The sequence below is a fragment of the Cololabis saira genome, chromosome 16, assembly GCF_033807715.1.
Source record: "Cololabis saira isolate AMF1-May2022 chromosome 16, fColSai1.1, whole genome shotgun sequence".
In the NCBI taxonomy this organism is placed as follows: Eukaryota; Metazoa; Chordata; class Actinopteri; order Beloniformes; family Belonidae; genus Cololabis; species Cololabis saira.
The window spans coordinates 40,116,372-40,178,215 of record NC_084602.1 but is presented as its reverse complement, the minus strand read 5'-3'; the positions used below and the strand labels follow the sequence as shown (position 1 = coordinate 40,178,215).

Genomic DNA, 61,844 nt, shown 5'->3' with positions numbered 1-61,844 from the left:
TAAAGCTAGAATGGTAAAGATATTTGACAATATGGATGAGCATTGCAGTATTTATTTTATTTATTTACTCCGGATCCCCATTAGTCGTCACTGCAGTGAAGACTATTCTTCCTGGGTCCAACATTGCACACATAAAACAATAAAATACAATCCTTACAATTAAAACATAACTGAATCTAAACAAAAATGATCTGAGATGTAGGGAAGAGTATTAGGGCCATGCAGGAGAAAAAATATAAGAGAGGGGAAGATTGTTTTTTTATTGTGCATTTCGAGAAAAAAGTTGAAATGTCGAGAATAATGTTGAAATACAATTTCAAGAATGAAGTCGAAATTTCGATAGAGGATTGCAGGAAATGAAGGTGTTACATCAGCAGCAGCATCAGTGCATTTTTTCATGCATGCATTCAAGACAAAGATAAAAAACAGATCCAATAAAAAAAACAGATCACTTAGAATTAAAATTAGATTGATAATAGAGTTGAAATTCTACTTCAACATTATTCTCAACATTTTGACTTTTTTCTGATGGATGGATGGGTGAGCGACAGCTCTCCAGTGACATCACCCTTTATTTATTTATTTATTTTTTTTTTTTAATTTAATTTGCACAACATGAATGTATACATAAACATGACATGATAATTCATTTCCAGAGGAAAGATAACAGGTAGTGGTTGTGCACGTGAGGACAGAAACCCTAGGGGGGCTTATGCAAGGACCTCACCGTTTACAGGACATTACATGACTTGTTTACTATTAGAAAGTAAAACTAGAACAGAAAACAAAAACAAAATAAACAGCAAAAGAAGACAAGAAAAAAACAATCAATAAGCAGTAAATAAAAATAACTGCAGAATGTTAAAATACTAATACAATAAAAGTGAATACTAAAGCAGAGAGAACGAGACAAAAGATTGGCAAAGCAACACAGGTAAGGCATAATCATCATATCAATGGTATATCTCTTTCCTTTAGTTTCTTACTTGGGTAATTAATTTATTAATTACACTTCTTTACGTTTTCTGATCAAATCTTTAATCCATCCTAGAATAGAATAGAATATAATATAATATAATAGAGCCTCTATCGTTGCCCCAGGAAACCCCTCTGTCTCCAAACACCTCCATCAGTGTGTGGATGTCTGATCTATCTGCAAACATCTGTAGAGGGAACAAAAGAGCAAGTCTCTGTTTTATTCCCTCACTTCTCCCGTAAACGTTCCAGCTGGACGTGTTAATTCCCCCTGATTCATCGCTGCAGATGCTGATCAGATGGATCAGATGCTGATCAGATGCTGATCAGATGCTGATCCGAACCCGAGCACAGGTTCATCACAACGGATCCTCCCGTATCCTCCTGCTGTCTGGCAGCAACAGGTAGTTGATGCAGTTGCCTAGCAACAGGCTTGGATTCTCCCTCCAGGAAGTTTCAGCCTGAGTCATTAATTTGCTGTTTTGTGGAGGAGAGTGACAGGAATAATGAACATCGGTGCTTTTTTATCAGACGTTACGTTGCAGTTCCACATCAGATGATCCAGCTGGTATTTTTATCACATTTGAAGCTTTTTATTCCTCCATTTCTCCTGGTGATGCTGATCTATGGTCACGTTAAACTGCTGGCCTGAAAAATATAGTGAAGAAATGATCCATTCATCCATCATTTATCCTCATATCTATATATATATATATATATATATATATATATATATATATATATATATATATATATATATATATATATATAAAATCTAAAACTAGAGACACGTGACATCAGTTAAAAAGAAAAAAACTAATGAGATCCAAGGAATAAAGGTTGCAGTGCATTGTGGGAGATTAGTGAAATGCAGCAGTAAATAGAAAGGTCTGTTCTTTTATAAAAGAGGCTTCATGACGGATGTTTTTAGACAACGAAGACAGATCGATTTGAAGAAGGCGTTCGACACAATAAATCATGATATTCTAATACAAAAACTGGAAAGATATGGGATCAGAGGGTGGGGCTAAACTGGTTAAAAAGCTACATTGAAAACAGAAAACAGTTTGTGCAGGTGAGTGATACAATCTCTTCACTTTTAGACATTACTTGCGGTGTACCACAAGGGTCGATTTTAGGACCAAAATGGTTTATTCTGTATACAGGACTGTCTTAGAAAATTAGAATATTGTGATAAAATTATTTATTTTCTGTAATGCAATTAAAAAAACAAAAATGTCATACATTCTGGATTCATTACAAATCAACTGAAATATTGCAAGCCTTTTATTATTTTAATATTGCTGATTATGGCTTACAGTTTAAGCACCGTTTCCCCCTCCCCGGGGGGTCCAGCACCGTTTCCCCCTCCCCGGGGGGGTCCAGCACCGCCAGAAGGCACCCCAGGCTGCACGGCGAGCCCCGCCAGGCCCGGGCATCGCGACCCATCTATCCCAGGCCGGTGAGGGAACGCGGGTGATGTGGGCCCCCCTCCCGACCCTGGTGTTGAGTGCATGTGATTAATGCCATAAAAACAGGGAGGGGGAGGACCAGTTATCAACTTGACACCGACCTTCCTGTCCTTGTGTATTTATTAAGTGTTGAATGTGCAGTGTCTACTTTGCTGTTAAAACCGTGAGGCGGGGAGTGCCGGGCCACGCGGGACAATGTCCTCCACGATCCGGACCCCCCGCCCTTCGCCTATGTGCGTATGAATCGTGTAAGGGGGGGAAGGAGGGGGAGCAGAGGCCGAAGCCAGGAGGCAGGACCAGCAAAGCCGGCCCTGGAAGGACGCCCACGCTCCCCCACCGGCCATCCAGTAGACGGGGGCCGGCCCTCCGAGCCGGGCCAGGGCCCCACCGTACCTCCACGGGCGCCCCCGGAGCCGCCGGAGCCCCCAGACGGAGGGGGAAACGGTCCAACATCCCCCCATTCATACTGACAACATAAGACATAGACACCATGGAATGGTGCCACCCCGCCGCCGCGCCCGCCCGCGCACCCCCCGCGCACCCCCCGGCCAGGGGAGGCCCGATAAAAGATTCCTAAAGTGGTTGATACATAAACTGGACTTTTGTTTCCAATTCACTAGAATGGTTTTCTTTGCGATACATAAGGCAGTGAGAACCCGGTGTGTCCAATTAGGTTCCATTTGAATATCTCCCAGGTGTCCTAATATACATATTGTGGGGCACACTGGTATTCTGTAGTTGATCCATGTGGATAAATCCTCACAAATCTCCTTCCAGAACCTCTGTACCGGTGTACAGAACCATAAAGCATGCATATAATTATCAGGAGTGTTCTCTGTGCACTGTGAACAGATATTAGAGGTGACAAAGCCCATCTGGAACATCCTTTGTCCAGTATAGTGTATTCTATGAAGAACTTTGTACTGTATAAGTTGTAAGTTTGGGTTCTTAGTCATAGTAAAAATATTTAAACATATTTGTGACCAAGAAAACTGGTCGGTATTTAGAGAGAGATCCGCCTCCCACTTGGAAATCGGGAGAGAGACTGAATTGTCCAGTTTAGACACTAATTTGTAGAGTTTTGATAACAAATTTAAAGTGCTTAGATTCAATAAATCTATTATCTTAGCGGGAAGTTGTAAGTCTAATTGGCTAATTTTATATGTTTTATTTATTATGGCCTTAAGTTGTTGGCACTCTAAAAATGTATTACTGCTAACTCCATATTGAACAATTGTATTGAAAGGTACAAACTGTCCTCCTACAATTACGTGCTGTAAATACCGTATTCCTTGATCTCTCCATTGAACGAAGTTAACCATCTTTTTATCATTTTTCAGGATGTCTGGGTTGTTCCATATGGGTGTACGGTCACATGGAAAAAGTGAGATTTTAGCTACTTTAAGAAATTCCTCAACAACATTTAAATCACAAACACTACATAATCTTTCCTGTGAAAATCTGTGTATATGAGTATGTGTGTTGTATATGGGTGTAGATGCATGAATGTATCAATGTGTATGTGTGCGTACTGTATATACGTATTCTATATATGATTTGATGGTATAAAGGTTAGAGCATCTATAAGCTCTTGAGCTTCAGCTCTAACCCTTTCCGTCACACTTATGTACTCCTTTCTTGTTTTGTTGGATGGACATTTTTCAATGATTGCTGATCGAAATAAACTCAAACTCAAACTCAGAAACCTGAAAGCAGAGACGTATTTACGTCTAGAAGATCTGAGGACAAACGATGTTCAATACTGTTCTAAACCCTGCTGGCAGCAACAGGTGGAGTCCAGGTGGAGTATGATGTCATCCAGGTCCTCACGGCTGATTGGACAAATCTGTATCTCTCAGTGGACACAGAAGAGACACATGTCCTGCGTCTAGCGTTGAACTCTGACTGACTGACTGACTGACTGACTGAATTTTGTGAGTAAAAGAGTCAAACTCAGTTCCGTGTCTCAGAGGGTTGTTAGTCTGTCAACGTTGGTGAACCAGGTGCATCATGGGAGTTTTTATCAGTGATATCAGATAAATATGACTGTCTTTGACTCTTGTTCCAGCTCCCAGCTGTCCATCTCCACCTCCACCTGGGGGGGACTGGTGCTGTCAATCATCCTCATCATCCACACTCTGACATAATGTTTGTTGTATCGTAACAATGAAATAACTTAATGGCCCCGTTTAAGATCAGAGTGAACCTCTTTTATTACATATTGAACAAAAGGTGTTGGTGTGTGTAGAAATAACAAAATATTGGCAAAAGCAGAATATTACAACTAATTATCTATAAAAATGAACAAAGTCCGCCAACGACTGCTGATTCCTGGTCCCTGGTCACTAGTAGCATACTTGGTCCCCTGTCCTTGGTCCCTGATTTCTAGTCTCTGGGTTCTGGTCCCTGATTCCTGATCTCTGGTCTGTAGTTCCTGGTTCTCCAGACACAGTAATCCACCGGTTCCTCCCAGGTCTCATGTCCAGGCTATAAGGGTGTGGTCTTTTACTTGACAGCTGAAACAGCCAATGGGGGGCATCATCCCTTTAGCTGCTTAGCGCCGAATAAGGAGCTCAAAAAACGGTAATACGACTTGTTGCTGCTAATCGTATCGACACCAGCTACACTTGATATGATGCTGCATCACATGACCTTCCTCCTCCAGGGCGCCCCCTTGTGTTCTGGGGTGATATTGCTAGTCAAGGCAAGGACCGAGGTCTGGGCTCCTAGTGGTCGGTGGAGGAACTGCAGCTCCTGTAGATCAGTTTAGAAAGGTAAAGATTTAAAAAACAACATGAAATCAAACAGGAACATGAACATGGAGTCAGAGCTGCTGAAGTGAAGGAACAAGATGTTCTTGTGGGATTTATTTTAGGAAGGAAAAACGTGAATATTTGTATTTGATCAGCCATAAATACACGGTTTTTATGTTTTTATTAATTTAGATAAATAAAAACACTTCAGATTAAAAGAATTCTCTCAGAGAAAGAGGTGATTTGTACCCGGTGGAGGTGAAGCTGCTGCAGCTGCAGGAGGAGCAGCTCAGCATCAGCACCAGTCCCCCCCGTCACCATCACCCCCTCATCCACATCCACGCATCAGCAGCAGCAGCAGCATCTGCTGCGGGACGTGATCCGGCCACGCGCAGCCCACGAGGATCGAACCCCCGCCCCCACCCCCGCAGAGCTCCGGTCCTGGTCCGGTCCTGGTCCACGGTTCCCCCCCGGTTCTACCCCGGTTCTACCCCGGCTCTGGTCCTGATCTGGTCCGGGATGCAGCGGCTGTTTTCCGCAGCGGGGCGGGACGGAGCCATGAAGCCCTGGCTGCTGCTCGCCGTGCTGGGGGTTTGGTGAGTAGATCCCGGGGGGGGGACGGGGGGGTGGATCCGCGGTGCGGGGCGGCAGGTCTGCGGGGGGGAGGACGTATCAGACCCGCATCCTCCTCCTACGGGTCCGGTGTGTCTGTTTCCACCTGAGGGTCAGTCTGGGGGCCGCGGCCCCCGGGGGGTCCGGGGGGGGTCCGTGGCCCCCCGGGGGGGTCAGTCTGGGGGCCGGGGCTCTTCGGGGGTCCGTGGCCCTCGGGGAGGCCGTGCCACCCGCGTGTCTGCTGGATCTGAGCCGCGTGTTTCACCTGTCTGGGTATGTGCGGGACTCTGGTTACAGGGAACCAAAAGTGAAAGCTGCATGTATTGATTTGTTACTGTGGCAATCATTACAGGACATTACAGGCACAATTCAACTCAGGGCTTTACATCAACATTAAAAGCGGCAAGACATAATTAGACAGTAAATAACAAATAAAATGATAAGAAAAGAGGTAAAATAATAAAAAGCACCAGTTGTTGAAAAATTAGAGCAGTAACGTACAGCAGGTAAGTATTTCATTTAGGAGTACGCTTACAGTAAAGTAATGTTTATAGTATAGTAATGTCTATACTGTTGTAGTATACAGGCTCAGAAAAATTATTTTTACATTTTTTTAACACCATGTTAATATATCATATATGTATTTTATTAATACATATATATATATATATATATATATATATATATATATATATATATATATATATATATATATATATATATATATATATATATATATATATATATATACACATATACATATATATATATATATATATATATATATATATATATATATATATATATATAATTATTATTATTATTATTATTATTATTATTAGGCTCAGAAATACTTTAAGAAACGCTAGCTTCGCTACGCTTCCTGGTCCGAGGTTCTCCATCACCAGGACTCTGGTTCCTGGTCTGATGGTTCTCCATCAGCTCTGTCCGGCGGCGGGTCACGTGACACGTCCTGCAGGAGACGTGAACAAGTGATGAGCAGAAGTTGCTTCATTCTTCATGTCTTCTGTACTTTCAGAGGAATCAGCAGAAAAACATCCACATTTTCCACATTTCTGCACATCCACCTTCCAGCCACGACCGTTAAAGGCTGACTGGAACCATAAGAGTTCTGGTTCCTGACCAGAGGAACTCCTGACTGGAACAATCAGAGTTCTGGTTCCTGACCAGAGGAACTCCTGACTGGAACCATAAGAGTTCTGGTTCCTGACCAGAGGAACTCCTGACTGGAACCATAAGAGTTCTGGTTCCTGTCCAGAGGAACTCCTGACTGGAACCATAAGAGTTCTGGTTCCAGAGGAACTCCTGACTGGAACCATAAGAGTTCTGGTTCCAGAGGAACTCCTGACTGGAACCATAAGAGTTCTGGTTCCAGAGGAACTCCTGACTGGAACCATAAGAGTTCTGGTTCCAGAGGAACTCCTGACTGGAACCATAAGAGTTCTGGTTCCAGAGGAACTCCTGACTGGAACCATAAGAGTTCTGGTTCCTGACCAGAGGAACTCCTGACTGGAACCATAAGAGTTCTGGTTCCTGTCCAGAGGAACTCCTGACTGGAACCATAAGAGTTCTGGTTCCTGTCCAGAGGAACTCCTGACTGGAACCATAAGAGTTCTGGTTCCTGTCCAGAGGAACTCCTGACTGGAACCATAAGAGTTCTGGTTCCAGAGGAACTCCTGACTGGAACCATAAGAGTTCTGGTTCCAGAGGAACTCCTGACTGGAACCATAAGAGTTCTGGTTCCTGTCCAGAGGAACTCCTGACTGGAACCATAAGAGTTCTGGTTCCTGTCCAGAGGAACTCCTGACTGGAACCATAAGAGTTCTGGTTCCAGAGGAACTCCTGACTGGAACCATAAGAGTTCTGGTTCCAGAGGAACTCCTGACTGGAACCATCAGAGTTCTGGTTCCTGTCCAGAGGAACTCCTGACTGGAACCATAAGAGTTCTGGTTCCTGTCCAGAGGAACTCCTGACTGGAACCATAAGAGTTCTGGTTCCAGAGGAACTCCTGACTGGAACCATAAGAGTTCTGGTTCCAGAGGAACTCCTGACTGGAACCATCAGAGTTCTGGTTCCAGAGGAACTCCTGACTGGAACCATCAGAGTTCTGGTTCCAGAGGAACTCCTGACTGGAACCATAAGAGTTCTGGTGCCTGACCAGAGGAACTCCTCCGGAGGAGGAAATCAGGATCTGTTTCAAACATGTGGTGACCGAAAAGAGAAAAGAGAAAGTTCTGGTCTGATTTCTGCAGAGGAGGTTAGAGGACTCTGACTCGGGTCCAGGTCTTCGTGGTGATGGTGTTGAGACGTAGAGCCACGTGAGCTTAGAACCTCCTGGAGGAATAAATGTGGAGTTAATTTACCTTATAACAAGAATAACAATGATACGATTTTATTTACAAATTTATTTATGAGCATCTTTCATAAAAACACTTTTACAACAAGCAGATAAAACAACAGTGTATGAAATTGGCATAAAGAGAAAGGAAGGAGAGTGAAGTGGTGGTGTAGCCAGTACTCAAGTTGAGGGGGGATGAGGGGGGATGGCATCCCCCCCTGAAATAAAAACGGTCCAAATCATCCCCCTGTAAAACTGTCATCCCTCCTTTCCATCCCTTATGTCATTTCATCAATGAATGTGGTTTTACTGCTATTTCAACATTTAGAGTCATCACCAGAAAAATAACACCAGAAAAATAACTTATTTGACCATTTTCACCTGTTTCAAGTAAATTTTCACTTGAAATAAGTAGAAAAATCTGCCAGTGGAACAAGATTTATCTTCTCATTACAAGCAAAAAAATCTTGTTCCACTGGCAGATTTTTCTACTTATTTCAAGTGAAAATCTACTTGAAACAGGTGAAAATTGTTGTTTTTCCAGTGATGAGTCTTGTTTTAAGTGTAATGAGATTTTTTTTACTAAAATGAGACATTTTAACTAGAAATAAGACAAATATTCTTGTTAAGATTGTGAGTTTTTGCAGTGATCCATGTTACTTATCCTGTGAAGGACAGAGTCATATTGATAAGTTCAGAAAAGTGTTTTTTATTGTTGTGTTTTGATGTATTTGATGTAAGCCCAGTGGATATTTAAAGCTTACAGAAGGCTGTATTTAACTGCTGCTATGTCATTCCTGCAGTATTTCTGCAGCTGTTTTGGTCACTGCTATTATTTGTAATATATTATATTATTTGTAATCAGCACAAATTATCTGTCCCCATATGATAAAATCCACCATCCCCCCTGATTTATTTTTTACAACTCCAGTACTGGCTGTAGTGGAGGTGGAGGTGTAGTGATGGTGTAGTGATGGTGGAGGTGTAGCGATGGTGGAGGTGTAGTGATGGTGGAGGTGTAGTGATGGTGGAGGTGTAGTGATGGTGGAGGTGGAGGTGTAGTGATGGTGGAGGTGATGGTGGAGGTGTAGTGATGGTGGAGGTGTAGTGATGGTGGAGGTGTAGTGATGGTGGAGGTGTAGTGATGGTGGAGGTGTAGTGATGGTGGAGGTGTAGTGATGGTGGAGGTGTAGTGATGGTGGAGGTGTAGCGATGGTGGAGGTGGAGGTGTAGTGATGGTGGAGGTGTAGTGATGGTGGAGGTGGAGGTGGAGGTGTAGTGATGGTGGAGGTGTAGTGATGGTGTAGTGATGATGGAGGTGTAGCGATGGTGGAGGTGGAGGTGGAGGTGTAGTGATGGTGGAGGTGTAGTGATGGTGGAGGTGTAGTGATGGTGGAGGTGTAGTGATGGTGGAGGTGTAGTGATGGTGGAGGTGTAGTGATGGTGGAGGTGTAGTGATGGTGGAGGTGGAGGTGTAGTGATGGTGGAGGTGTAGTGATGGTGGAGGTGATGGTGGAGGTGTAGTGATGGTGGAGGTGTAGTGATGGTGTAGTGATGGTGGAGGTGTAGTGATGGTGGAGGTGGAGGTGTAGTGATGGTGGAGGTGTAGTGATGGTGGAGGTGGAGGTGTAGCGATGGTGGAGGTGTAGTGATGGTGGAGGTGTAGTGATGGTGTAGTGATGGTGGAGGTGTAGCGATGGTGGAGGTGTAGTGATGGTGGAGGTGTAGTGATGGTGGAGGTGTAGTGATGGTGGAGGTGGAGGTGTAGCGATGGTGGAGGTGTAGTGATGGTGGAGGTGTAGTGATGGTGGAGGTGTAGTGATGGTGGAGGTGTAGTGATGGTGGAGGTGTAGTGATGGTGGAGGTGGAGGTGTAGTGATGGTGGAGGTGATGGTGGAGGTGGAGGTGGAGGTGTAGTGATGGTGGAGGTGTAGTGATGGTGTAGTGATGGTGGAGGTGTAGTGATGGTGGAGGTGGAGGTGTAGTGATGGTGGAGGTGTAGTGATGGTGGAGGTGGAGGTGTAGTGATGGTGGAGGTGGAGGTGTAGTGATGGTGGAGGTGTAGTGATGGTGGAGGTGGAGGTGTAGTGATGGTGGAGGTGGAGGTGTAGTGATGGTGGAGGTGTAGTGATGGTGGAGGTGTAGTGATGGTGGAGGTGTAGTGATGGTGGAGGTGGAGGTGTAGTGATGGTGGAGGTGTAGTGATGGTGGAGGTGTAGTGATGGTGGAGGTGTAGTGATGGTGGAGGTGGAGGTGTAGTGATGGTGGAGGTGTAGTGATGGTGGAGGTGGAGGTGTAGTGATGGTGGAGGTGTAGTGATGGTGGAGGTGTAGTGATGGTGGAGGTGGAGGTGTAGTGATGGTGGAGGTGTAGTGATGGTGGAGGTGTAGTGATGGTGGAGGTGTAGTGATGGTGGAGGTGGAGGTGTAGTGATGGTGGAGGTGTAGTGATGGTGGAGGTGTAGTGATGGTGGAGGTGTAGTGATGGTGGAGGTGGAGGTGTAGTGATGGTGGAGGTGTAGTGATGGTGGAGGTGTAGTGATGGTGGAGGTGTAGTGATGGTGGAGGTGTAGTGATGGTGGAGGTGTAGTGATGGTGGAGGTGTAGTGATGGTGGAGGTGTAGTGATGGTGGAGGTGTAGTGATGGTGGAGGTGTAGTGATGGTGGAGGTGGAGGTGTAGTGATGGTGGAGGTGTAGTGATGGTGGAGGTGGAGGTGTAGTGGTGGTGGAGGTGTAGTGATGGTGGAGGTGGAGGTGTAGTGGAGGTGTAGTGATGGTGGAGGTGTAGTGATGGTGGAGGTGTAGTGGAGGTGGAGGTGTAGTGATGGTGTAGGTGTAGTGATGGTGGAGGTGTAGTGATGGTGGAGGTGGAGGTGTAGTGATGGTGGAGGTGTAGTGATGGTGGAGGTGTAGTGATGGTGGAGGTGTAGTGATGGTGGAGGTGTAGTGATGGTGGAGGTGGAGGTGTAGTGATGGTGGAGGTGTAGTGATGGTGGAGGTGGAGGTGTAGTGGTGGTGGAGGTGTAGTGATGGTGGAGGTGGAGGTGTAGTGGTGGTGGAGGTGTAGTGATGGTGGAGGTGTAGTGATGGTGGAGGTGGAGGTGTAGTGATGGTGGAGGTGTAGTGATGGTGGAGGTGTAGTGATGGTGGAGGTGTAGTGATGATGGAGGTGTAGTGATGGTGGAGGTGTAGTGATGGTGGAGGTGTACTGATGGTGGAGGTGTAGTGATGATGGAGGTGTAGTGATGGTGGAGGTGTAGTGATGGTGGAGGTGTAGTGATGGTGGAGGTGTAGTGATGGTGGAGGTGGAGGTGTAGTGATGGTGGAGGTGTAGTGATGGTGGAGGTGGAGGTGTAGTGATGGTGGAGGTGTAGTGATGGTGGAGGTGTAGTGATGGTGGAGGTGTAGTGATGGTGGAGGTGTAGTGATGGTGGAGGTGTAGTGATGGTGGAGGTGTAGTGATGGTGGAGGTGTAGCGATGGTGGAGGTGTAGTGATGGTGGAGGTGTAGTGATGGTGGAGGTGTAGTGATGGTGGAGGTGTAGTGATGGTGGAGGTGTAGTGATGGTGGAGGTGGAGGTGTAGTGATGGTGGAGGTGGAGGTGTAGTGATGGTGGAGGTGTAGTGATGGTGGAGGTGTAGTGATGGTGGAGGTGTAGCGATGGTGGAGGTGTAGTGATGGTGAGGTGTAGTGATGGTGGAGGTGTAGTGATGGTGAGGTGTAGTGATGGTGGAGGTGTAGCGATGGTGGAGGTGTAGCGATGGTGGAGGTGGAGGTGTAGTGATGGTGGAGGTGTAGTGATGGTGGAGGTGTAGCGATGGTGGAGGTGGAGGTGTAGTGATGGTGTAGTGGAGGTGTAGCGATGGTGAGGTGGAGGTGTAGCGATGGTGTAGTGGAGGTGTAGCGATGGTGAGGTGGAGGTGGAGGTGTAGCGATGGAGAAGTGGAGGTGGAGGTGTAGTGATGGTGAGGTGGAGGTGGAGGTGTAGCGATGGAGAAGTGGAGGTGGAGGTGTAGTGATGGTGAGGTGGAGGTGTAGTGATGGTGAGGTGGAGGTGTAGCGATGGTGAGGTGGAGGTGGAGGTGTAGCGATGGAGAAGTGGAGGTGTAGCGATGGAGAAGTGGAGGTGTAGCGATGGAGAAGTGGAGGTGTAACGATGGTGAAGTGGAGGTGTAGCGATGGAGAAGTGGAGGTGTAACGATGGTGAAGTGGAGGTGTAGTGATGGTGAGGTGGAGGTGTAGCGATGGTGAAGTGGAGGTGTAGCGATGGTGAGGTGGAGGTGTAGCGATGGAGAAGTGGAGGTGTAGCGATGGAGAAGTGGAGGTGTAGCGATGGAGAAGTGGAGGTGTAACGATGGTGAAGTGGAGGTGTAGCGATGGAGAAGTGGAGGTGTAACGATGGTGAAGTGGAGGTGTAGTGATGGTGAGGTGGAGGTGTAGCGATGGTGAAGTGGAGGTGTAGCGATGGTGAGGTGGAGGTGTAGCGATGGAGAAGTGGAGGTGTAACGATGGTGAAGTGGAGGTGTAGCGATGGTGAGGTGGAGGTGTAGCGATGGAGAAGTGGAGGTGTAACGATGGTGAAGTGGAGGTGTAGTGATGGTGAGGTGGAGGTGTAGCGATGGTGAGGTGGAGGTGTAGCGATGGTGAGGTGGAGGTGTAGCGATGGTGAGGTGGAGGTGTAGCGATGGTGAGGTGGAGGTGTAGCGATGGTGAGGTGGAGGTGTAGCGATGGTGAGGTGGAGGTGTAGCGATGGTGAGGTGGAGGTGTGGCGATGGTGAGGTGGAGGTGTGGCAAGGTTTTCTCCTGAATACTTCCTTCAAACCAACGGCCCTGGTTCCGTCTCCGTCTGATCGTTCCGTCCTGGTCTTTATCGTCCCTGTGACCCTGCAGGCTCTGTGCTCGTCTTCTGTTTCCCTGAACATTGTCCGTCTGGGAGTTTCACTCTGGGATGATTGACAGCTGTAATGGTTGTAGTTTGGAAATAGTTTTAATAACCTCTAAAACCATTGCTGATGTCTTTCCCTCATGGCGTTGTAACACACCTGAATGTTCTAGACCAACAAACACCGGCTGAGGATCATCTCACCCAGGACTCGTGACCAGTCACACCTGCTTGTTTCCTGTCTTCCTCCTGCCTACTTCCTTCCTCCTACCTCTCTCCTACTTTCCTAACTCCTACCGGTCTACTACCTCCTACCTCTCTCCTACTTTCCTACGGCCTCCTACCTACCTGCCTCCTACCTGTCTACTGCCTCCTACTTGCCACCTACATGCCTCCTACCTTCCTCATACCTCTCTCCTACTTTCCTCCTTCCTCCTACCTTCCTCCTACCTGTCTCCTACCTGTCTACGGCCTCCTACCTTCCTCCTATTTGTCTCCTACCTACAGTATCTGTAACCTTCCTACCTCCTACCTCCTACCTGCCTCCTACTTTTTTCGTACCTGACTCCTTCCTTCCCCCTACTTGCCCCTACCCTCGTCCTACCTCCTTCCCGTCTCCTACCTTCCTCCTACCTGCCTCCTACCTTCCTACTTCCTTCCTCCTACCTACCCCTGACTCCTTCCTCCTACCTGTCTGTCTCCTACCTGTCTCCTGCCTCCTACTTTCCACATATCTGTCTCCTACTTGTCTACTGCCTCTTACTTTCTTCCTGCCTCCTACCTTCCTACTACCTTCCTCCTAATTGTCTCCTACCTGGCTCCTATTTTTTCCTATCATTACTTTCTTCCTGTCTCCTATCTGTCTCAAATCTTCCTCCTACCTGCCTCTTGCCTCCTACCTGTCTACGGCCTCCTACCTTCCTCCTATGTGTCTCCTACCGATCTGTAACCTGCCTACCTCCTACCTACCTGCTTCATATCTACCTCCTACCTGCCCCCTACTTTCCACCTGCATCCTACCTCCTACCTTCCTCCTAACTGCTTCCTACCTACCTCGTCCCTGCCCCATACTTTCCTCCTTCCTCCTACCTTCATCCTACCTGTTTCCTACCCTCTAAAATCCTGTTGAGGCAGGAAGGGGGTACTTGGGATTGGCAAACATGATATTTTTTGGTTTTATTTTTCCCTCTTTGGCTTCATTTATAGAAACTGTAGTTGTGAATTCCTGCTGAGTCCGGTCTGGAACCGGGGGTTGTATATTCTCCCTCCGAAGCTTCACCCCCACAGGGCTTGACGAGCCTATACGTTGCCGTAGCAACGTGGCAGCAGCAGTGAGGGGGGTGTAACCTTCCCCCGTGACGGTTCCTGATGGACGTCCGACCTTGAACGACAAGGTTTGCATGAAACGGAACGTTGAAGGAGAAACGGCCGAGCAGATTGATGAAGCCGCCAGAGTCACGTATCACCCGCCTGGAGGGGAATCTGTGATCTGAGCACGTTGTTGATTTAAGCTCAGCGGGGGAAACGTTCAGAGGCTTCAGTGATTCAACACAAACCAACACTGGGCAACACAAACCAACACTGGCAACACAAACCAACACTCGGCAACACAAACCAACACTCAGCAACACAAACCAACACTGGCATCACAAACCAACACTGGCAACACAAACCAACACTCAGCAACACAAACCAACACAAACCAACACTCTGCATCACAAACCAACACTTGGGAACACAAACCAACACTCTGCAACACAAACCAACACTGGGCAACACAAACCAACACTTGGGAACACAAACCAACACTCGGCAAACACAAACCAACACTGGCAACACAAACCAACACTCAGCAACACAAACCAACACTCGGCATCACAAACCAACACTCGGCAACACAAACCAACACTCGGCATCACAAACCAACACTCGGCAACACAAACCAACACTCGGCAAAACAAACCAACACTCGGCATCACAAACCAACACTCGGCAACACAAACAAACACTCGGCAACACAAACCAACACTCGGCAACACAAACCAACACTCAGCAACACAAACCAACACAAACCAACACTCGGCAACACAAACCAACACTCGGCAACACAAACCAACACAAACCAACACTCAGCAACACAAACCAACACTCGGCAACACAAACCAACACTCGGCAACACAAACCAACACTCTGCAACACAAACCAACACTCGGCAACACAAACCAACACTCGGCAACACAAACCAACACTCTGCAACACAAACCAACACTCGGCACCACAAACCAACACTCGGCAACACAAACCAACACTCAGCAACACAAACCAACACTGGCATCACAAACCAACACTGGCAACACAAACCAACACTCAGCAACACAAACCAACACAAACCAACACTCTGCATCACAAACCAACACTCGGCAACACAAACCAACACTCGTGTCACAAACCAACACTCGGCAACACAAACCAACACTCTGCAACACAAACCAACACTCGGCAACACAAACCAACACTTGGGAACACAAACCAACACTCTGCAACACAAACCAACACTGGGCAACACAAACCAACACTTGGGAACACAAACCAACACTCGGCAAACACAAACCAACACTGGCAACACAAACCAACACTCAGCAACACAAACCAACACTCGGCATCACAAACCAACACTCGGCAACACAAACCAACACTCGGCATCACAAACCAACACTCGGCAACACAAACCAACACTCGGCAAAACAAACCAACACTCGGCATCACAAACCAACACTCGGCAACACAAACCAACACTCGGCAACACAAACCAACACTCGGCAACACAAACCAACACTCAGCAACACAAACCAACACAAACCAACACTCGGCAACACAAACCAACACAAACCAACACTCGGCAACACAAACCAACACTCGGCAACACAAACCAACACAAACCAACACTCAGCAACACAAACCAACACTCGGCAACACAAACCAACACTCTGCAACACAAACCAACACTCTGCAACACAAACCAACACTCTGCAACACAAACCAACACTCTGCAACACAAACCAACACTCGGCAACACAAACCAACACTCGGCAACACAAACCAACACTCTGCAACACAAACCAACACTCGGCACCACAAACCAACACTGGGCAACACAAACCAACACTCAGCAACACAAACCAACACTCAGCAACACAAACCAACACTCTGCATCACAAACCAACACTCTGCAACACAAACCAACACTCGGCAACACAAACCAACACTCTGCAACACAAACCAACACTCGGCAACACAAACCAACACTCGGCAACACAAACCAACACTCGGCAACACAAACCAACACTCGGCAACACAAACCAACACTCGGCAACACAAACCAACACTGGGCAACACAAACCAACACTCGGCAACACAAACCAACACTCGGCAACACAAACCAACACAAACCAACACTCGGCAACACAAACCAACACTCGGCAACACAAACCAACACTGGGCAACACAAACCAACACTCGGCAACACAAACCCACACTCGGCATCACAAACCAACACTGGCAACACAAACCAACACTCGGCAACACAAACCATCACAAACCAACACTCGGCAACACAAACCATCACAAACCAACACTCGGCAACACAAACCAACACTCGGCAACACAAACCATCACAAACCAACACTCGGCAACACAAACCGACACTCGGCAACACAAACCAACACAAACCAACACTCTGCAACACAAACCAACACAAACCAACACTCGGCAACAGAAAAACCAGATCCAGCTTGAACTCCGGCTGAATCTGCGTCGGCGCTCGTTTATCAGAGAACCTGCGTCTGAAATCAGCTGCTTTTCTGCACTAAACTTGCCATAAAGTGTTATCTGATCTTCATCTAAGTCCATAATAGACAAAACTCTTGCACTTAAGCACTTTAAACGTGACGGTCACTCACTGGTATTAATTGCAACATGTTTTTATTTCCTATTGATTTTATCTAGCTTAGTCGTGTTTATAAATGTTGTCTTTCGTCGCTATATCTTGTCTTCCTTGTTTGCTGGTGTCCGGTTTTATGTTTTATGTTTGGCATTGATTTGCCACAGGGACGAATGGTGGAAATTAGCCTATGGCTACAACCATGCATGTTTACACTCGTGCTCATTAACATGTACAGTCCCTGTCATTAAATAAATACATTTAAATTGAAATTGAAATATTCTTCCTCTCATGACACAAACATATGTGTTTTTTCAAGCTGTTGTCAAACATGTCAGTTAAATATTCAGGCGAATCTTGGATGGACGTCTGCACTAGTGTTGTTTCTGGCAGCTTGTTTCAGTCTTTCAGTTTCAGTTTAGTCTAGTCTTTGGGTCCATCTATCATTTCAGTTTTTATTATTTTTAGTCACGTTTATTCTCCTTTTAGTCGTGTCAAGTTTCAGTCAACTAAAAACCTGAGCATTTTACTCTTATTTTAGTCAGAATTGTCCATTTTAGTCTAGTTTTAGTCAAAGATTGTATTTATCCAAACCCATTTTACAATTCAAACAAGGTTATCTTATTATCATATTATTGTTACCTTATAGACTCAAGAATACATTCATTCCAGATACAGAAGACTCTAATTTGAGTTTACAACATATTTATTTTTCCGTATTTCTCCCCATCTTTTTTTTTTCCACAACACATTGGGTTTTCTTTTCCACGTCTATGTTGGAAAGTGTATCCAAAGATGGTCTTTTCTTCTTCTCCCAGCCCCAGAGAAGATCCCCGTGTGGTAGTTTTTTATTCCTCTACGATATTGCATTATACATTTAATTATCGTTATTGTCACATGACCAGCATTTTTGTTGCGTCCCGTTTTCCTCAGGTGATAAAGGTTCTTTGACAATGATATTTAGTCATAATTTCCGTTGACGAAAGCAACTTTACTCTTTGCACACCTGGAGGAGACTCTGTGGGACCTACCTGACCACCAGATCACTTTTTATGATAAATTCATATAGAACAGAAACATATTCTCTCTTCCCTCTGAGCAGGTTCAGGGTTCCAGGAAACTGTCGTTTCCAGTAATGAAAGTCTTGGACCGGAGAATCTCTCCTTCACTGCACGTAGAATATAAAACACCAGGAAGCGGCTGATTTACTGCTGCTTTGGTGTCCGGAACAAACTCTGCCGAGGTGCTAAATCATCACCGTGAGGCTGCGACGACCGTTTTAGCACCTGGCCGTTCTGAGTCCGGCGTGATGTTTATGTGTTTCTGGGAACTTCCTGTTCAGAGCTCGACATTCAGGGAAGAGATTGTTCGAGTGAATCACTGCACACAGTTTAAAACTGCAATCATAATTACACTCCTGATTACAACGAAGAGCTTGTGGTATTAAAGGGGGCGTGGCGTGAAAAATAAATCACTTTCTTTCAAGAGGATGATTTGGAGTTACAGTGACTCCTTCACTTTGACTTTAGTGGTCGTTGTTTGAAACTCTGTCCTTTAGGGACCTTTAGCAACTCTGGGCTTCTGTGATGTCACGACCACCTCTGTAACGCCTTTATTCTGAAGGTACAGACGAGAAACATGTAACATCCTGTTCTGCAGGTGTTACGTCTCCTGTTCTGCAGGTGTTACGTCTCTTGTTCTGCAGGTGTTACGTCTCTTGTTCTGCAGGTGTTACGTCTCCTGTTCTGCAGGTGTTACGTCTCCTGTTATGCAGTTGTTACGTCTCCTGTTCTGCAGCTGTTACGTCTCTTGTTCTGCTGGTGTTACGTCTCCTGTTCTGCAGCTGTTACGTCCCTGTTCTGCAGGTTTTACGTCCCTCTTGTTCAGGTGTTATGTCTCCTATTTTGCAGGTGTTACGTCTCCTGTTCTGCAGGTGTTACGTCCCCTGTTCTGCAGGTGTTACGTCTCTTTTTCTGCAGGTGTTACGTCCCTGTTCTGCAGGTGTTACGTCTTCTGTTCTGCAGGTGTAACATCCTTGTTCTGCAGGTGTTACGTCCCTGTTCTGCAGGTGTAACATCCTTGTTCTGCAGGTGTTACATCTCTTGTTCTGCAGGTGTTACGTCTCCTGTCCTGCAGGTGTTACATCCCTGTTCTGCAGGTGTTACATCCCTGTTCTGCAGGTGTTACGTCTCCTGTTCTGCAGGTGTTACATCCCTGTTCTGCAGGTGTTACGTCTCCTGTTCTGCAGGTGTTACATCTCCTGTTCTGCAGGTGTTACGTCTCCTGTTCTGCAGGAGTTACATTTTCTGTTCTGCAGGTGTTACGTCCCCTGTTCTGCAGGTGTTACGCCTCTGATATGCAGGTGTTAAGTCCCTGTTCTGCAGGTGTTACGTCTCCTGTTCTGCAGGTGTTACGTCACCTGTTCTGCAGGTGTTACGTCTCCTGTTCAGCAGGTGTTACATCTCTTGTTCTGCAGGTGTTACGTCTCCTGTTCTGCAGGTGTTACGTCTCTTGTTCTGCAGGTGTTACGTCTCCTGTTCTGCAGGTGTTACGTCTCTTGTTCTGCAGGTGTTACGTTTTCTGTTCTGCAGGTGTTACGTCTCTTGTTCTGCAGGTGTTACGTCTCCTGTTCTGCAGGTGTTACGTCTCCTGTTCAGCAGGTGTTACATCTCTTGTTCTGCAGGTGTTACGTCTCCTGTTCTGCAGGTGTTACGTCTCTTGTTCTGCAGGTGTTACGTCTCCTGTTCTGCAGGTGTTACGTCTCTTGTTCTGCAGGTGTTACGTCTCCTGTTCTGCAGGTGTTACGTCTCCTGTTCTGCAGGTGTTACGTCTCCTGTTCAGCAGGTGTTACATCTCTTGTTCTGCAGGTGTTACGTCTCTTGTTCTGCAGGTGTTACGTCTCCTGTTCTGCAGGTGTTACGTCTCTTGTTCTGCAGGTGTTACGTCTCCTGTTCTGCAGGTGTTACGTCTCCTGTTCTGCAGGTGTTACGTCTCCTGTCCTGCAGGTGTTACGTCCCTCTTGTGCAGGTGTTACGTCTCCTGTTCTGCAGGTGTTACGTCTCCTGTTCTGCAGGTGTTACGTCTCCTGTTCTGCAGGTGTAACATCCTTGTTCTGCAGGTGTTACATCCCCTGTTTTGCAGGTGTTACGTCTCCTGTTCTGCAGGTGTTACGTCTCCTGTTCTGCAGGTGTTACGTCTCTTGTTCTGCAGGTGTTACGTCTCCTGTTCTGCAGGTGTTACGTCCCCTGTTTTGCAGGTGTTACGTCTCCTTTTCTGCAGGTGTTACGTCTCCTGTTCTGCAGGTGTTACGTCTACTGTTCTGCAGATGTTACGTCTCCTGTCCTGCAGGTGTTACGTCTCCTGTTCTGCAGGTGTTACGTCCCTGTCCTGCAGGTGTTACGTATTCTGTTCTGCAGGTGTTACGTCTCCTGTTGTTTACAGCTATTATTACTCTTGTTCGGCATAACTGGGACTAATTGTTGCCGTGTTAACTGGGAAAGAGAAAAGACGTAACGGGCTGCAGGAGTTTAGCTGCAAACTCGGCTCAGAGGATGAAATCATTCCGACAGCGGCGTTGGTTTTCGATCCCGGTGTTCTGCGAGGCAAGACCAGCTGGACGAGCCGTGTAAATTAACTTTAGCTACCTGCTGCTTAGCAAACCCGGTTCCTGCGCTCAGGACCCCCTGAGGAGTCGCCACCGGTAACACCTGCTCAGGCGAGTACGACACCCTCCCCTTGGAGCAGCTGGGAAACTGAGGCCGGCAGCGTTGATTCAAGATGAAGCCGTCAGAAAGGTGTTGCAGGTCGAGTGGAGGACGGTGGCAGAGCGGCGTACCTGTGAAAGCACGTCTGGCACCTTTGTGGGGCGTCTGATGCACAGCTGGAGCTGGAGGTGGATGTGGAACGAGGGAGGAATGAGTGTCTCTGAGGGAAAGTATCTTGAGACACGAGAAAAGTAATGACAGAAGAAGAGGAAGAGAAAATGAGTAAATGGCTGAGCAGATCTGAGAGGGCGTGATGACAGTGATCCGCCGGGCTGGAGATTAGGAGAGTCGCTTTAATCTTCTGGCAGACGGCTGAAAAGAGCAGTCATGTCTGTAGACGAGCAGTTTTACCAGGACTGGACTAAATCTGGCCCTGAATTATACGTGAAATTAAATCCAGCTCATCTGGAATCGGATAACGGCTTTGAAGCGCTGAAGATGATGCGGTTCAGATAGTTCAGGGAAGAACGGAGCAGGAGATCTTCAGGTGGATTGAGGCGACATCTGCGATGTTTCCAAGGCGATCTAGATCCAGACCCTTGTGGTTGCAAACTGTGATGAGTAATGTGTATGAATAACCGACGGTTCAAGTATCCAGCCTCCTGATCTGGTGGAAACGGCCACCGGCTGCAGGAGGAGCCGAGTAATCCAGTTATTTATTTAGCTAGTTATTTATCTCGGAGTTTGGAGCCGTTAAAGTGGATTAAGAGGCGGGATTAGCGGCGCCGCCGTCCGTAAGCTTCCTGCTCGAGATTTATGGTCCAAGACTCAGTTGAGATGAGGTTTGTTTGCAGACAAACGTCCACAGGAAGTGGCGAGACTCCTGTTGCTGCACGGGGTTACTGTGTCATGGAGGAGGTAGAATCACCCGGGTACCAGCTCCGGTACTAGTGCTGGTACCAGCTCTTGCCCGGGCTAAACGCCAAGTCCTCAGGTCTCTTTACAGTCTCAGGTAATAATAATAATAATAATTAAAGCTGCAAGCAGCGATGAACGGGCCCTTGCGCGTGCAATTTTCAGCCATAGAGATCAAGGACTCAAAACTAAGTCCGATGACTCCACAATGACTCTTTATGTCAAACCATTCAAAAGTTATGGCAGAAAGTAGGAACTATCAAATATGGACCAATCAGATGAAGGGTGGGCGCACTTTTTGGCATTTATCGTCGCCACGGTAACGCTTTTGATTGAGAAAAGTAATGCGCGTAGTCGCATTTTGATGTATAACACACCTGGGGGCACGTTACGGTTCGGGCCGCATTAACGGCCGAAGAAATGTCATAAATTTCGCCAAAATGACACGATTAATTCAAAATGGCTGACTTCCTGTTGGGTTTCGGCCATGGCGCCAAGAGACTTTTCTTTTCTGCATGTACGTCAAACCGTATTGTGGGGCTTGAGGCACAAAGTTTTCTAGGGGGCGCTGTTGAGCCGTTAGGCCACGCCCATTAATGCAAACCATTAAATATCAAATTTTTCACCAGGCCTGGCTTGGTGCAAAATTTGGTGACTTTTGGGGCACGTTTAGGGGGAAAAAAGACCCTCATTTCGTCAGACAAATAAAAACAACGAGAACGAGATACAATAGGGCCTTCGCACTGTAAGTCATTGGGCCCTAATAATACATTTTATTTATAGCACACTTCATATTTGAATCAAATATCAAAGTGCTACAATAAAAACAAGTAAAAAAAAGCAGCATAAATAAAAAAAAGAGAGTGAGAACATGGTCACCTCTGCACAGCTAAGGGATTAAAGATACCTAGATCCTACTGAGGGTTAATAAACTTTAGTAAACTGCTGTTTCTCTCTGCAGTGAACGGTGCTGGTATCGATGGCTCTCATGGAGCTGGTCTGGTGTTGCTGGTACTTGCTGGATCCAACATGTTTCAATCAGCAGCGCCGCAGCATCACTGCGGCGTTTGCAGCGTTCTAATCGCACGCCTGCTGCGCCGCGGCTGATTTAATTAATTCAAACCATCCACTGCTCGACGGTTCCTCGTAGGAAGTGGTGCAGAGAGACAATAGAATCCTCTTCCTTTGGACATTATATGTTGAAAAAATGTTTCTTCTTTAAAAACACGGTAAAAATATCTGCTTCTTGGAAGATCGAGAAGTCTTGAATGCTCTCTTGTAAATGTTGGTTTCCAGACTGAAGCGCAGCAACAGTTGCTCCTCTAAGACCAGTGTTTATGTCTTATCCTCTTGGCGTTGTGTGACCAGCAAACGGCCAAAACATCATCTTTTGCAGAATCCTGCACTCCTGCTTTTTATTTTGGTTTTACTTTTGCTAGAAAGTGATAAAAGTGATGTTTTTGATTGTTTTTTACACAAAAAAGAGCATTTAAAGAGGGTTTACTATTTTTTTTACACATCTTTTAGTAAAAACGAATATAAATTCATAATCTTGGGACTAAATAAGTTAAAGGGTTATAAGAAGCGGTGATATGTGAGCTGTGTTTGATGCGTCAGACATGTGAGAGGAGGATGACTCGTCTGCCTCCCAGCGCTTCTGTTAACGTCTGAGATGAATCTGGCGTTTCCTCAAACCTAAATCCCTCCAGGGGCTTTTAGAGCACGTTTAATTGTGGCTGCCGGCCAGAAGATCTGACTGCCATCTGGGCCGAGAGCAGATCTGGTCCCCTGGGGGTCGAGGTTGAGAGGAGGAGGACGAGGAGCCGTGTTTAACACGAACACACGTCTCCAGATTCACCACATTCACCTCAGTAAAGATGCTTTTGGGGAGGAGGACGAGGAGCCGTGTTTAACACAAACACACGTCTCCACATTCACCAGATTCACCTCAGTAAAGATGCTTTTGGGGAGGAGGACGAGGAGCCGTGTTTAACACAAACACACGTCTCCACATTCACCTCAGTAAAGATGCTTTTGAGGAGGAAGACGGAGGAGAAGTGTTTAACACGAACACACATGGAGATGCAGATCTGCAGCTCAACGTCTGAATAACGTAGGGTTTCCACCCGTCCCTTGAAATACAGAATCTTTACGTAATTGGGAATTAAAAGTTCCGTATTGAACCAATGCAGACACATTATTATGCTCTTATTTATTGATGTTATAATATACAGGTGAAGGTCAGAAAATTAGAATATATTGCAAAACTTCATTCGGAGTAAATTCAACTAAAGGTGAAACATATATATTATTTCCCACTACATTCAAAGTGAGATATTTCAAGCCTTTATTTGTTATAATTTTGGTGATTATGGCTCACAGTTTATGAAAACCACAAATAAAAAATCTAAAAAAATTAGAATATTTTATGAAATCAATAAACAATTCAATCATCAAAATTATAACAAATAAAAGTTAAACATATCTTGCTTTGCATGTAATGAGATTTTCTAATATATAAGTTGAATTACCGTATGAATGAATTAACCATTTTCTTAAAAACCCGAAGAGAATGACATGTTTTACAAATTTATGTTGGCATCATTCCAGAATTTAACTCCAATAATGGAGTATACAAATACGGAATTGTTATGTAATCGGGAATTAAAAGTTGCGTTCCGTATTGAACCAATACGGACATATATTATTATGCTCTTTATTTATTGATGTTATAATATACAGGTGAAGGTTGGAAAATTAGAATATATTGCAAAACTTCATTCATAGTAAATTCAACTAAAGGTGAAACAAATATCTTATTATTATCCTACATTCAAAGTGAGATATTTCAAGATTTTATTTGTTATAATTTTGATGATTATGGCTCACAGTTGATGAAAACCCCAAATAAAAAAATCTCAAAAAATTAGAATATTTTATGAAATCAATAAACAATTCAATCATCAAAATGATGTATATATTGCTTTGCATGTAATGAGATTTTGTAATATATTAGTTGAAATATTGAAATAAATTAACTTTTACACTGTTGTGCCACACAGTGGAGATGCTATTTCAGTTATCAAGAGTTATTAATGACTGTCGAATGACAGTCATTAATAATTAATAAAGTAGGTTATTTATCAAATTGAATTATCAAAATGATTAATCAAAACGGGACACCACCTGATGTAATAAGGAAAATGATAACTAAACAGGAAAAATCAGTCTCAAAGTACATTATTCTACAGAATAATAGTTGAAGGAAGAAGATCGAACACAAGCCTTTGTCAACCAGCAATTGTGAAAAATGTGTAAAATAAGCACAAATAACTTCTCTCATTCAAATTAATCAGAATTTATTTACATAAGTGTCAAGAAGATGGCAAGACGACACCGGATAAATTCAGACGCCTAAACTACACGAGAACCACACTGACTGTGTGTGTGTGTGTGTGTGTGTGCGTGCGTGCGTGCGTGCGTGCGTGCGTGCGTGCGTGCGTGCGTGCGTGCGTGCGTGCGTGCGTGCGTGCGTGCGTGCGTGCGTGCGTGCGTGCGTGCGTGCGTGCGTGCGTGCGTGCGTGCGTGCGTGCGTGCGTGCGTGCGTGCGTGCGTGCGTGCGTGCGTGCGTGCGTGCGTGCGTGCGTGCGTGCGTGCGTGCGTGCGTGCGTGCGTGCGTGCGTGCGTGCGTGCGTGCGTGCGTGTCAGTAGCTCAAAATGGCTCGGGGGTTTATGACCGAGATAAGATTATGTGCGTGTGTTGGGGTTAGTAGGAGAGGATGAGAGGAGAAAAACTATTAAATAAACAAACACGCTTAAACTAATAAACACAGTTGTGACGGGATCAGTGGTCCGACTCACAACGTAAAACTAATAATGAATACATTTCTATGCAGTTTAGAAGTTTTGGGGATGTCCCTTTTTTTTGGCGCCTGCACTGCTGAAATCGGGGCGTCACTTATTTCTATTTCTGAAAGGTGGCAACCCTAGAATAACGTCTCAGTAAAGATGCTTTCGGGGAGGAAATCCAACCAACGGAGATGCTGGGGAGAGATTTAAAAACCGCGTTTTCTCTCCTTCCCAGTTCGGCCATCGGGCCCAGCAAGACGGAGGACGAGGACTACGAGGACGTCCCCATCAACAAGACCTGGGTCTTGTCCCCGAAGGTTTACGAGAGCGACGTGACGCAGATCCTGAACAAACTGCTGCAGGGCTACGACAACAAGCTGCGGCCCGACATCGGAGGTGAGTCCTGCACGGCATTCTGGGAAGTCGGGGTTCGGGTTAATGTTCAGGTGTGTCCAACTCGGGGCCGGTGGCCCAAATAAACATCTTGATAATGTTACCTGTTGGCTGTCAACGTCTCTCTTGAAGCAACAACATCTTTTGCTGTTTTTCTTGAATCGATGAAGTCCCAAAGAAAGGAAAGTAAAGATATGCAGGATGCTCAGTTTCCCATCAAGATCTTGTGGATCATGTTTAGCAGCAACAACTTGAAGTTTTCATTTCTTGTGTGACTTCAGTGTCTCAGTTTGTTGTAGAAGAACTTTGGTCCATTCTTGTTACAACATCACTTCAGTTGATCCCTCTGATGGTCCCACTCGTGGCACTTTTCCACCAGCACCAACTCAGCTCTACTCATCTCAACTCTGGTTTCTTTTCCACTACAATTCAGCAGCTGGAGCAGAAGTAGGAGGTTGGAGTGAAGCTGCTGTGACGTATTTGATTGTGTATCTAAACGAAGAAGACAACAACACTAAAGATGTAGAACCTGGAGGAGATGATAGATGTGCTGCTGGTCTGTGGCTTGTGTTTGATATCAAGTTAAAAAATGAGAGTGAGAGAAGTTTTTTTCATGTTTTTAGTTTGTCTCTGCTGTGTAAAACACCGGATCCTGCAGTGTGGGAGTGAGGGGGGCAGGGTAACGGCCCCTTTTGGGCGGGGGAGAAGGTTCGTCCCTCAAGACTCCTCTCCCTGGCCCTGCCCCTTCTCAACGTTTCCTCGACCCTGCACCCCAACCTGGGACTTGCTGATTGGGCCGGAGCTTCGGGAGCTGCGTGCTGGCCTGCGGTCCCCACCCCCGGTCATCCCGTTGCTGCTTCCACCTGCCTGCTGTGCTGCTGACGTCCCCGACCCCCCAGTGTGGCCCTCGGCAGGAGGGTCCCCCCTTATGGTCCTGGTCCTGGTCCAGGTTTCTTCCTCCTAAAGGGGAGTTTTTCTTGCCACTGTTTGGCTTAAGGTTTTTCTCCCACTATGGGAGTTTTTACCTGCCATTGTTTATGTAATAATTGCTCGGGGGTTTATGTTCTGGGTCTCTGGAAAGCGTCTAGAGACAACTTTTGTTGTATTAGACGCTATACAAATAAAATTGAATTGAATTGAAAAATTGAATTGAAAAGTCAGCTGGAGCCGTGAGCAGCTATGAAGAGACAGAGCTCCTGGTAGATCTGGTCGTTCCTTATCTCCGTCTACATCCCTTTTTAATTCTCTCCTTAGCACCAGGTTTATGAACATCTGCACCTCAGAGTTGGATCACCAACTTCTGCTGCGAATAAAATGAACAAGAATCTCTGTCAGAGTCTCTTTCTCTGATGTCACATCCTGACTCAGACGCCTGACTCCAACCCCCCGACCAATCAGTGGCCTGGAGTGTGATGACGTCACAGCCCGACTCAGCAGCTTAGAACCTCTGCAGAATAGTTACAGAAAAGTATCTACTCAGCACATTAGACCCCTAGTGGGAAAGAACCAAACCTGGTGGAGGAGACGAGTAGATGCTGGTGGAAAAGAACCATTGTTTTTCTGAAGGTCCCACTTGGTTTTCTGATGATTCCACCATTGCTAAAGAGGTTGAGGGTTTTGGCGGAGGCTTTTGAGAACACATTTAGCATCGAATCACAACTCATTTGCAACTTCCGAGTTCGTGTTCGCTGAAGTAAAATGCTGCCGTGTTTCTGACGACGTGTTTCTGACGACGTGTTTCTGATGACGTGTTTCTGACGACGTGTTTCTGACGACGTGTTTCTGATGACGTGTTTCTGACGACGTGTTTCTGACGACGTGTTTCTGACGACGTGTTTCTGACGACGTGTTTCTGACGACGTGTTTCTGACGACGTGTTTTGGACGACGTGTTTTGGACGACGTGTTTCTGACGACGTGTTTCTGACGACGTGTTTCTGACGACGTGTTTTGGACGACGTGTTTCTGATGACGTGTTTCTGACGACGTGTTTCTGACGACGTGTTTCTGACGACGTGTTTCTGACGACGTGTTTCTGACGACGTGTCCTCCTTGTGTTCCAGTGAGACCGACGGTGATTGAAACGGCCGTCTACGTCAACAGCATCGGACCGGTGGACCCCATCAACATGGTGAGACCCGTTTCATCTCCGGTGTTCCGGTTTATCCAGGATCCGGTTGGAACAGCCTCCGTGTGTTTTTGCAGCTGAAGCTTTTATAGCTGTAGGAAGTCTTAAAGCGGAGAATAAGAGCCGGGGATCAGAGCGGCGGCGGATTAAGAGCCGTATTGTGTAGGAGAGACCTTTGAAATATCATCTCTGACGGAAACACACCTGACAGAGCGGCGTTATCAGACCGGTTTCATCTCAGTCGATGCCAAACACACAAAAAACACGTTGACGGCTGAGTCTCCACGGGCCTGTTGCCATGGTAACCAAGCAGGTCGGGCTGATGTTTCATCAATCAGGGTTTTAGGCAAGTTTATTTGCACAGCACAAGGTAATTCAAAGTGCTTTACATCCACATTAAAAACAGCAAGACACAATTAAACAGTAAATAACAAATAAAATGAAATAAAATGATAAGAAAAGAGGTAAAATAATAAAAAGCACAAGTTGTTATAAAGTAAGGGCAGTAGATCCAGCAGGTTCATCTCATTCTTACGATGGCAAGAATTACGTTTCTATACGGTCAAAACGTACAAAGACCGGGTCAAATACAGGATTACAAAAGTAATCTGTAACAATTTGAACGGTGAATTAAACCAATTTGACAATTCTATGACACAATGCCTGTTTCCAGTTGTTATTTCACACAACTGACAAGAATTACGCTTCTATACGGTCAAAACGTACAAAGACCAGGTCAATGGCAAGAATTAAATTTAAATGTTAAAATTTTATGCGCGTTTGGTTCCCTGTCAAATCGAAGCGGCATCGCTACGTGTCGTCAGGGTGGTCCGAACCTCGGTCTGAGACCACAGGGATCGGTGTTTCCCCTTAAAGACCGTTTTTTTTATTCAATTCAATTCAATTTTATTTATATAGCGTCTAATACAACAGAGTTGTCTCTAGACGCTTTCCAGAGACCCAGAACATGAACATAAACCCCCGAGCAGTTATTACATAAACAATGGCAGGTAAAAACTCCCCTAGTGGGAGAAAAGCCTTAAGCCAATCAGTGGCAAGAAAAACTCCTTTAGGAGGAAGAAACCTTGAGCAGGACCAGGATCATAAGGGGGGACCCTCCTGCCGAGGGCCAGACTGGTGGGTCAGGGACGGCAGCAGCACAGCAGGCAGGTGGAAGCAGCAACGGGATGACCAGGGGTGGGGACCGCAGGCCAGCACGCAGCTCCCGAAGCTCCGGCCCAATCAGCAAGTCCCAGGTTGGGGTGCAGGGTCAGGGAAGGGTTGAAAAGGGGCAGGGCCAAGGAGAGGAGTCTTGACGGACAAACCTTCTCCCCCGCCTGCCCGGGCCGTTACCCTGCCCCCCTCACTTCCACGCTGCAGGTTCCGGTGTCCGGCAGAGGATGCTGCAACATGGACAAAAGAGAGAAAAAAAAGGGAGGAGAAGGGGGGGCCAGCACAAGAAACTACAGGAACGACTCTAACACACTAGAGTTTACACTACCTAAAGATTTACCAACACCAGCTAGAGGTTTACTAAACACTAACTATAGGCTTTACTAAACAGAAATGTTTTAAGTTTAGTTTTAAAGGTGGAGGTGGTGTCAGCCTCCTTAACCCAGATTGGAAGTTGGTTCCATAGTAATGGTGCCTGAGAGCAGAACGCCCGCCCTCCAAATCTACATTTAGATACTCTAGGAACTACGAGTAAACCTGCACTCTGGGAGCGGAGAGCTCTGACAGGAACATAAGGCACTATCAGGTCTTGCAAATAATGCGTTTACATTGCTAGTCTGCATTTATAAAGGTTGGCGCATGAATGCTGGCGAGGACTCCGCCTCCTCTGATTGGTTCATTCTTGTTGCTCGATTTTGCTCGTGGGTTTCTATCAACCGTCCCTTGAAAAACGGAATCGTTCTAAACTAAAGTACTCGTCCTGTATTGAGCTGAAAAAGGACTCACTGTGTCCCGTATTACTGTGAGAGTCAGAAATAGTCATAAAATGCCAATGGAAAATGGCATTGAGTTGTTGAGTTCATAAGTTATTTTATTCCGTTTTACTACAACTGTAGTTACAGTCATGGCCTTTGAGGCACAAATGTGTTTACAAGTTTTCTACAGACTTTCTGTTTGCACTTTTGTTATTGCAAAAATGTTCACTATTACATTAGAATGGATGTTCTGTTTTCTTTCTATTGTTTTGTATTAATTTATACAATTTAAAGTTAAGCAGGACAGGTTTCTGTTTAAGAAAGATACTTATTTTATTCAGTTCATTTTGTTATTTTGTATTAAAGTGAATTGCTGGATAATAATTTGTTTTCCATGTGTTCATGGCATTCAGAAATATGCATCTAATTCAATTCAGGTTCGAGGCAAATAGTTAAAAAATCATTTCACTCACAAAAAAAGGGGCTAAAAAAATTCACCACGCCAGGAAAAGTGAAGGCAATCGGGTTGGCCGGCCCGGCCGATGAGGTGGCCCTGATTTATTCTTCAGGGAGTTGGCAACCCTAAGCGGGACGTACTCGTCATCTTCTCTTTTATTTATTGGTGGCTGTAAAACAGCTAAAACGGTGCACTACTGCCACCAGGTGGTTGGGAGTGGTAGTGAAGTCAAGTTTATTTATAAAGCACTTTAAAAACAACAACAGCTGACCAACGTTAGCTAGCTCAGATTATAATAAACAACAACATAAGTTACCACTCCTACGCAGATGACACACACCTTTACATTACAATGTGAACAGGAGACGATGAGCCCATGCAAGTGTTGAGTAGATGCAGAAAAACAAATCCATGAGTGGATGTGACATCATTTACTTCAGCTGAACAAAAACAAAGTTGTTGTTTTTGGACCAAAAGAAGAGTTTAAGAGTCAGCACAGCTTCAGCTATTACAGCTACAAACCAGTGATGAGCCTGAAATCTGGTTCAGTCATGGACTCAGACCTGGAACTCCAGAGACATATTTAGTCAAGTCAATTTATGAAGCACTTTAAAAACAACAACAGTGACCAAAGTGCTGGACAAGCGAAAGGAAAACAAAAACAAAACAGGACGACGTAAAACACATAGATAAAATAAAACAATCATGGTGAGTTAAAAGCTAGTGAATACAAATTAATTTTAAGATGAGATTTGAAATCAGCCATAGAAGGAGCCGGGCGTATGTGCAGCAGCAAGGTCCGGAACCAGGACCGGTACTGAAGAGGACCTCTTTAGCTTGGAGGGGGGAACTAATAGTTGAGTTGCTTAGCTTTAAAAAAGTTTAAAGCCATCCAGGCTTTAATGTCCTCCGGACAGTCTGGTAAACTTTTAAAAGAGTGGGAGTCGTTTGTTTAATGTTCATGTTTTAATGGCATGTAAATGTGCGTGTCATCAGCATAGCAGTGAATAGAGATGTTATATTTTCTAAGTATGGATCCCAGGGGGGGTTAGGGAATGTACAGGGAAAAGAATGCTAAGAACCCCAGAAAAAAACATTTAAAAGACCAGGGGCCTCATTTAAAATGGACTGCGTAGGATTCAAACTAAAAGTGCACGTACACTCAAAAGCTGAAAATGCCGGGCGCAAAAAAAATCTGCATCAATAAAACCATGTGCACGCAGACTTGCACGCAATGTTCTCTTTATGAATCACAGTCCAGCTGGAAGGTTGCGCAGCTAAATCCGCCTCATATCCCGCCCTCTACACGCCCACTTTTTACCATAAATGCATATGGATGAACCTACTGAGCATGCGCAGTGGCTTCCTGCAGCCTGTTTGGCGTCAGAATGAATGAGAGGGTGACCAGCCACCGTGACACTGACTTTCACGGAGACTTAGATCTAGATGTTGTGGATGAGGGGACAGGAAAACCACATTATTTGGTGGTCACAGTAAAAGTTAGAATAAGTATATAAACAGTATGAAATAAAGCGAGTGAGTGGCAGCACGCCGTTGCTGCGCTAAACGCCGTGCGTTAATTTGTTTCTCCATTTTAAAGTTAGAGTCCAAAATTACACCAAATTACACACAGGTTTTTGGCCGTATCTTTGACATGTGGTTTTAGGGGTCCTGGATCTACGTACGAGTCTCAGGCAGCACTGGGACCAAAAACTAGGACCTCAGTTGTATTTTCATTCAAGTTTAAAAAGTGTCCTCCAGACAGTCTAGTAAACTTTTAAAAGAGCGGTAGTCGGAGTGTTTTAATGGCATGTAAATGTGCGTGTCATCAGCATAGCAGTGAATAGACATGTTATATTTTCCAAGAATGAATCCCAGGGGGAGCATGTAGGGAAAAGGGAAGTATCGGCCCCAGACTTAGGAGCTGACTTAGCCCCAGTTGGCTGAGTCAGTAGATCCTACCGGGTCAGACACCGTACCGGAGGACCGTGGTTCCTTGCAGCCTCCTGGGTTTTGACCATATATACATTTTTCTCCCCCGCAGGAATACACCATCGACATCTTCTTCGCCCAGACGTGGTACGACAGCCGGCTGAAGTTCAACAGCTCCATGAAGCTGCTCATGCTCAACAGCAACATGGTAGGAAAGATCTGGATCCCCGACACTTTCTTCAGGAACTCCAGGAAGTCGGACGCCCACTGGATCACGACGCCCAACCGGCTGCTGAGGCTGTGGAGCAACGGCCGGGTCATGTACACGCTCAGGTACGACGTACACGCTCAGGTACGACGGCAGAGTCATGTACACGCTCAGGTACGACGGTAGAGTCATGTTCAATTCAATTAAATTTTTTCAATTCAATTTTATTTATATAGCGTCTAATACAACAGATGTTGTCTCTAAACGCTTTCCAGAGACCCAGAACATGAACATAAACCCCCGAGCAATGATTACATAAACATAAACCAGGTAAAAACTCCCCTAGTGGGAGAAAAACCTTAAGCCAAACAGTGGCAAGAAAAACTCCCCTTTAGGAGGAAGAAACCTGGACCTGGACCTGGACCTGGACCTGGATCATAAGGGGGGACCCTCCTGCCGAAGGCCAGACTGGGGGGTCGGGGACGGCAACAGCTCAGCAGGCAGGTGGAAGCAGCATCAGGATGACCAGAGGGGGGGGGGGGCCGCAGGCCAGCACGCAGCTCCTGAGGCTCCGGCCTGCAAACATGCACAAAAGAGAAAAGGGGGGCCGGCACAAGAAACTACAGGAACGATGGACAAAAATGATAGATATGAGATACTTATAATAAATAAAAATGGAAATGGAGAAGAGAGGAAGGGAAGAGGAGAGGAGAAGAAGGGTGAGAGGCACCGCCCAGCGGATCATGTCGGTCCCCCCTGCAGCATAAGCCTATAGCAGCATATCTACCACCAAGCTATATTTGAGACTAACTATTATAATCTTGTTCTATAGCTGCAACTATGACTACTGACTCTAACACACTAAAGTTTACACTACCTAGAGATTTACCAACACCAGCTAGAGGTTTACTAAACACTAACTATAGGCTTTACTAAACAGAAAGGTTTTAAGTTTAGTTTTAAAGGTGGAGGTGGTGTCAGCCTCCTTAACCCAGATTGGAAGTTGGTTCCAAAGTAATGGTGCCTGATAGCAGAACGCCCGCCCTCCAAATCTACATTTAGATACTCTAGGAACTACGAGTAAACCTGCACTCTGAGAACGGAGAGCTCTGCCAGGAACATAAGGCACTATCAGGTCTTGTATATAAATCTCTAGGTAGTACCTAGAGATTTACCATGTACACGCTCAGGTACGACGCCTCGGCGCAGCGCTCGCCTGGTTGGCAGTAAAGTTGCTTTCATCAATGAAAATTATGACTAAATATCGCCGTCAACAAACCTTTATCACCTGAGGAAAATGAGACGCATCGAAAAAGCTGGTCATGTGACGATAACGATAATTAAATATATAATGCAATATCGTAGAGGAATAAAAACCAGACTAAAATGTAGATTACAAAATAAAAACTCTGCTAAAATGTGTCTTCATTTTCGTTGACCAAAATGACACGAAATGTTCCAACAAAGATCCATAATATCCATTATTAAGTAGTTTCCTCTGTTCCCAGTACTTTCAGGAGCTCTCATCTTTCTGTCTGTCAGTGTAAAACTTCTAATGTGTGAGCTGGATCTCAGGAATGATTGTTTTTTGACTTTTTAAGCACAAATCCCATTTGAATACCTACATTTTCTTTTTTTCTTTACTTTTTTCCTTTTCTTCCTCCTTTTTTTCTATTTAGTTTTTTTTATTATTTTTTCCCTTTTTTTTCTTTCTTTTCCATTTATTTTTTTTTTTTTTTTCGTTTTTCTTGTTTTGGACCAAAACGAGACGAAATGTTCTAACAAAGATCCTTAATCTCCATGTTTTCTGTAGTTTCCTCTGGTTTAGTTCTGCTGCTGCAATCCCAGGATCACAGGAAAAATAAATATGTTTTAAACTCAAATGAGAGTCTTCTGTATCTGGAATGAATGTATTCTTGAGTCTATAAGGTAACAATAATAGAATAATAAGATAACCTTGTTTGAATTCTAAAAAAAAATACAATCTTTGACTAAAACTAGACTAAAATGGACAATTCTGACTAAAACTAGACTAAAATGCTCAGACTTTTAGTCGACTGAAACTTGACACGACTAAAAGGAGAATGAACGTGACTAAAACTAATAAAAACTACAATGGTAGCTGGACCCAAAGACTATAAAACTAGAATTGAAACAGGCACAACAACAAGCCTTTTAGCGTTAGCAGTTTTATTGTTCTCGTCTGTACTTTTGTTCTTCTCCTTTAAACGACCCCCGCTTGTCAGGTTTGATCTATGGTCCGTGTTTACTGGCGTAGTCGTGGAGAGAACAGCAAGAGCCTTTTACTGTGTTCAGCCACCTTCAGATGAGCAGGAAAACATGCTGAGACTTTGATCTTTGTCTGTTTTTATCAGGTTGACTATTAATGCGGAGTGTTACCTTAAGCTGCATAACTTTCCCATGGACGAGCACTCGTGCCCGCTGGAGTTTTCAAGCTGTAGGTGGTGAAACATCCCCCCGTTTCATTCCTGACCCGCTCATCTCCACTTCACCATAGACATATAAACGTAGATGTTTTTATCATCTCCATCTCTCCTCCTCCCATGGAGCTGCTGAGATACGTCAACGCCGCCGCCATATTGGATGTGGCAAAACTGCGCTGTAAACTAACCCTAATCCTTTTTTTGCCTATTTGTTTCTCTTTTTTCATTTTTTCCCTATTTTTTCTCTTTTTTTCCTATTTTTTTCTCTTTTTTTCATCTTTTTTCTCTCTTTTTCCTCTTTTTTTCTCTTTTTTCATATTTTTTAATTTTTTAAAATCTTTTTGTCCTCTTTCTTCCTCTTTTTCCCTCTTTTTTATCTTTTTTTCCTCTTTTTTCATCCTTTTTCCCTATTTTTTCCTCTTTTTTTCATGTTTTTTTCTCCTTTTTTCATGTTTTTTTTCCTCTTTCTTCCTCCTTTTTTCATCTTTTTTTCCTCTTTTTTTCTCTTCTCTTCATCTTTTTTCTCCTCTTTCTTCCTCTTTTTTTCCTCTTTTTTCCTCTTTTTTTCATCTTTTTTCCTCTGTTTTCCTTATTTTCATAAAGCGCCTTTCTACAAAGAAATGTACGTTTAACGTCTCATTTATTCATTCACACACGCAGTAATATACTTGGGAAACAGTTAGGCTCCAAATATAATATATTTAATTTTCTCAGATGGTAAAAATAAGAACTTTATTGATCCCACATAGGAGTAATTCATGTTATATCAGCTATAGAGAACAAGGTAGTGCCGAAAAACAATATATATCCCCCTCACAAAAATAAGAAAAATAGAGAAACATATTTTCTCATCAACAAAACAAATTAAAAACTTTTCAAATAACAAAATAACATATTTGAACCATTTTTCAGAAAATAAAATAACTGAAAAAATCTGAAAAATGGTTTAAATATGTTATTTTGTTACTTTCGGCACTACCTTGTTCTCTATAGCTGATATAACATGAATTACTCCTATGTTGGATCAATAAAGTTCTTATTTTTACCATCTGAGAAAATTAAATATATGATATTTGGTGCCTAACTGTTTCCCAAGTATATTAGTGCGTGTGTGAATGAATAAATGAGACGTAAAACGTACATTTCTTTGTAGAAAGATGCTTTATGAAAATAAGGAAAAAAGAGGAAAAAAGATGAAAAAAGATGGAAAAAAGAAGAAGAAAGAGGAAAAAATAAGATGAAAAAGATTTAAAAAAAAGAGGAAGAAAAGATGAAAAAAAGATGAAGAAAGATGAAAAAAGAGAAAAAAAGATGAAAAAAGGGAAAAAAAGATGAAAAAAGAGGAAAAAAGAGAAAAAAATAAATAAATATATTATATTTGGTGCCTAACTGTTTCCCAAGTATATTAGTGCGTGTGTGAATGAATAAATGAGACGTAAAACGTACATTTCTTTGTAGAAAGATGCTTTATGAAAATAAGGAAAAAAGAGGAAAAAAGATGAAAAAAGATGGAAAACAGAAGAAGAAAGAGGAAAAAATAAGATGAAAAAGATTTAAAAAAAAGAGGAAGAAAAGATGAAAAAAAGATGAAGAAAGATGAAAAAAGAGAAAAAAAGATGAAAAAAGGGAAAAAAAGATGAAAAAAGAGGAAAAAAGAGAAAAAAATAAATAAATATATTATATTTGGTGCCTAACTGTTTCCCAAGTATATTAGTGCGTGTGTGAATGAATAAATGAGACGTAAAACGTATATTTCTTTGTAGAAAGTCGCTTTATGAAAATAAGTCCATTTACTTGTATTAGTTTCCAGCGCAGTCTTGAACATCCAACATGGCGGCGACGTTGACGTATCGATGCAGCTCCATGCGGCCTCTACGTATACATGTCTATGCTGATGAAGGGCCGTCTGCTTGAGGCTGCAGCGATCGATCATCCTCTCCCGCCGGAGGGGGAGGTCACCCATCGCTCTGACAGGACTGATGGATCATTCCCCCCCCGTCTGATTCATGCCGTCTGCTCCGTCTGCTCCATCCCTCATCCGTGTCCTGCATCCTGCTAACGCCGCTCCTGTCTGTGGTGTTCGTGTTCCAGAGACCATTCCACCGGGCCGGCGGCCGACAGCGCCGCAGTCGCACTGAATGTCCTCAAATGAGCAAGAAAGAGAGAAAGAGAGAAAGACGTGAAACGATTCCCAAGTGGAGGTCGTTCTGAGCGCGTGCAGACGGAGCTGTCGTCGTTGTTAACGAGGCTTTAGGACGGTTTAGTTTCTGAGGTCTGAAGCTTAAAACTTTGTTCGGTAGTGGACGGGTTTGTTGGTAGAGATGCTACGATCGATCCATCTCTCTATCTCTATATCTGTATATCTCTGTATCCCAATCTTTGTATCTCTATCTCTCTCTATCTATCTCTATATCTCTATATATATGTTTATCTCTCTCTCTCTCACACACACACATTTAAACAACTAAAGTTGACCAAAGTGCTTCACAGTTCTAAGTCTAAGAACAAATAGTTAATAAACAAACACATTAATAATTAAACACCCAAAGATTAAACATTAATAGTAAAAGCCCTGATAAAATCCCAAATTGGTAAAAATTACCTTAAAAGTGACTATTAAGTGCCGAATGCCGTCCTGAATAGATACGTCTTCAGTTCTGCTGAGAGTACGATGGTGGTTTGTTCCAGAGTCTTAATAATAATGAATTTAACTTGTAATAATGCACTTTACATTCAATAAATCTCAAAGTGCTACACTTAGATCATTATTCATTCATACACATCCTCTCTGGGGGTGGTAGCTACGTTTGTAGCCACAGCTGCTACGTTTGTAGCCACAGCTGCTACGTTTGTAGCCACAGCTGCTACGTTTGTAGCCACAGCTGCCCTGGGGCAGACTGACAGAAGCGTGGCTGCCATATCGCGCCTAACGGCCCCTCCGACCACCACCAACATTCATACACATTCAAACACATTCACACGGGGCAAGGTGGGTAAGGTGTCTTGCCCAAGGACACTACGACAGCAAACTGGGACAGAGCGGGATTTGAACCGCCAACCTTCCGCTCATTGGACGACCCGCTCTACCACCTGAGCTACTGCTGCCCAATCTTGGACCAGCGACTGCAAAGGTTCCCCCAGTTCCTGGATCTGGTCCCGTATCTCTAACAGGTGTTGGCCAGCGGAGCGTAAAGCTCTGCTAGCTCTGCTAGCTCTGCTAGCTCTGCTAGCTCGATGAAAACCAGTCACAAAGGGGCGGGGCTTTACACCATGACTGATGAAGGGGCGGGGCTTTACACCATGACTCACGAAGGGGCGGGGCTTTACACCATGACTCACGGGAGCGCCCAGGTAACAGTAATACCAGCTCCAACCAGTCTGCTTGTTGCTCCGCCTACGTCACATGACTCGTCTCTGACTTGTTGAACATCCGTCCAACGGTGTCCAGAGTTTCCTCGGTTCCCTTGGGTCAAGTTCCCTGGAGCCAGACTTAGGATAGCTGCAGGTTATTGATTGATCAGTTCTGAATTGGATATCTCTAATCAGCTGATGTTGGTGGACAACATATACAATAAATGACGTTATGTTGATTTGTTTGTTTCAAGTTTTCCATCTTTTCCCTTAATGATTGTAAATCACGTCGACCGGCACAACGATCGTTAAGTAACTTAATCCACCAGTTTAAAACAGCCGTGTCCTACTGAGCATGCTCAGTGCGACTGAAGGCACTTTTATGCCCGACATTCAATATAGATACTTCCATCCAGACCACAGGAAACAACACAGACTCGCCACTGCCCCCTGGTGGATGTGTTGATCAACAGCCATAGAAACGTACGTGAGGTCGGTGGGACGGTGGCGGAAACAACCCACACGATTAAAAAACTAGATGTAGGAGAAGCCTGTTGTGTATTTCAGGTTAGATCTGAGTCGGACCGTGAAGAAAACTGTAACCAGTGCATCTCTTATTGTCGGGGATTGTTTTGGGGCGTATTCCACTGAGACGTTGGACCGTTTCATCCATGCAAACACAAGTACAACATCACATAAGCGGTTTCATGAACTATCAGAACTCCAGTTTTATCTACAACGCGCTAACGTCTACAAACCAATTTGCAAAGGCGAACTTTTTGCTCATTTGAGGAAATTTGATGAGACTGAGTCTTTGAGCTTCAGCTACATCGTGGATGCTAACGTCTACCTCGCCATCGTGCCGTGTTCCCGCTAACCCCCCCGTTATCTGAGTCCCTTCCAGACCAGACCTGTAGAAGAAGTGGATGTAGCCACCGTGAAACCAGAAGTATTTGGAGAGCAGAGGGAAGTGTCAGGTTACCCAATAACGTAGGGTTGCCACCTTTCAGAGATAGAAATAAGGCATTGAAATTTGTTTATTTTATATGAAAAAACAAAATGCTTTGATTTAAAGTTTAAAGAGCTTTAATAACATTGAACTTGCATGACTGTACAGACAGCCAACCGTACTAGCAACTGAAATAGCCTCCTATGCTACGTATGTCCATCAGCCCAGATGTATAATATATTCTACAGGTGAAGAATATGGTGTAAAAGTTAATTTATTTCAATAATTCAACTAGAATATGGTGTAAAAGTTAATTTATTTCAATAATTCAACTAGAATATGGTGTAAAGGTTAATTTATTTCAATAATTCAACTAGAATATGGTGTTAAAGTTAATTTATTTCAATAATTCAACTAGAATATGGTGTAAAAGTTAACTTATTTCAATAATTCAACTAGAATATGGTGTAAAAGTTAATTTATTTCAATAATTCAACTAGAATATGGTGTAAAGGTTAATTTATTTCAATAATTCAACTAGAATATGGTGTAAAAGTTCATTTATTTCAATAATTCAACTTAAAAGGTGAAACTAACATATTACCTCGTCTTATTACATGCAAATCAAGATATGTTAAACCTTTATTTGTTATAATTTTGATGATTGAATTGTTTATTGATTTCATAAAATATTCAAATTTTTTTAGATTTTTTATTTGGGGTTTTCATAAACTGTGAGCCATAATCATCAAAATTATAACAATTAAAGGCTTGAAATATCTCACTTTGAATGTAGTGGGAAATAATATTTAAATTTGTTTAACTTTTAGTTGAATTTACTACCAATGAAGTTTTGCAATATATTCAAATTTTCCGACCTTCACCTGTATATTATAACATGAATAGATAAGAGCATAATAATATACTGTATGTCTGTATTGGTTCAATACTGAACTTTTAATTCCAAATTACGTAACAATTTCGTATTTCAAGGGACGGGTGGCAACCCTACGATAACGCCGCTGGTAGCTAGCCACATTGGTTGGCACCCTAACCCACTTCATTTATTTGACTCAATTGGAAAACAAAATTAAAGTTGGGGGGACCTATGACCTTTTGAGTTTAGTGAACCTCCCACTGTCCTCTGACCCGGTAGCTACATCCGTCTGTGATACAGAGTCTGAATCTGATTGGTGGATTGGGTGATGGGTGTCGGCCTCCTGACTGGTCCGTGGTGTGTTTTTGAGTGATGGGTGTCGGCCTCCTGACTGGTCCGTGGTGTGTTTTTGAGTGATGGGTGTCGGCCTCCTGACTGGTCCGTGTGTGTTTCTGCAGACGGATACCCCACCAACGAGATCATGTACCGGTGGCAGAAGAGGCCGGTGGAGGTGGCCGACCAGCGCTACTGGAGACTCTACCAGTTCGCCTTCGTAGGGATGAGGAACACCTCGGACGTGGCCCACACTCAGTCGGGTAAGACCCCAACCGGGACGGTTTTACGGGATTTAAGGCAGTAACCCACAGTGATCGCATACCTGCCAACATTGGGCTGTGAAAAAGAGGGAGGTTTTCTGGGGTAGCGGTTGGAATGCTCCACTCACAACATCCCCGCCCTGATATAAACAAGACCACTTTTAATGAGCTTTAAATCCATAGCTACAATGAAATGTGCTAAAATGTACCTCCCAAAATGACTCTACAGCCTTCTTGGAGCCAAATATGTTTAATATTAATAACAATAATATTAATATATTATGTATTAATATAATATATTAATGAATGTATATTATTACATGTATAGTATCACATATATTATTAATGTATTAATATAATATAATTACATAATATATATTAATATAAACATCCGTGGAATGCACGGACACGGCTGTGACGTCATCCGTGAAAGAGACTTTTCTTTGACTTTTCTGGCCGTTATAAAACATTTTTGACGGATATAAAGTCCATGACTTAAAAATATAGAATACAAAGATTAGTAATTGCCGGTGATTACAGCTGGAGGTTCCTGTGAACAGTTTTAGAGGCTTCTCTTTTACTATTGCGGTCTATGGGAAAAAAGCTTTCTGGGCCCCATGGGATTTTTTGTTGCAGTACCGCGGCTGGACACTGGGGGAAACCGGCGTGCCTTCTGAGCGCAAGATTGGGGGGCTGTAGATGGGGCGTCTACGTAGCTTGGACGTAGCAGTGACGTATGGCACGCAAGGCACGTAGGGCGGTGCTTTTGGGTTCGGTTGCCAGGTTTGTAAGGTACCACGCGGTACCACGACACATGAAACACCATTGTCTCATTTCACTTTAAAATCAGGAGATAAGTGGGAGAAATTACAAATCGGGAGCAGGGCGGGAGAAATGGTTGAAAATCAGGAGACTCCCGAATAAATCGGGAGTGTTTGCAGGTATGTGATGGACATGTCCTCTTCCTCTCAGGGGACTACGTGATCCTGACCATCTTCTTTGACCTGAGCCGGCGGATGGGCTACTTCACCATCCAGACCTACATCCCCTGCAGCATGATCGTGGTCTTGTCCTGGGTCTCCTTCTGGATCAACAAGGATGCCGTTCCTGCTCGGACGTCTCTAGGTTGGGTCTTTTATTACTTATGGCACTTTTCCACTAGCACCTACTCGACTCTCCTCCACTTGGTTTGGTTCTTTTCCACCAAGGGGTCTAAAGTGCTGAGTAGATACTTTTCTGTATCTATTTTGCCGAGGTTCTAAGCGGCAGAGTTGGGTTGTGATGTCATCACACTACAGGCCACCGATTGGTCGCGTTACAAAGTAACGCGTTACTGTAACGAGATTACATTCGCCAGTAACGCAGTAATGTAACGCGTTACAGTTGTAATTTGGGTAATCCCGTTATAGTTACTCTAAGACAAAAAAAAATACGTTACTTTAGTTACTTTAAGCTTTTCAGCTACATGTAGAACGGGAGAACAGAAAAGAAAATCAAACTTGCCTTTCATGCGTCTTCACGCGTTGCGCAACACTTGTCTGACTTAATGCTGATTTATGGTTCCGCGTTAAATCGACGCAGAACCTACGGCGTAGGGTACGCGGCGACACACACCGTACGGTGTGTGTCGCCGCGTACCCTACGCCGTAGGTTCTGCGTTGGTGTAACGCAGAACCATAAATCAGCCTTTAACGTGATCTTACGGGATTTTACGGGACTTCTGGTGCTGATCTGATCTGGGCACTGCAGTAATAAAGTTCCAACTACAGGACTGTCTCAGAAAATTTGAATATTGTGATAAAGTTCTTTATTTTCTGTAATGCAATTAAAAAAACAAAAATGTCATACATTCTTACAAATCAACTGAAATATTCCAAGCCTTTTATTATTTTAATATTGCTGATTATGGCTTACAGTTTAAGATTAAGATTCCCAGAATATTCAAATTTTTTTGAGATAGGATATTTGAGTTTTCTTAAGCTGTAAGCCATGATTTTTTAATATTAAAACAATAAAGGTTTGCAATATTTCAGTTGATTTGTAATGAATCCAGAGTGTATGACATTTTTGTAATTGCATTACAGAAAATCACAATATTCTAATTTTCTGAGATGATGGTGCAGCTCAGGTGATATTGCAGAGTAATCCAAAAGTAATGTAACTAGTAATGTAACTAGTTACTTTCAGCTACCAGTAACTAAGTAGTGTAAGGGATTACTTTTTTAAAAGTAACTAGTAATATGTAATGGATTACTTTTCTAAGGAGAGAATTAAAAAGGGATCTAGACGGAGATAAGGAACGATCAGATCCACCAGGAGCTCTGTCTCTTCATAGCTGCTCACGGCTCCAGCTGACTTTTCAGCAGCAGAGACAAACTAAAAAAAACTAAAAAGCATCGCCGCTTGAAGCTTCTCTCTCTCTCATTTAACTTGATATGGAACACAAGCCACTGGATCCAACCTCCTACTTCTGCTCCAGGTGCTGAATTGTAGTGGAAAAGAAACCAGGCCAAGTTGAATCGAGCCGAGCTGAGATGAGTAGAGCTGAGTAGGTGCTAGTGGAAAAGTTCCCTTAGTTAACGGTAGATGTTCAAACCCACCACCTTAACCTTCCCTACCAGTGAGAACCGGGGCTAAAAACCCTGCGCAGTTACAAAGAGCACTTTGGACCAACAAGTTTTAAGTTTTAAAGCCTACAACAGCCCGCGTTCCTACGCCACTGCAGTCCTCTTGGACGTCGCTCCATTGCTGGTTCGCATTTCCAACATAGTCCAGTTTCTTCTGCATCTGCCGGCCCGGGAAAGACAAAGACCCAACGTGTGTCTTTGGAAGAGCATACGGTCACTTTGCGGCCACTTTGCGGCACTTCCATGCGAGGTTGGCCTAGGTGCGAGAACGGTGACCCCTGAGGACCCTGGATATAAAAACTCATTTCCAAGTTAATGAAAGAGAAGAATTTACAGAAAGGTCTTGTCTTGGACCGTGATGTAGTTAGTGACGTAGTTTAACTGATGTTTGATTGACATCCCTGAAAGGAACCTGTCTCCCCCCGACCCTCGCAGGTATCACCACGGTGCTCACCATGACGACGCTGAGCACCATCTCCAGGAAGTCCCTGCCGAAGGTTTCCTACATCACGGCCATGGACCTGTTCGTCTCCGTCTGCTTCATCTTCACCTTCGCCGCGCTGATGGAGTACGGAACGCTGCACTACTTCACCAGCAACCGGCAGACCAAGAAGGCCAAGGCCAACAACAACAACCACGCGCAGGTACCGAGCTTTCCGCTAGGCCGTGGCGAGATGCCACACCGTTGCGCGCTAACCGCTAACCTGTCTGTGTTTTCCAGATGCAGCACCGGGCCTCCAGCATGGTGAACATCCGGCCCGGCGTGTCGCTGCTGCAGATGAACAACATCGCTCCGTACCACGAGGAGGACGACTTCGCCTACGAGTGCCTGGACGGGAAGGACTGCGCTAGCTTCTTCTGCTGCTTCGACGACTGCCGCTCCGGCGCCTGGCGCGAGAACCGGATGCACGTCCGCGTCTCCAAGATCGACTCGTACTCGCGGATATTCTTCCCCACGGCGTTCGGCCTGTTCAACCTGGTCTACTGGGTCGGGTATCTGTACCTATAAACCCGGTCTTAAACGAGGGGGGGCTGGAGTTTTACATCCGCAAACATTTTAGGTTTACAGAAAATAAAAACACATTTTCACGCTTCAAAACCGCCATATTTGCAGTTAGCGTTGACAGTCTCGCTCTCCAACGTGACCCCGGAATGGAGGTAATGGGGAGGTCAGAGGTCAGGGGGAGGTCAGAGGTCATGGGGAGGTCAGAGGGAAGTCATGGGGAAATTGGAGGTCAGGGGGAAGCCAGAGGTCGGGGGAAATCGGGGGGAAGTCGGAGGTCGGAGGGAAGTCGGAAGTCGGGGGGGAAGTTGGAAGTCAGGGGGAAATCGAAATTTGGGGGGAAGTCAGAGGTCGGGGGGAAGTCGGAAGTTGGGGGGAAGTCAGAGGTCGGGGGGAAGTCGGAAGTTGGGGGGAAGTAAGTGAGAAGTCGGAGGTCAGGGGGAAGTTGGAGGTTGGAGGTCAGAGGTCAGGGGGAAGTCGGAAGTCAGGGGGAAGTCGGGGGGAAGTTGGAGGTCAGAGGTCAGGGGGAAGTCGGAAGTCAGGGGGAAGTCGGGGGGAAATTGGAGGTCAGAGGTCAGGGGGAAGTCGGAGGTTAGGGGGAAGTTGGAAGTCGGGGGGAAGTCGAAATTTGGGGGGAAGTCAGAGGTCGGGGGGAAGTCGGAAGTTGGGGGGAAGTAAGTGAGAAGTCGGAGGTCAGGGGGAAGTTGGAGGTCGGAGGTCAGGGGGAAGTCGGAAGTCAGGGGGAAGTCGGGGGGAAGTTGGAGGTCAGAGGTCAGGGGGAAGTCGGAAGTCAGGGGGAAGTCAGGGGGAAGTTGGAGGTCAGAGGTCAGGGGGAAGTCGGAAGTCAGGGGGAAGTCGGAAGTCAGGGGGAAGTCGGGGGAAGTTGGAGGTAGGGGGGAAGTAAGGGGGAAGTCGGGGGGAAGTTGGAGGTAGGGGGGAAGTAAGGGGGAAGTCGGGGGGAAGTTGGAGGTTGGGGGGAAGTCGGAAGTCAGGGGGAAGTCGGAGGTCAGGGGGAAGTTGGAGGTCGGAGGGAAGTCGGAAGTCAGGGGGAAGTCGGGGGGAAGTTGGAGGTAGGGGGGAAGTAAGGGGGAAGTCGGGGGGAAGTCGGAGGTCGGGGGGAAGTCGGAAGTCAGGGGGAAGTCAGGGGGAAGTCGGGGGGAAGTCAGGGGGAAGTCAGGGGGAAGTTGGAGGTTAAATGGGAAGTCAGAGGTCAGAGGGAGGTCAGGGGGAAGTCGGAAGGATGTCGGGGGGAAGACGGAGGTCAGGGGGATGTCAGGTGGAAGTCGGGGGGATGTCAGGAGAATGTCAGAGGTCAGGGGTCAGAGGGAGGTCACGGTGCGAGCGTTGGACGACCTGAGTGTCTGCAGATGCTAAACTCCAGTCACCACCGAGGAAATATTGCCATCAAACCTTCGAAGAGTCGTTGATGTTGTTCAGAAGCTGGAGGGGGATGGGGGGGGCATTGCATTTTGTAGCTGTAACCTGGAACTTTAAACGGTGTGTCTTGATTTTCCTTGAAGTCTTTCATCAGTTGAGTTTTCAGCGTCGTCGTTGCTCATCTTCAAACACATGAGCGTCTTCGTCGCTCGCAGGACTGTTTTCCCAGGAGACGCCTGAGGAAACGTTTCATCAAGAGCATCTTCTTTTAACCGACAGCAGTTTCTTTGGTTTCGCCATCGTGGCGTTTTAACTCAAACTCTGCAGCTCGTTCGTGCTTGTAGATCCGCTGTGTTTCTGCACTCAGATCACATCAGAATTATTACAACGGGATGATTGATTGATGGTTGATCCACCATCGAACGTCAGCCTTAACCAAAAATTTGCCTTTTTGTCCATAATTCAACAGTGATTTAACATCGTTAGCTATCTGGGGAGGCTCCGACCGGAGACCAGAACACGAACGTGGTACCTGGAAATTCTGCTCTCTTTAAAAGAAAGATCCTCTTAGGGTTGCAAAATTCCGGGAATTTTCAAAGTTGGAAACTTTCCATGGGAATTAACGGGAATATATGGGAATTAACAGGAATAAATAAGAAATTTACAGAATTGAAGGTTGGCCCTTAACAGGGAACTTAAATATAGTTGGGGGAAATATATTGTAGCATAGTCTTGGCTAAAACAACCAGATTTAATGCAAGTACACTCCTCAATCACATGCACACAGCACATTGCTTACTGCAGGGCTATTGAGGCCACGCCCCCTACAGGCACTGTGCATTCCTCCATCACATGCACAGGTGATTTCTTGAAGCCTGGAGGCCACACATTTGAGCTCAAAGCACAAGACTATTGAAGCCACACATTTGAGCCCACGGACTATATAAAGTCAAGTAAGTTTTGATAATATTATGGGGTAAATATATTTGATCTATAATGGTATTAATGTTTAACTTGCAAATATTAAATAAAAATGTATTAACACAGTAGCTAGCTAGCGGGTAAGTTAGGTTCTAATGTTTGGATATGATACAGTTTGTTTAAATTACCCCCAATTTCCAGTTAATTCCCATAAATTCCCATAAATTCCCATAAATTCCCAATAATTCCCATAAATTCCCATAATTCCCATAGAAAGTTTCCAATTTGGAATATTTCCAAAATTCCCCAGCTTAACTTCCCATGTAAAGTTTCCGGAAAGTTTCCGGAAATTTACCGGAAATTTTCCACCCCTTTGCAACCCTACTCTTGATGGATATTTACCGATAAACAGGTGTCAGACCTCCGACCCGAGAGCTGAACCTGCTCAGAAACTCCTTCGTGGAGTCGGTTTGTAACTTTTCACCACGTTTTATAAAAACGGCCCGTCTCCTCCGCTGGTGAAAACGGCTCAGAAAGTACTTGAACATCTTCGTGTACGTCTGTATACTTGTATATATCCGTCTGCAGAGCTTAGCCCCGCCTCCTGCCAGAGTGGGCGGAGTCAACGCGCGACGGTCGACGTCGGGCGTCGCTGAACTCGCCCCGGCGGGCGACGTCGGTGCAGCCGTGCGTTTCTCAGCAGCGTTTCCATGACGACCTCTCCAGGTTTCCGAGTAGCTGCAGATGCTTTTAATCTCATCCATATTTTATATCCAAACACAGCGAACACAAAGGTTTGATTCAGTGTTCTGAGCTGGAGAAACGAGGCGTTCACGGCTCCTGCATGTGAAACCTCGGCCGTTAACAGACAAATTCATTCTTCATCTGAAAATAATCAGCCATTTATGTAAATAGGAGAAGGAGACGTCAGCTTTCAGCTCTAAACGCCTGCTATCTTTTTGAAAAGCCAGTTAACCAGCAGCAAACAGACGAGCTTGCCTTGATTTAAAAGCGATAAAAAGAATAAATACAAGTTAAGTGCTACTTTGATTTCGTTTGTCGTGCTCTTAAGTGTCTAAACGTAACCCGCCGAGATGAAACACGGATGTTCTGCTTCTGTAACCACAAAGAAAAGGTTTTTACACTCAGAATCACCAAAGAAACAGTTTAGTTTGGTCTCCTCCTGCAGACGCTGGTTCTGTCTCGACCCGTAAACCCGAACATGCCGGGCCCCCAGGACGGGCCCCCAGGACGGGCCCCCAGGACGGGCCCCCAGGACGGCCCCCAGGACGGCTCACACTTTAGTTTAAAGTGAATAAAAGTACTGGAGGATGTCGACCTATGCAAACATGATTATTCCTGTTTGGTATCGCCGGGCTAATTTACTTCATTTGGTGTCGAACTTATTCAATTTCTCCGTTTACTGATGTTTTAAATCAGGAAGAAAATTAGGAAACGTCACAGTTCAGCCGTCGGTGGATGAATCGGTTTTCCTTAAAAACAACGGAAATCCAGAAAAACTGTAACAGAACCCTCGAAGGTACAAACCTCCGTCACATCTTTCACTTGTTTCCATGGAGACGGACGTCGAACATGAGTCCTCGTAGAAATACCGTCTCGTAAACGCCACAGACCCGAGCGGTTTCTGCTGGAGTCCAGCGTTCGGGACCAACGTCGTAGCTGCCGTTCACGTACGCTAGGTGGTGTAACTACACCCCAAACCGCTAGGTGTGTAGTTACACCCCAAACCGCTAGGTGGTGTAGTTACACCCCAAACCGCTAGGTGGTGTAGTTACACCCCAAACCGCTCAGTGTTGCCAACTCCTCAGTAAGGAAAGTCGCTATTGTCCCAAAAGTCGCTAGAAGTCACTAAATGACGTCATCGCCTAATTTGCATAATGGGCAATTTGCATATAAAAAGAATCCCGCTCTGCAAGCCAGCGGCGGCTTTGCGCAAGCGCATTTCATTTGCAGTCTGATATGATATGAAAAGCTTTAATGTCCCCGAAGGGCAATTTGGTTTGCAACCACAGGACAACATACATATATATCCCACTTCAAACACACAATACAATAAATAAATAAATATAATAAAAACAGTCAACACATCACATTGTTCCCCCTATATGCTGTTTAAAAACTTTACCGCAGATGGGATAAATGACCTGAGGTACCTGTTTGTTTTGACCCTACAAGGAAAAGTGTACCTTCTCTTGGAAGGGAGAAGCTGAAACTCAGCATGAAGAGGATGGTGAGGGTTCGCCAGAATGGCCTTTGCCCTCCGAGTGGCTCTGGCTTGATAAATGTGATCCAGATCATTCAGGCTAATGCCAATTGTTTTCCGGCAGAGTTTGACCACATTCCTCAGCTTGTTTTTATTTAAAATGCTGAGGTTACCAAACCAGCAGATCAAAGCAAAAGTTAAAATAGACTCAATAAAAGATGAATAAAACATTTTAAGAAGCTTCTTATCGACGTTAAAACACCTCAGTTTTCTCAGATAAAACAATCTCTGATTTGCCTTCCTACAGATAGCGTCTGAGTTGATTCCAAAAGACAGTTTGTTGTCCACGATGGTGCCTAAATACTTGTACTGGCTGACGACTTCCACTGCTGTGCCTTTAAGAAAGGTTTGAGTTGTGACAGGCGGATTCTTCCGAAAATCAAGAATCATGTCCTTTGTTTTTGACACATTGAGTTGCAGGTAGGAGTTATCACACCATCTAGCAAAATAATCAAGGACAGGTCCATGGCCCACCTCCTGGTCCTGCAAGAGGCTGACAATCACGGAGTCATCAGCAAATTTGATTATAAACCTTGACTCGAACATGCTCTTACAATCATTGGTGTAGAGCATGAACAGTAGAGGTGACAGGACACACCCCTGGGGCGAGCCTGTGGAACACAGCAGAGAATCAGACAGGGTTTCATTGACACGAGTTCTCTGCGGCCTCATAGTCAGAAAGTCGACTAACCAACATATGGTTCCCAAATTAATGCTGGGTATTTTTGACAGCCTTTGAGCAAGAATATGAGGCTGCATGCAGTTAAAAGCTGATGAAAAATCAGCAAAGCATAGGCGTGCATGTGTTTTCCTACCCTCCAGGTGCCTGACAACAAAATTCAACAGTGTTGCCACAGCATCCTCCACCCCTTTCCTGGGTTGATAGGCAAATTGGAGTGGATCAATAATTGTCTGTGTCACAGAGAGCAAGCTTTTTTTCACCATGCGCTCAAAACTCTTCATCACCACTGAGGTGAGGGCCACAGGACGATAATCATTCAGTGTCTGGACGCGGAGTGGTGAGGGTCTCCTCTCTGCTCTAATCTGCCCACCAGATAAGTCTCCAATAACACCAGAAAAAGTCGCTAGATTTGTCGCTAGTCACTTTTTTGAAAAAAAAGTTGCTATAGGGGTCTGAAAAGTCGCTAAATCTAGCGACAAAGTCGCTAAGTTGGCAACACTGAAACCGCTAGGTGGTTTAGTTACACCCCAAACCGCTAGGTGGTGTAGTTACACCCCAAACTGCTAGGTGGTGCAGTTACACCCCAAACCGCTAGGTGGTGTAGTTACACCCCAAACCGCTAGGTGGTTTAGTTACACCCCAAACCGCTAGGTGGTGTAGTTACACCCCAAACTGCTAGGTGGTGTAGTTACACCCCAAACCGCTAGGTGGTGTAGTTACACCCCAAACCGCTAGGTGGTTTAGTTACACCCCAAACCGCTAGGTGGTGTAGTTACACCCCAAACCGCTAGGTGGTGTAGTTAGATGCTAAACCGCTAGGTGGTGTAGTTACACCCTAAAACCGCTAGGTGGTGTAGTTAGATGCTAAACCGCTAGGTGGTGTAGTTACACCCTAAAACCGCTAGGTGGTTTAGTTAGATGCTAAACCGCTAGGTGGTTTAGTTACACGCTAAACCGCTAGGTGGTGCAGTTACACCCCAAACCGCTAGGTGGCGGTGTAGCTTTTTCTCTGAGGATCAGACGTTAGTTATATTTCTAGGAAAGCTCCCATCAGGCTACAACTCAGCAGAAATACGTCATTGGTCAAACGTAGAACCGTAAATCACAACAGAGGCGTGTTCTATCCAGCGCCGATCTTTCTGCGTTGTGTTTAATTCTAAACTTTTATCTTTAATTTGCTGTTTGTAGGTTTGGGGTTTTAAAAAAAACTGTTAGTCAAGACATCATCGTGTTGACTCATCAGAGTCGACCATCTCTCGGTTCCCAGTTCATAAATCTTCTAAGAACCTTCACGGTTCCCTCTCAATACATTTAAAGGCAGGTTAAGCAATTTTACCTGATTTCTCATGCAGAACGGGCGAGGAGGCGCTAGCTTTGTGTTTCATTGTTTCGTCTCAGATATGAAATATTTCCTAAAAAGTATTTTACCTGTAGCCTACTGTTAGACTATAAAGGCTAGATTAAAGTAATATACGTACTTTAACTAAAGTATTAACTCAATATTTATTAAATCCCTACTGAAAAATATATTGGATTAAACTGTAAAAACAACGGTAAAACTGAAGGGAGGAGTCAAACTCTCCGTCTGCAGGACGAGGATGTGAAAAGAAGGAGAAATCAACAATAATGTTATCAAAAAACCAAAAACATACGAGCAGGAAACACTAGAGGACAAGAATGAATCAGAATGACAACGGACCAGCAAGGGAGTAAAAAACGGGACCAAATACGAATCCTTGAACAAAGTTTCCTGAGAACAAAGATCAATGTCGGCATCCAGACGAGTCCAAACCCGCGGATGTGTTGTAGCTCCGCCCCTTTAACCCAGGATGCATCTGGTCCTGGTCATCGATGGCCAATCCCGGCGTCCTGATACGGACGGCCGAGTCGTTACCAGAGTTGATCACAAGCTGACTATGATCAATGATCGTATCAGGCGAACATCTGAATGTAGAGGTTTCTGAATGTGTCTTATCCCGGGGTGTTCTTGTCCGTTCGTGAACACTTCTGCTTTTCTTGCGGTCGCGGCAGAGAAACGACGCCGTAAGCCCGTTAAGTTAACGTTGGCGGTACCGAGTTCGGTTCCCTGGTGTTCTCCGAGCCGGGAACTGTTGACGAGAACCGAGTTTGGTTCTACTGTCAGTGACTACGTTTCCATACAGTCAATAACCCTTTTCTAACCGGAATATTAGCAATAACCCGGTTTTGCATGGCCATGTAAACACCAATAACCCGTTTGAATAACCAGAATTTGCTCATATTCCGGTTTTTAAAAACCCGAATATGAGCCCTGGGTTACTCCTTTTAAAACCCGAATATTGGGTCATGTAAACGCCAAACATAATATCCCCACCAGAAGGAACAGGAATCTGTTTTCTGCGCATGTTCTTTTCGCAAGGAATCCTGGTCTTTTGAGTCCAGGAAGTTCTTATAAACACGGAGAAACCAAGACCAGGAGGAGACTAATCACTTCATAAATGTAATGAAGGATATTGGTTGGCATTTGTAGACGGTAGAAAGTACCGCGATAGCCAGATTTACAGAAAGGTGAGCGAAAAGTTGCACGAAGAAGGATTTGTACGAACGCCAGACCAGATCAAGCTCCGCTGGAAGACGCTGAAAAAGGAGAACTACAGGGCTTTTGTACGGTATTGTTGTTTTGGTTTTGGATACAGGAAGAAGAAGCGGAAATGGCGGTAATTGCGTCATGATGTTCTCCGCGTGTCGCTGGTTTGATCCAGATATCCCAAATGATTAATCACCATGGATACAGGGATAACCCTGTTAGCTCACACATGGAAACACATTATTCCCAATGTTTCACTAACCGGAATATTGACCTTAACCCCAATTTTGACTGCATGTAAACGTAGTCACTGATGCCTTTCACGTATGCCATCCAACCATCGTCTACCGCGGGGCGGGTGGCCGTAGGGCCAACGCGTCCCCAGAACTATTAGAATCCGTGACCCAAACTCTTCCACATCTTCCAACAAAGGAACTGGGATCTTAGATCTGATGTAGCATTTCCAGCAGTTGTAGTAAACTATTGCACCAAAAGTAAAGTCTGCAGATTCGGAGGTTTCAAAATGTCTAATCACGACTTCTAAATGTCTCGTCCTACGTTTCGGGTTAAAGCGTATCTTCTTTACCGTTTGTGATTGTTCATATTTGCCAAATGAATAGAGGAGGGTTGAGAGAGAGTTCAGTCGTCAACACTCGACCGTCTCGGCCTCAGAAATAGCTTTTTGGCTGGAAACGGTTGTTGGGAACTTCACCAGGCGCTCTGACAGCGCGGCGAGTGCGCCGTCTCGCGGCGTAGCCCTCCCTGTACGTAGCGAAGGACTCTTCAAATCAAATGCTGTACCTCTCAGCCTGACAACCTCAGAAACGGGACCGCGTGCTCGCGAGAGCAAAGCCGTCCGCCGCTCTGTACGCCGCTCAGCTCAAGCCATACGAAGACGACTGTCATCTCTCCGTGTACAGTGTCATCTCCTGTAAATGTTGCTCATGTTGTATTGTGTATTACTAACTCAACACACTGTGAGAATAAAAGCCGTGCCTGGAAAAACTCAGAAGTGTCGTCTGTCTTTTCCTCGTTGAGTCACTCGACAGCCATTGGCTCGTCAGCGTCCGAGGGGCGGGGCTTGTTTGACAGTTTTACAGGTTTCACCAAGAATTTTTGGCTTTGTGACAGAAAAACTAATTTACAGCATCAAACTTTGAGGTGGGGTTTCCTTGTTAAGTTATAGACATGTTAAGTTCTGCAGAGCAAAGATAGCAAAGCATGATGGGAAGTTGGTGGTGGAGATGAAGATGGATCATTCTTAAAGGAGCATGAGGCTCCTTTTAAGAAATGAGACTCTCTAGCGCCACCCTTCACCACGACGGCCGTTGGGGGTACTGCAGCCAACAGTGAAGCCGGCACGGGAGAACGGGGAGAACGCGCATGCAGCGTCATGTGACGTCACATCCACAGCCCAGCGCGGGAAATTCAGGACCGAATTGCAGCACATTTTGCAGCACACAGCCTGTTCAAGGCAATGGAGAGATACACTAGAGGAATCATTCTTTTGGGTTTGGAACGCTTCATCTGACATTATTACTAGAACACTTAAAATGTATACGGATTTTTTTCATAAATCTTGCCACAATCCGGCCTCAAGCTCCTTTAACTCCAAATCATGACAAACGTCATCTCCGGGTTCTTCAACAATACAGTTCAACTCAACAGATTATTCTGATTAATACAAAGCCAATAAAATAATAATAATAATTAAAGCTGCAAGCAGCAATGAACGGGCCCTCGCGCGTGCAATTTTCACCAATTATGTTTAAGGATTCAAAACCGAGTCCGATGAAACCACCCACGACTCTTTATGTCAAACCATTCAAAAGTTACGGCAGAAAATAGTAACTATCAAATATCGACCAATCAGCTACTAGCATCACTTCCTGTTTAACGTTGAAGTTTGACGCGGCGCCACGGCCACGCCATTTCACGAAAACTCATGATCTTGATAACTTTTCATTGTTAACGTCTTTTGTGTCTCCTGAGCGAGTTTTATGTCGAACGGACGATCCTGCTAGGAGGAGTTCGTTAAAGTACGACACCTGAAAATGGCATAAATTGCGCCAAAATTACACATTTTATAATTCAAAATGGCCGACTTCCTGTTGGGTTTGGGCCATGGCACCAAGAGACTTTTCTTTAAGTTGCGACATGATACATGTGTGTACCGATTTTCGTGCATGTACGTCAAACCGTATTGTGGGGCTTGAGGCACAAAGTTTTCTAGGGGGCGCTTGGTGCAAAATTTGGTGACTTTTGGGGCACGTTTAGGGGGAAAAAAGGCCCTCATTTCGTTGGAAGAAAAACGAGAACAAGAACAACTCCTACAGATACAATAGAATATTTCAGGAAATGTTGATATGGGCAGGTTCTGGTTCTGTCTGAGGTGGTTCTGGTTGTGTTTGGGGTTATTCTGGTTCTGTCAGACGGCTGAGCTCCGGGTCGGCTCGGCTGCTTCACATGAAATCACTCCACCAGACCTTTTCCTAGACGTTCCTCCCACTTTAAGTGCATAAAAGCTTTTTTACGCTCAGACAGAAGCTCAGAACGCGGCTGACCCGGTTTAAATGGACCTGCAGGACGTCTCTGGAGGCCCGTCAACCCTCTCAGCCTCTCAGATCTCAGACTTTTGAGGAACAACGTGACAAAAAGCCCTTTCAAAGCCGCTGCGGGTTATTTAGAGCCGTCTCTTTGTTCTGGTCCTTGAAGCCGCGGCTGCTCGACTTTCCAGGGAAGCACCAATTACCTCGCGGGCCGAGTCACCGGCCCAGTCGCAGGACGGCGGCGCTGAAGGACTCGTCTCCTGCTGAGACGTGATTATAGGCTACGGGACGTGATTATAGGCTACGGGGAAGTGAGGAGGTGCGAAGCTGCCGCCGCCTGGAACATTAGAGAGCAGGAGGAACCTTAAAGCTTGGTAAAGAGCAGATGTGGAGCCGCTTTTTACTTTCCATGTTGCTAAGAGGATAATTAGACAATTAATGAAGTGCAGAAATATTTACATATATTTTCAGAGACAAATTCAGGATGTTTCACGTTTGTCGTGTCAGTTTTAATACATATAATTAAAGATATTATATATTTATATATATTTATATTTCAGCTCTTCACGTGTTTCTTAACACTCTCGATTTTTTTGGGTGGAGGAGGAATCTAGTGACTCTTAGGGCCAAATCCACAAAGAATAGATTGCGCTGTGAATTGCGCCGCATTTGCGCCCGCAATTTGCCCCGCTTTAAGGTCCTATTCACAAAAGATTTTGCTCTAATGATATGCCGGCGCAAACACGGCCATAAAGTTTTGCAGTAACTTCATTAACACCGGATCGGGATCAGATCAGGATCTGACGGTAATTCGTGTTCTGTGTTTTGCTACACACACCTACAGGTCAGCTGTTAAACACACACATTCTAGATTTATATGTTTATATGGTGGAATTGTTTGTAATAAAGCAGCCCCTACTGTATGGATGAATCCTGAACTCCGTCCTGTTATTTTTATTTTTAAATCCGAGATAAGTCCACAACCCTACTTGATCTGACTGTAGATTTCACATTTAATATCATTCAGTATCACACAGGCTTGAATGATATTGAAGAGAGAGAGAAACAGAGACAGACGGGGAGTGAAGCCTGAATTATGGTTCTGCGTTAAATCGACGCAGAGCCTACGCCGTAATCTCTGTGTTGGTGTAACGCGGAACCATAAATCAGCCTTGAGGAGTGAGTTTGCGCGTAGTTAATACACGCTTCGAAAAGATGGTATTTGCTCCACTATTTTTGCGTGTGGCAAATAGCGCTGGCCTTTGTGAATTAGACGTTTTTTGCAATGAGGCTTATTTGCATAGAAAGGGGGCAATTTTGCGCCGAATGTATGAATATTACCTAATTTACATGCATGCAAATGGCACAGGCGCACCATGACACTATTTGCTTGGCAGCGCAGTTTGTGGTGCAATTGGCCCTTTGCGGGTGCTTTGTGAATTAGACGCTCTCTTTTTGTCTCATTTGCACCGGTTTAGCGGCCGCAAAAGCCGTGCAATCCTTTTGTGGATTTGGCCCTTAGTTTGTATCAAATGTTGCTACTAAAACATCTGGAAGACGGAATCAACCGAGGCTCCAACCTTGGCTCCAACTGAGGCTCCAGCCGAACTCCAACCGGGCTCCAACTGGGTCTCCAACCGGGGCTCCAACCTAGACCCGTCCACACGTAGCCGGGTATTTTTAAAACCGAATATTTCCCCCCTCCGTTTATAAAAAAATTTGCATCCACATTACATCGTTTTAAAAAAAAACCCTTCCACACGTAACCGAAGATCTGCGTTTTCGACCACATTCATAAGCATTCTAACCTGTAGATCATCTGCGCCTGCCGGGGAAGCACTTCCCCGGCAGGCGTGTCTCCTTCTCCCCCCCGTGTCCTGCCACGGAGCTGTCGACGCAGCCCTACGCCGTAGCCTACGCCGTAGGGTACAGCGTACGGTGCGCGTCACCGCGTACCCTACGGCGTAGGCTCTGCGTCGGTGTAACGCAGTAAACGGTGGTCAAGACCAGAGACCATTTATTTAATAAATAGAGAACAGATGCTGGATCATCTGTATTTCTATAGTAAACAAAAGGCGCACGTCAGAGCAGATTTGTTGTTGTTTTGGTGCATAATGTGACGTTCGAAAACGCAAAACTGCGGTTGTGTCTGTCTACACGCATCTACATAAACGGAGTTTTCAAAGATCTTCACTTTGCCCGGAGTTTTTTTAAACATTCGTTTATTTGCGTTTTGATGTGGATGACAGGTCCAAACGTAGGAAAATATCTCCGGTTTAGCAGATATCCGCAGATATCCGGCTACGTGTGGACGGGGTCCTAGACTCCAGTTGGGGGTCCAACGGGGCTCTAGTGGAGCTCTAATGTGGGCTCCATCCGAACTCCATCCAAACTCCAACCTGGGCTCCAACCTCGACTCCAGAGGAGCTGACACGATGATCGTGGTTCATTCAGCTGACTTAGAAACTCCGAGAGCCGACATTCCATCTTCCGGTTTGAGGTAAATCAGACCTGAAAGACGTTGCAGCTCCTGTACTGACCACCGGGGGCAAAACGAGTGGATCTCTGTTAACCCCCATGATGCCTTCTTCACAGGAGAGTTAAACATTCCCACACCCTGACTTACATCCATGACAACTTTACGGGTTCTTTTGTTTTCAGGTAAAATTATATAAATTAATTAATTAATTAATACATCTGACGACTAAACGAATCACAGACGTTCAGACCTTGAAGACGAGACGATGACTAACCATGACTCCACCAGGGCTGCTTCTCTCTCCGAGACCATGAGGACAGACGTCTAGACCAGGGGTCGGCAACCCGCGGCTCCAGAGCCGCATGCGGCTCTTTAGCGCCGCCCTAGTGGCTCCTGGAGCTTTTTCAAAAATGTTTGACCTTTTTTTTCCTTTTTTCCTTTTTTCCTTTTTTCTCTTATTTCTTTTTTTATTTTCCTTTTTTCTTTTTTCTTCTTTTTCCTTTTTTCTCTTTTTTTCTTCCTTTTTCCTTTTTTTCTACTTTTTTTCTTTTTTTCCTTTTTTTTCTTTTTTTTCTTTTAATTTTTTTTCTTCTTTTTTTTCTCATTTTCATTTTATCTTCTTTTCTTCTCTTTTTCCTTTTTTTCTCTTTGTTTCTTCCTTTTTCCTTTCCTTTTTAATCTCGACATTTCTACTTTTTTCTCGACATTTCAACTTTTTCATGAAATTTTGACTATTTCCTCGACATTTAGACTTTTTTCTCGAAGTGCATAATGAAAAGGCTGATACAAGACTTTTCATTTTTTGCGGCTCCAGACATATTAGTTTTTTGTGTTTTTGGTCCAATACGGCTCTTTCAACATTTTGGGTTGCCGACCGCTGGTCTAGATCTAGTCTAATTTATTTGAGGTTGTCCAGATTTTCAGGCGTTGAATAAGGAAACACCAGTCGGTGGTGGAGGTGGTGGTGGAGGTGGTGGTGGTGGTGGTGGAGCGCAGCGGTGGTGTAGGTGGAGTTGGTGGAGGTGGTAGAGGTGGTGGAGGTGGTGGAGGTTGTGGAGGTGGTGGTGGAGCGCAGCGATGGTGGTGGAGCGCAGCCTTCCTCTGCTGAAGTAAATCCCCCCTGAAGTGTGACGGTGCATTACAGGCGTGCAGGAGATGGGCTGGACCCGGTGACCCTCACGGCTCGCTGGAGCTGAAGGTGGTGGCATTTCCACGGACCGTGAACAGACACATGGACATGCCCGACCCGTTGACCCTGACGGGGGGGTTGCTGGTTCTGTTGTGTCGAGGGGGAAACGGGTCATTTCACATCACTGATGGACCAACTCCATCCAGGTGGGAGCGGTTCCTTCTGGGATGAAGATGGATCCGGACCTGAGGGGGTAACATGTGGTACAGTGGGGGGTGGTGGGCTATAAGACTGATCCTGGATGTTTGTGGGTTTCCTCCCGCAGGATTATGGTCTGTTACTGGGGACGGTTCCTGGTGTCTCCGGGCTGAAGGACGCTCGACGTCCATGAAGGGACATAAAAGGTCTCTCAAGAGATGTTGTACCACACCATGATATAATAATAATAATAATAATAATAATAATAATAATAATAATAATAATAATAATAATAATAAATATTATTATTATTATTATTATCATCATCATAATAATAATAATTATCATAACGATAGTAAAAATAATAATAATAATAATAATAATACCTATACCCATAACAACAACAATAATAATAGTAATAATAACGATAATATTAATAATAATCATAATAATAATAATAATGATGATAAATAATAATGATAATATTAATAATAATAATAATAATAATAATAATAATAATAATAATAATAATGATAATAATAATAATAACAATACTTAAATAATAATAATAAAATAATAACTAACAACCACAATAATTAAAAAATAAAAATGATGATGATAATAACAACAATAGTAATAATAATGACGATAATAAAAATAATACCAATAACAACAATAACAACAATAATAATAATACATATTATTATATTAATAATAAGGATAATATTACTAAAAATAATAATGATGTTGATAATAACAATAATTTTAAAATAATAACAATAAAAACAACAACAATAATTATAAAGATTATGGTGATGATAATAATAACAATAGTAATAATGATAACAATAATAATATTAATAGTAATAATAATAATAATAATAATAATAATTGAAATAATAACAACAATAATAATATTGATGAAGATGATGATAATAATAATGATAATATTGTGGGCAATACTAAGTACCCCCTTCTGCGTCCATAGGTTTTGAGGGAGTAGATTTCATCCGGGTCACGAACCGATCAGCGTAAAATGATGTTTTCGTAATTTGCTCATCAATAAAATCCAGTGCAGAGAAGGAAAGATATCAGCAATAATCTGAGAGGCAATAGTTGCTACAGATTCATCTGAAGGTTTATTAAACCATTTTCAGACCATTTGGGTTTCAACAGTGAATATGTACAAATACCCCGACAAGTGAGAGCTCAGTTTAGGCTGAACCTCCACGTCTGGAAGAGTCTCCAGGTGGAAACCTGGGAGGTGATCACAGGAAGTGATGTCATTCCTTCAATATAAACATATAACACGTTGAAGTCTAGTAAACCAGACTGGTACTGGTGCTGCGTTAACGTCTGCCATCACCATGGAAACGCTGTCGTTAGGCTCCGGAGTTCCCAAACATCTTCCACCTGAGGGAACTTTTATTCTGATATTATTTCAAAACCAATCAGCATCAGGATGACGAGCTGTAAAAACACCCGCGCTCATGTTTCCAAACATGATGGGATGTTTCTTCAAGTGGGAGTAAACCCGAGGCGTGAAGTGAAGCGGGAGAGGTAACGACTTGTAGGATTGAAGATTAATGGAGCAGAGGTTTGTTTCCGTGTCTCGACCCCCCGCCGGGTGGAGAGCAGATGATGCTGACGGCTGCGGGGAGGCGGTTGCTAGGAGACGGGTCTCTGAGTCTCCGGACCAATCTCCCCTGATTAAATCTGGATCTGCATCCGCCTCGGTGACTCCCCCCCCCCCCCGACACTGCGCCGGAGAAAAATGCTACCTAATGGTTTTTATTCTTTAAGACAACAGTTAGAACAAACACAAAGGGCAGATGTTTATCCGTTTTAGGAGTAAAACTGTGGAACTCATTAGACAACGACCTTAAATGAGCAAACTCAATAAAAGCATTATTATTATTCAAAGCACTTATAACACTTATATTAATGCAGAATAAGCAAACAACAAAGAATGTACACATGTGTGCGTGTAGGTGTGTGCGTGTGTGTGTGTGTACCGGTATGAACACATGAATGTATAGTATGTAGGATTTGATGTATAGACACAATACACATGCATGAGATGAAATGACAACCTAAATTGGTTTTGTCGGTTTCTTTAGCATCTTCTCACTTTCTGTTTTCTGAGCTATCATTATTAATATTATCATTATTATTACTATTATTGTTATTATTATTATTATTATTATTATTATTATCATTATTATTATTATTATTACTAATATTATTATTATCATTATTATTATTATTATTATTATTATTATTATTATTATTATTACAGTTATTACAGCTATTATTATTATTATTATTATTACAGTTATTACAGCTATTATTATTATTATTATTATTATTATTATTATTATTATTATTATCATTATTATTACTATTATTACAGTTATTACAGATATTATTATGACTATGATTATGATGATGATTATTATTTTTTTATTATTATTATTATTATTATTATTATTATTATTATTATTATTATGTGTAACCTCATGATACTTCATTTGTTCCTTTTGTATATTCTATTATGTTAAAAGGTAAGATCAGCTTTCTGCTTCAATCCCAGACCTTTTCGGTCAAAATAATCACCATGTTGACCAAAGAAAAACCTGTAAATGTTCATTATCTTGCTTTTTATGCTTATAATTGACCGAAATAAAGATTAAATAACTAACTAACTAACTAACTAACTACCTTTGTAGAGCTACAATTTTACTGTGTTTTATTCCCTAAACCACTTCCTTGTCTCTTGCCAGTCCGTTATTGTAAATAAGAATGTTCTTAATGACCTGCTGGTTAAATAAAGGCCAATGACTGAATGAATATGAAATAAAGCCATAGAATTGCTTTTTTTCTCTTTATCGTATAATGTTCACAAAGTGTAATGAAATTCATGTCATGGGTAGTTTTATTTTGAAGGATCAAATACTCAACATCCAATATTATCAATTTTAAATCAATATTTCAGGGGTAGCATCATTTGATAGTCCAGTAACATCCTATCAAATAATTGAATGCATTCAGGTAAGATACTAATCACCTCACTGCCACTGCAGGAGGAATGTCAGCATCAATTTATCCATTTTGTAATCACTATTTTTAGATTGATAATAAGTATAAAATAATAAGAAATAAAAGTAAAGGCACACAAACAAACAAATTGTCTCAATTTTTCGTTTCAAAAAACATTTAAAACAGTAGATGAACAGAGGGCAAAACTCTAACATCACAATATTTTTTGATAAATAACTCCATATTGATATTGCAACAATATTTTT

The 61,844-nt window shown here is 44.2% G+C and overlaps 1 protein-coding gene across 1 annotated transcript; it reads left to right on the top strand.

Annotated features, from left to right (window-relative positions):
• The first annotated feature begins 5,698 nt into the window (after positions 1–5,698).
• gabrg1 (gamma-aminobutyric acid type A receptor subunit gamma1) lies at positions 5,699–44,450 on the top strand. Its single transcript, XM_061744079.1, has 9 exons — positions 5,699–5,796; positions 25,698–25,858; positions 27,918–27,985; positions 32,412–32,632; positions 34,883–34,965; positions 40,587–40,724; positions 41,697–41,849; positions 43,787–43,995; positions 44,073–44,450. The coding sequence occupies exons 1-9, from the start codon at positions 5,720–5,722 to the stop codon at positions 44,358–44,360; spliced, it is 1,398 nt and encodes a 465-aa protein (XP_061600063.1). The 5' UTR covers positions 5,699–5,719; the 3' UTR covers positions 44,361–44,450.
• Positions 44,451–61,844: the final 17,394 nt, after the last annotated feature.

Excerpts from the sequence above, each read along its gene's own strand:
- gabrg1 (XM_061744079.1), top strand. The coding sequence starts at position 5,720 with ATGCAGCGGCTGTTTTCCGCAGCGGGGCGGGACGGAGCCATGAAGCCC. Across the intron at positions 34,966-40,586 it reads CCCGCTGGAGTTTTCAAGCT|ACGGATACCCCACCAACGAG; the intron begins GTAGGTGGTGAA and ends GTGTTTCTGCAG. Across the intron at positions 43,996-44,072 it reads ACAACAACAACCACGCGCAG|ATGCAGCACCGGGCCTCCAG; the intron begins GTACCGAGCTTT and ends TGTGTTTTCCAG.